General features: G+C 39.2%; 1 protein-coding gene across 2 annotated transcripts; it reads left to right on the plus strand.

Moving 5' to 3' along the window:
- Positions 1-2,012: 2,012 nt before the first annotated feature.
- LOC105995892 (probable E3 ubiquitin-protein ligase HERC6) lies at positions 2,013-55,535 on the plus strand. Of its 2 annotated transcripts, XM_013029804.1 has the most exons (24): positions 2,013-2,214; positions 8,230-8,389; positions 12,136-12,212; positions 12,983-13,210; positions 19,282-19,376; positions 21,320-21,447; positions 22,311-22,447; positions 23,354-23,421; positions 23,735-23,856; positions 24,378-24,437; positions 26,854-26,947; positions 29,365-29,554; positions 32,781-32,923; positions 36,250-36,363; positions 37,707-37,715; positions 40,841-40,972; positions 43,473-43,613; positions 46,544-46,710; positions 48,441-48,501; positions 49,485-49,555; positions 52,746-52,929; positions 53,019-53,121; positions 54,787-55,077; positions 55,304-55,535. In XM_013029804.1, the coding sequence occupies exons 1-23, from the start codon at positions 2,016-2,018 to the stop codon at positions 55,011-55,013; spliced, it is 2,910 nt and encodes a 969-aa protein (XP_012885258.1). In that variant the 5' UTR covers positions 2,013-2,015; the 3' UTR covers positions 55,014-55,077; positions 55,304-55,535. The 2 variants fall into 2 exon arrangements, with proteins under 2 accessions (XP_012885258.1, XP_012885257.1); XM_013029803.1 differs by lacking the exons at positions 26,854-26,947; positions 29,365-29,554; positions 32,781-32,923; positions 36,250-36,363; positions 37,707-37,715 and having other exon boundaries at positions 24,378-24,387; positions 40,829-40,972; positions 54,787-55,070; positions 55,297-55,535.
- The last annotated feature ends 16,554 nt before the right edge of the window (positions 55,536-72,089 follow it).

Genomic DNA, 72,089 nt, shown 5'->3' on the forward strand with positions numbered 1-72,089 from the left:
TTGGAAAGTGCTTTCTTTGTTTCTAAAGCAACTTGCTCATGTAGGAGCCATGTAGGAAGCTATTTCCCCAGGATTTGACACCATGCACAGGTGTCCAGACACTTACAGGTAGACATCATCATGGCTGAGAGAGGAGAGCTAGCCACTCAAGCTGGTATCAGAGCTTGTCATCATTCTTTAGGATGTTCACTTTTCAGGCTTCAGCATGGCAGGATTATGAGGTCTTGGATGCTTTTAGTCGAACTCCATAGGAAAGACTGGGAAGCTAGACAACACTAAGCAATGTCAGGTTTCCCTCAGCAACAGCTTTGTGGATGATGCCTGAAACTGAGAGTGAAGCTGAAGGTGCCGGAGCAGAAAGTATCTGCTTAAGGGCAGCTCCAGGCATACAGGCTACAACTGGCAAGACACTAGAGACAGAGTTGCTGCATGACTTTGGAGCTCACATCACACTACCACATGCTCTGGTTACTAGGCATGGAGCTACAGGATGTATTGTTTGTTCTGTGGGGTTTTAGTCTTGCTTTACCCCGATTTCTCATTTCTAATGTTCCCATTTTTAGGAGTGGGAATATTCTTGCTGTGCCACTGTATCTTGTAATTTGTTATCTATTGTTTGTTTTACTAATAATTTTTTTTATTTTATTGTCAAGGTGAATTACAGAGGAGTTACAGTTACATAAGTAAGGTAATAAGTATATTTCTTGTCAAGTTTGTTCCTCATTTTTCTCCTACTTTCCCTACCCCTAACACCTCCCCTCCCCAAGTTGTTTTTCAGGGTCTCGCAACTCAGAGATTGCTTTCAATCCTACAGATGACTTTGAACTTTGATATTCAGACTGTGAGGTCTCTAGGGAATGGACTAATTGTATTTTGTACTATGAGATAGACATGAGTCTTCTTGGAGCTAGGTTAAAAGTGTTGGTTTGAATGAGCTTTACAAAGTCGGAGGGGGGGGGAAGGAGAAGGATTGGGATTGGGAGGGAGGGGGGAGGCTGGGAAGTGATGTGAAGGGTAAATAAAGGAGGAGGCTGCAATGCTTGGTAAGAAATGTACCCATTATCCTGCCCATGCAATTGTAACCCCTCTGTACAATATGTTCACAAATAAAATAAAATTAAATTTAAAAAAAAGTGTTGGTTTGAAAATGATTTGTCCGGCCCAAGGACTTCTGCATTAGAGGTTTATTTCTTAACTGGTAGCACTATTTTGGGAGAGTCTGCCTGGAAACTTCAGGAGCTGGACTCCAACTAGAGGAAGAAAGTCACTGAGGGTATGCTTTCTGGGGCTGTGTCTTTCTCTCAGGTTGTGTTGATTTCACTCTATTTTCTATCTACCATTAGACAATAAACACATTCCGCCACTGTGATGTTCTGTACAGGCGCATTAAGACGTGCAACCACCAACTGAACTCTGAAACCTGAGCCAAAATAAACTCCTCATCCTTGAAAGTGTTTTATCTTTTTTTTTGGTCGGTCATGGTGCTTGAACTTGGGGCCTGGGTGCTGTGTTTTTTTGCTCAAGGATATCATTCTACCACTTTGTGCCACTTCCATGTTTCTGGTGGTTAATTGGAAATAAGAGTCTCAAGGCCTTGAACTGCACAGGCTGGTTTAGAACTGCTATTCTCAGATCTAAGCCTCCTGAGTAGCTAGGCTTACAGGCGTGAATCACCAGCGCCCGGCTAACTTCCTCTCTCTCTTTAACACTCTTCGATCATTGTTTTTGCTACTGTCCATATGTCCTAAATGTAGTAGCTAATGGCTAGACGATTTACCTGGCAATGCACAGCTGGAAAGAGGCCGTACCCTCTGCTGGTCATACTGGGAACATGGGTAGTCAGAGGCTAAGCTGACTTAGATGACCGGGCTGCGCTAGTCGGGTGAGGCAGGTTGTGAAGCAGGCTGACCCACTGGGAGGCTGGACCACACAGCCTTTGGCACACCCATCCCTGGCGCTCTAGAGTCCGTGGGGCGGAGCGCGCTCAGCCAGTGCAGGTGGCGGTGGCCGGCGGGATGTACTGGTCCTGGGTCTCAGGGTCTCCGGGTCCGCAGCGCCAAGGGACGGCGGGCGGTGCAGGCAGCGAGGTGCTGCAGGCGGCCAGCGGGGGACGGCACTCGCTGCTGCTGCTGATCGACCACACTGTCCTCTCGTTGGGGGACAACAGCTGCGGCCAGCTGGGCCGGAGGGGCGTGCCGAGCTCGAAGCAGGCAGGTGAGTGCGGGGCCCGGATGGGGGTCGCGGCGGGCCACGGGGGGCTGGGGGCTAGGGTCCGTGGTGCTCCTAGAGGCTCGGGCGCGGGGGACCCCGCTGCGCGCCGCCCCGGCTCACCCCATCAGTTTCGTTTCGGGACTCCTCGGACTGGTTTCGGTTTCCAGTTCATCCGGAGAACCGAAGAATTGCGCGAAGCTGGAGGCTCCGCCCCGTGTGCCCAGCCTGGAGGGGGGGGGGTCCCCTCCGCTGTCTACCCCGTCCTGGCCGCGCCATCTGGGGGCGCCGGCTACCTGCCAAACGTGGTGTGTGGGTCTGACACCGGTAACTAGCATTTTGTACCCACTCTTATAGACTTGTGGAAACACGAAAGGAAATCACCTATAATTTCAGCTCATAGACACTTTCCAATTTCCAAACTCAGAAATTTGGAAACTGTATCCGAATTTTCCCCCTTGTCTTTTTTCCAGGTATATATTTAATTTTGATGTCAAAGATCTGCCATATGTAGTGTGTTGACAACTCTGTTAATTGCGGATTTAAAATTTGTTTTTTCTTGTAAAGATGCTACAGAGGGGTTACAGTTACATGAGTAAGGTAATGAGTGCATGTCCTGTCGACATTGTTACCCCTCCTTTGTTGTTCTCCCTCTATTCCTTCCCTCCCCCACCTCCATCACTCCTCCCTCACCCCAAGTTGTGAAGTTTATTTCTAATATACTGCCTTGTTGCAATGGGTCATCTTATATCCTTGTTTCAGCGTTTTGCTCTTCCCCTTCCCCTCCCCAAATTAGCCAAATGTATATACAAGATGCAGTGCAGTGACAACAGGGGATATATCATAGGGGAAGAACATACAAAGGAAACAAAAAAAATCACATAGTACATTTTAAAAGGACAGCAACAAAGAAAGAGCTCTTGTGTTCATATCTTGGGGTTCATTTCACTTAGCATCATCTTATATGGTCATATGTACATAGCTTTTGAGCTTTTCTACTCATCTGATAAAACTATCCTAGATGTGTACTAATTATTGCAAATAAGGGAAAGCATGGGACCTACATTTCTTTGGGTTTGGCTTGCTTCATTTTATATGATTTTTTCCAAGTCTTTCCATTTCCTAACAAATGGTGTCATTCTTACTGATAGAAGCACAGAATTCCATTATATATATATATATATATATATATATATATATATACACACACACACACATACACACATATATATATATATCACATTTTCTTGATCCATTCATCTACTGAGGGGCATCTAGATTGGTTTCCTATCTTAGCTATGGTGAATAATGCTACAACAAACGTAGTTGTGCTGGTAGCTTTAATATGGCCTTGTTTGTGATCATTTGGAGGTTCCTCAAAAGACTACACATAGAGCTCCCCTGTGACCCAGCAATCCCACTTCTGGGCATTTACCCAAATGATCACAATTGCAGTTTTAATTTATTTTATTGTTTAATTTTTTAACCAAATGTAAGAATATCATGAACATATTACCATAGTACCCTGGGTCTTGCCTGCTTGCTTGCTTTTTTCTTCCTTCCTTCCTTTCTTTCTTTCTTTCTTTCTTTCTTTCTTTCTTTCTTTCTTTCTTTCTCCCTTCTTCCTTTCCTTTCTCTTCCTTCTTTCCTTCTTCCTTCCTTCCTTCTTTCTTCCTTCTTTCCTTCCTCCCTTCCTTCCTTTTTCTTCCTTCCTTCCTTCCCTTTTCTTCCTTCCTTTTCTTCTTTTTTCTTTTCCTTTCCTTCCTTTCTTCTTTCCTTTTATTCTTTTCTTCCTTCTTTTTTCCCTTTCTTCCCCTTCCTTCCTTCCTTCCTTCCTTCCTTCCTTCCTTCCTTCCTTCCTTCCTTCCTTCCTTCTTTCCTTCCTCTTTCTCTTGAACTCAGGGCTTGGGGCAGTATCTGAGGATTTTTGCTGAAGGCAAGCACTCTACTACTTGAGCTATAGCTCCACTTCTACCGTGTGTGTGTGTGTGTGTGTGTGTGTGCACGCGCGCGTGCGCGTGTGTGTCTGTCTGTCTGTCAGTCATATGACAGACAGGACTTTTCTACATGAACTGGCTTTGAACCTTGATTCCCAGATCTCAATCCCCTGAGTAGCTAGAATGTAGGTATGAGCCACTGGTGCTGGGCTTATTTTTCCAAAGGACATCTATCTCCGTGTATGTGTGTGTGTGTGTGTGTGTGTGTCTGTCTGTCTGTCTGTCTGTCAGTCATATGATGAGAAAACAAGCCACATTTTGAGAGGTCTAATCAGGAGTCTTTATTAGAAGGCCAGTGATCACAGACATACTCTTTACATAAAGATCTGCAGCCTTGTGAATACACTTAACACTGTCATAAAACTGAGTCATGAGAACAGAAGAGGAAAGAAAGAGCAGAAAAACAATACCAACAATCCAGATGAGCTCCAATGGAGAGCTGAAGTGCGCTGTCATGGTATGCCTGTGCCTGAGCTGGTCCGGGCCTAAATAGGGTCAGGTCAGAGGGCAGGGTTCCAGGGAACTTGAGATCATGACCCAAGGCAGACAGGTCCAGTAACCTATTGTCCAAGTCCCCACTTCTGCCTCTAAGAATTCAGGCACCCCATCACTGGGATGGTGGGACTTTTCTGCCTCCACCATGAAGATAAAATGGCTCCAGTTAAACCCAACACCCTATCATCCACTATATGGCCAAGATGGTGTCAGTTAGATTCAGTATCCCTACTTCAGATCTCTCTCTCTCTCTCTCTCTCTTTCTCTCTATCTACTTGCCTACCTATCTATTCTATGCCAATACTCAGGCTTGACCTTGAATCCATGGCCTTATCATCTTGCTTGGCTTTTGTGCTCAAGTTTGATGCTCTAGTCTTGCTTGAACTTTGATCCTCAGATCTCAGTTTCCTGAGTACCTAGAATTACAGAGTTAAGCCACCAGAGCTCAGCTTTCCTTAGAAAAACTTAGATGCAGGGGATCATATACATATTTAACAAGGAAAAGGAAATTTGGGATTCAAGCGATGATGTACTGTGGGGAAATGATTAGGAAATATATGAGAGAATAATGAGAGAGACAATATGGATGGAGGTGGCCATCCGATGTTAAATATCCAGGCAGCTAGGATCTGGTGGTTCATACCTGTAATCCTAGCTACTCCAGAGGCTGAGTTCTAAGGATCCTAGTGTGAAGACAGTCCAGTCATGCAAATCCAAGAAACTCTTTTCTCCAATTAATGAGCAAAAAACTAGTTGAGCTAAAAACCACACAAGAGAGTGAGGCTTTAAATTTAAGCCCCTGTACCTACACACACACACACACACACACACACACACACACACACAACACACAACACACACACACACACACACACACAGAGCCAGGCATAGAAAGACAAGTACCACAAGATCTGTGTCATACATAGAATCTACAAAAGCTGATCTCATAGAATTTGAAAGTAGAAAAGCTACAGTGGCACACACCTATAATATCTGCTCTATGTTGGTTATGTCAGGAAGATCAAGCTACCTATTAAGACCTTGTCTTGAGAAACAGAATAAAAAAAGAAATAAAAGAAGCTGATGATAGAATGGAAGTTGAGCCTAATGAAAGGGGGGGGGGGGAGAAAAGAACTGGGAAAGTTTGATTAGTAGTCCTGAGCCACTTAGGAGTGCAATTACTCAGTAGGATGACTTTGTGATTTTGGAGTGCGATTACTCAGTAGGATGATTTTGTGATTTTGGAGTGCGATTACTCAGTAGGATGGTTGTAGATGATGTACCATATATTTTTTAAAAAGGCTATGTAGCCCAGTGCTAGTAGCTCATATCTGAATCCTAGACACTCAGAAGAGGTGAGATCTGAGGATCAAGGTTTGAAGCAAGCAGGGGCACAGAACCATATGAGAGTCATATGCAATTATCTATCAGAAAACCTGAATTGAAACTGTGGCTTGCTGGTTGAGTCTTGTGTGAAAAGGCCCAGGCTTTGAGTTCAAGCCCCATTACTGGCACACATATATGTACATATACAAAGAGAGGGGGGAGAGGAAGAGAGATATTTGACCTGATTTAAAGATTACACAAATTATACTTGTATTAAGACATCATATTGTACACTATAATCATGTAGGATTGTTAGGTTATTATGTATTGATTTTTTTCATCTTTAAAACAACAAGACAATTTTTCCTTGAGTTGGCTGCCAGTGGCTCACATCTGTAATTCTAGCTTCTCAGAAGGCCGATTCTGAGGACTGAAGTTTGAAGCCAGCTTGGAGAATTCATTGGAGACATCTCCAATTAACTACTACAAAAGTCAGACATAGAGCTGTGACTGAAGTGGTAGAGTGAAAAAACTCAGGGATAACACCCAGGAGTGGCACCCAGTACCAGCACACATGCAAAAAATTCCTCAGAAAACTTAAAGAAACATCAGAAAAAAATCAGTCAAAATAGTAATGCTATATCTATATCTATATTGATATCTATATATGTATATATGTGTGTGTATATATAAGTGTTTATATGTATACATGTATACACACATACATATACAAATATATACACACATGTGTGTAGTCACAAATATAATATGTATACATTGGACTGTAAGAGAAGATAAGGGTGTGGAAAGGGCTGTTTTTACAGATTTATCCTACTACTGACTCTGGCCTTAAATGATAACAATTACTCCACTTTCTGATAAGATAGAGGAAAACAATTTGTAAAGAGAAATTGATCTCCTAACTAAAAGCCTAATGCCATGTGGGGGAGGGGAACAAAGAACAATTTCTAGGTCAATTGAGCCTCAATTGCCTTTGGCTCAAAATAACTCAGACTGGGAGTTAGTGGTTTATGCCTGTAATCTTGCTAACTCAAGAGGCTGAGAGCAGAGGACTGAAGTTCAAAGCCAGCCTGGACAGATGGATTCTATTTTGAATTAACAAAAAAAAAGTAGGGCTACAAATGTGGTTCAAGTGGTAGAATGTGGACCTTGAGCCAAAAAGCTCAGGGACAGCACCCAGGCACTAAGTTCAAGCCCTAGAACTGTCACAACACTATTTTTTTGAAAGGGGTTGGGAATAAAAACAGGGAGAGCTTTGTGTTTTCTCTTTCTCTCTCTCCTCTCTCTCTCTCCTCTCTCTCTCTCCTCTCTCTCTCTCTCTCTCTCTCTCTCTCTCTCTCTGTTGATCATGGGGCTTGAACTCTGGGTCTGAGCGCTGTCCCTCTTCAGCTCAAGGCTAGTGTGCTACCACTTGAGCCACAGCCCCACTCAGATCCTCAGATCTCAGCCTCTTGAGTAGCTAGGACTACAGGTGTGAGCCGCTGGTGTGGGGCTGAGCCTTGTATTCTCCAAGCCCTGTGCCTCTTAAACTATATCCACAGCCCTCAAAGGGTGAATTTAGGATGGTATGTCCTAGCCCCCAACACAGAAATGAGTGATAATGGGACCCTTGGTGCCAACAAAAATGATACAAATTTTTACCTATAATAATTTAGACAGACATTTTGGGAAAGTTTAGACTGGCTTGTAGAGGAATGAGATTGGGTTTTCACTATAGACTCATTTAGGAGATCACTCTCTAGGAATTCTTTCCTTCTTCATTTTACACACAGGAGGCAGGTTCCACCATGATTTGAAAATCCCTAATGGAAGTTAGCTGGCCGCTTTTAATGGGTAAAGTCTACCTAGAGTACAAGGTTGTTCATGATTTCTGATTGCTTAAACTGGAGCTTTGTTCCTCTGTGCTTTGACCATCACTCTGAGACAGGTTTGTATGCTTACACAGGGAAGTCATCTTAGTCAAATGGCATCCCAATTAATACTATAACATGGCTATATTATCATAGAGATAGTGTGACAACACACTGACCTTAGTTCTTTCCAATACTTAGCAAGGATTTTAGACTTCGATTTAGAAGACAAGGAGGAGACAAGGAGTTTGGGTGACCCTTCTGTTTTGAAGAAAAGTGTTGCCTTGAAATTATTAAAATAATAATCTTCTGGGTTTTTGTTGTTCCCAAAGAACACATTCAGGCACTGGAAACGCTTCATATCGATGTTGTGAGCTGTGGGAAGGAACACTCGCTAGCCGTCTGTCACGAAGGAAAGGTTTTTGCTTGGGGAGCTGGTTCTGAAGGGCAGCTGGGGACTGGAGAACTTAAAGAAATAAATTTTACACCTAAGTAAGTATCTCATGTCACTACTTTGCTTGTTTGACATTTTTGAGTATCACATACCAGGCATCCTTCAAGTCTTAGGACCAGAGTTGTGTACTTGGTGGTTTACTCATTCTCTCAGCTACCTAGGAGGCTGAGATCTGAGGATCAAGGTTCAAAACTATCTCAAGCAGAAGATTTCATGAGACTTTTATTTACTACTAACTACCAAAAAAGCCAGGAGTGAAAGTGTAGCTCAAGAGGTAGAATGCCAGCCTTGAGTGAAAAAGCTAAGGGACAGCACTCACAGCTGAATTCAAGCCTCAGTACTGACTCTCTCTCTCCCTCCCTCCCTCCCCCTCCCCCTCCCTCCCCCTCTCCCTCCCTCCTTCCCCATCTCCCTCTCCCTCTCCCTCTCTCTCTCTTCTCTCTCTCTCTCTCTCTCTCTCTCTCTCTCTCTCTCACACACACACACACATACACACATACCAATTAAGGACACAAACATGAATGTGACAAATTAGAGACTAGATGTCTAGTGTGTTGAGAGAACACAAGAGAAAGGGCACACATCAGGTAATTATTTAGAGTCCCAGGAAGGAGGAAAGGCAGGATGACAAGAGATGTGATCCTTTCATCTTAGTCTTATATATTGTAATGCAACTTTGTGGACCCATTGAATTCCCCCAGAGCGAGCATAAAGATTATTTTAATATTTATTTTAACAACATTAAAATAATATCAAACTATAAGGGTTCTAGGAGGCAAAAATATCTTTTGTCGAGAAATAATCAGAGTTTTCCAAAGTCATGGTTATTAATGTTCTCTTGGAAACTCAGATGCTGTGTAGGTAGGCTGTCCATCATCATTGCCATCAAAAATCCCAACCTTCCATACTCTCCCTTTGAGATCCTAAAACTATATATAAAGGTTTACTCTGGACTGTTTTGCATGACCTGAGAAAGAAACCTTTTTGTTTGTTTGTTTGTTTGTGTTTTTGTTTTTTCCTTCTCTGTTCTCTATTGTCAGTTTATATATATATATATATATATATGTATGTATGTATATATTTTTTTTTTGGGGTCCGGTCGTGGGGCCTGAACTCTGGGCCTGAGCACTGTCCTTCAGCTCTTCAGCTCAAGGCTAGTGTTCTACCACTTGAGCCACAGAGCCACTTCCAGCTTTTTTCTTTTTGCTTATGTGGTGCTAAGGAATTGAACCCAGGGCCTCATGCATGCAAGGCAAGCTCTCTACCACTGAGCCACCTTCCCAGCCCTTGTCAGTTAATTTGCAAGTACTAAACATCAGTTGAAAGAGGAAAAGTTTTCTTCTCTACTCAACCGTTTGGCTTTTCATAGGTCTCAGGATCATAGTAATTCACCAAGTACAATGAAAGAAATACCATGTTTCTTCACTATTTCCTAGGACAGGTGATACAAAAGGCAGTCAGCTTTGAATTATGTATTTGAAGGCATGTATTTTAATTCATGGAAATGGAATTAAATTACCCATGCTCATCTATCCAGTGAGAACTGTTAAAAAATTTTTAGCTGGGCACTTGTGACTTGTGTCTATAAATGTTAACTACTCTGCATGCTGAGATGTGAAGGATGAAGGTTCAAAGCTGGGTACAAAAGTATGTATCTCCAAATGTGGCTTAGGCAAGCAAGTTCCCATACACAAGGGAAAATGACAACAAATCTAGTTTTACAGATCTTGCTCAGCTTTTCTTGCATATAATTTAAGAATTCTATAGGAATCTACACCCAGACTGGTTCAGAATGCTGTATCTCTCCATATGGACAGGTTATATTTATGGCTAAAGAAAAAGAAGGTGACAGAACATTAGGTAGAGATGGCCTGATTGGTTATAGCATATGTCTCTCTTATTTGAACATGTTTGGGCAGTGAGCTACTTGTGGCTAAGAGTAGGCTAGTTGTTATACCATGAGGTTATTGTTTGTTTTGAACTGTCACAGTTCATACATTGAGAAACCTTCAAGCCAAATGCAAAGTGTGCATGCAGGCAATTTTAGATTAGATGAGAAGGCCAAGGTTTGAATCTAGTTCTATAGGTTGAAAGCTATTGGATCTCTTTGAGTTCCATCAGCTTGTCTGGTGTGAAATTTCTGATAGTCATCTCTTCTTGACCCATGGGAATGGCTATGTTGTATGGTTCAAATTGCTCCTTTAAAAGAATCTCATAAGTCTTAAATGATGATTATTGGCCATCTCTAAATTTCAAAGCCTATGCTATGTGATTGGAAAAATATATTTTCTCTCTTAAGCCAGTAAGTAAAGATAATTACATTAAGCCAATTAGATATTTACATTGTCTAATGCCTCAAAAACCAATAAAATCAGTTGTGAATTATATAGTTTTGGATAATAGCCTATAGTTTTGTACATATTTATACCATAGCAAAAACAATTTCAGTTGGCTGTTGGTGGTTCACTCTTGTAATTTCAGCACTCAGGATGCTGAGGGAGAAAGTGTCAAGTTTGAGGTCAGTTAGTGCCATGTAGCCAGAGCCTGTATCAGGAAAATCCCAAGATCCAAAACTAAAACCCAAACACATTTTGATACTAAGTGATTTCTGCCCAGTGCAAGGAATGTCAAAAGTGATGCAGTTCTGTGGAGCAGGACCTCATATTGACGGTGATAGTGACTTCACATAGCCAATGACTTGTCTGATTAGTGATGCCCATGAGGTTGGATGAGAGTCCATTGTCTTATTTATATATTTAATTGTTTTAGCTTTTTATTTTTATTTTTTTACCGTTTCTCTCATCTTCCTGAGTAGCTAGGATTACAGCCTTGAGCCACTGGCACCCAGCTCCATTTCTATAACTACTGTTAAACCACAGCTTAGGAAGCAGGCTTGGTTGTCAGCAGGGAAGATTGTGTGAACTCCTGACTGTTCTGGCATGGTGAAGAGACTTGAGGGGAGTGGAGTAGTGGGAGAACTCCAGCATGGTCTTGTATCTCTTGGGGGGATTGGGAGGGTTACAGCCTGCTAATGAACTATTTCTCATATCCTCCCACCAAAAACAACAAGAAGAAGAACAACAACAAAACAAGATCGATGTGATGTTGCAAACCTATAATCCCATTTGAGGCAGCTCAGGCAGCCACGATTTAAGCCTGGCTTGGATTACATAGTAAGACTTTGTATAGGAAACAAAGAAAAAGAAAATGAAAATGAAAAAGAAGGGGGAGGGAAGGTGGCTCAGTGGTGGAGTACATGACACTTTCCTGACATGCGCAAGGCCCAAGGCTCTATCATCAGAAACACAGAGAGAAAAAGAAACACAGAAAGCACAGAGAAAAAGAAAAGAATGACTGAAAAAAAGAAAGAAAGAAAAAAAATTGTTTGAAAGCGTTGGGATGTCACTACAGAAATATAAGAAATAAAAAATTGTTTACTTGACCTAGTTATTACCTGGGATATTTTGAATTATCTGTAGTTCACCTAGAACCTTTTCCTAAATACAGATAATAGGTAATAACATCAATAATAATATTAGTAATATTTTAGTGTTACTAATGGTATAAATACCAGTGTTAGTATTAACAACATCAATAAATATCAATAATTGATATTATTAGTAATCAGCATTAATGTTAATAATTAGAACACCAATGATTAGATGATCAAATTGATACTCATTGATGAATAGTCATTATTGGATTAATGAATCTCAATAAACATTAATGGTATTATATTGACATAATAATCTTAACGAATGAATTTGTATCATTTTTATTACAGGAGAATAAATGCTCTGGCTGGTATCAAAATAATACAAGTTTCATGTGGAAACTTTCATTCTCTAGCATTATCAGAAGGTAAAAAGTACTTTTTGGCTCTTTGAGTTTAAGAAATATTTTTTCTTCTTTTTATTAGGGCATACTATTATACAAAGCATTTTAATTGTGATATTTCCATCCATGCATACAGCCTACTTTGTTCAATTGTACCTTTTCTATTACTCTTTTTATCCCTCCTTTCCTCTGTTTAAAGTAATTTTTTTGGACAGACTTGTGGCTTGAATTCAGGGCCAGGGCACTATCCCTGAGCCTTTTTGTGCTCAAGGCTAGTGATCTCCCACTTGAGCCACAGTGCCACTTCTGGCTTTTTCTGAGTGGTTTACTGGAGATAAGAGTCTCATGGATTTTCCTGCCTGGGCTGTGTTTAAATTATGATCCTCAGATCCCAGGCTTTTGAGTAGCTAAGATTATAGGAATAAGCTTATAAGGCATCCAGCTTGTTTAAAGTAATATTTAATCTCAGGATCTTTATATCTACAACTGAACAGTGACATTTAACATTGCTCGAGTACTTAGAAATGAAGAGTTCACTTTACAGTTGGGATAACTAAGGAAAAGAGATCTATTGTGTAAAAGACATTAGTTAGAAGGAGGCCTGGTGTAGTGGTTTATGCCTATAAGGACAGCTTCTTTGGAAGTAGAGGTAGGAAGATTTAGAGTTAGAGGCCAGCTAAGGCAAAAAATAATGTGAGATCTTATCTGAAAAGTAACAGTAAAAGGCATTGATTTCTTCTCCCCTTTGGTATTCCAGTATGTGTGCAATTCACAATTTCTCTTTGCTTTGCTAGACAGCCAAGTCTTTTCATGGGGAAAGAACAGCGAAGGCCAATTGGGCCTGGGGAAGAATGCCCTTATGCAAAGCACCCCTGAGAGGGTGAGGTCCCTGGAAGGAATACCTGTGGCTCAGGTGGCAGCTGGAGGAGCTCATAGCTTTGCCCTGTGTCTCTCTGGGACTTGCTTTGGCTGGGGCAGCAACAAGGCTGGTCAGTTGGCTGTCACAAGCAAGAATGTCCAAGGTAAGCATATTGTCTTTTTTTTTCATTTTTTTATTGTGAAAATACTGTATAGAGGGGTTACAATTACATGGGCAAGATAGTGAGTACATTTCTTTTTTTTTTTAGTTTTTAGAAAAGTAATTTTATATAGAAAAAATTAAATGCAACGTTTACAAACATTTCATAATTGAAATTATTTTGGTTAATATATAACAATCAGTATAGTACAGTATATAGCCTATATAGTATATAGTCTAACAACCTATAGTAAACATTTCAACATTAAATACTTTTTTCCAAAAAATTCTGCTAAAAATACTTTCAACCCAAACCTATGAATCACAAATAATGAGGAAGGAGGAAAGATGAAAGTCTTCACCATCTTGCATTTGAGACAGAGAAATTATACAGTAAACATCAAAGAGACTGAAACACACTTACTGAACGGGAATTGTCCAGTTCATATTGCTGATTAAGTTATGGAGTCAGCCACAAAGTGTTTCTTGTAATTTAAATCACAGTCACAACTTATAAGCTATCTTTTGGAAGATTTTGTTTAAAATTAACTGCAGGGAGGAATATAAAAAAGAGAGAACAACTAGGGAATTTTCATAATGTCATGAAGATTTTGTATAATAGCCATCCACAAGAGAGAAAATTTTTAACTTTATTTTTAAGCCAAGTCTAAAAATTTTCTGATGTTTCTGTCATGAATCTGGGCTGTTCCAAATTCAATATCCTGTATGCAATGTTCTAAATCCAATATCCGTTGTTCATTTGGTGTGAGTACATTTCTTATCAAGCATGGTAGCCTCCTCCTTTGCTTCCCCTTCCCATCCCTTCCCATCCTCCCTCCCCTCCCCCATCCAAACCTCCCCCGCCCCAAGTTGTAAAGTTCGTTTCCGACATGACAACTTGTACTTCTCATTGTTGCAACAGGTCCACCTGTATCCTTATTTAAATGACTTGTTTTTCCCCTTCCCCTCCACAAATTATACCGACATCAAATACAGTGAAAGCAGGGGTTATACTGTGGGGGAGAGACATACACAGCAACAAAGAAATAATCTTATAAATGTGTTAGAAACAAATGCATGAAAAATCATTTAAAATACATATCTTAGGGTTCATTTTCCTAACATCACATTATCTGACCTTTTCTGCTTGACTCATACATATACTAGATATTGCAAATAAGGGAAACCATGGGACCTATGTTTCTTTGGGCCTGGCTTATTTCACTTAATGTAATTTTTTCCAAGTCTTTCCATTTCCTAACAAATGGGGCAATGTCATTCTTTCTGATGGAGGCATAGAATTCCATTGTGTATATATACCACATTTTCTTGATCCATTCATCTACTGAGGGGCATCTGGGTTGGTTCCAGATCTTATCTATGGTAAATAATGCTGCAATAAACATAGTTGTGCTGGTAGCTTTAGTGTGGTCTTGTTTGTAAACATTTGGGTAAATGCCCAAAAGTGAGACAGCTGGGTCATAGGGGAGCTCTATGTGGAGTCTTTTGAGGAACCTCCATACTACTTTCCAAAGTGGTTTAACAAGATTACACTCCCACCAACAATGAAGTAAGGTTCCCTTCTGTCCACATCCCCTCCAGCATCTGTTGTTATTAGAGTTTTTGATTTTTGCCATTCTAACTGGGGTGAGGTGGTATCTCAATTTTGTGTTGATTTGCATTTCTTTTATGGCTAGGGAGGTTGAGCATTTCTTCATGTGTCTATTGGCCATCCTTCTTTCTTCTTCAGAGAAGTTTCTCTTTAAGTCATTAGCCCACTTATTTATTGGGCAGTTGTTTCTTTGAGGATTTGTTGTTGGGGGATTTAATTTTTTGAGTTCCAAGTATATTTTAGATATGAGACCCTTGTCCATGGCTAGTGAAGATCTCACCCTGCACCAGAATCAACTCAAAATGGATCAAAGACCTTGGAGTCAAAGCAGACACTCTGAAAACATTACAGGATGGAATAGGAGAAACCCTAGGTCTCCTTGGCGCAGGCCGAAATTTTCTTAATAGAGACCCGGAAACACAACAATTCAAAGAAAGGTTGGACAAATGGGATTGCATGAAATTGCAGAGCTTCTGCATGGCAAAGGACATAGCTAGCAAGATCAATAGAAAGCCCATGGATTGGGAGCATATTGTCTTTTATTAGCAAGAAATTTAGTTTTTATTTTTAACTAGAAACCAACCTGGCAAAGGATGTTCTCATGGGTCAAAGTCATTCCTACACTTTCTTTTAATTTACCATCATGTGGGAAGTGGTATTAGTGATATTAGTGACAGTGGCTTAGGACAATACAGATTTATTAGCTTTTAGTTCTAGCAGTTAGAGGTCTGACATGGGTCTCAGTGGGCTAAAGTCATGGTGCTTGGCAGGGCTACATTCCTCTTCAGAGTTTCCAGGGGAGAATTATTGTTGTCTTTTCTATGCTCTAGACACTACTTGTATAAGTTGACTCTTCTCCCTTTTCCAAAACTAGCATTTGCTGATTTAGTCTTCTTTGGTCTTATTTTTCTGACATTAACACTTGGGCCTCCTTCTTCAGTGAAGAGAACCTTATAATTATATTAAACCCCCACTGAATAATCTAGGATAATTTCTCTCTTGTAAAGTCAACAGATTAGCAATTGCAATTCTGTTTGCTTCCTCCTCTCACCTTTGCTACATAATCGAACAGATTCACAGGCTCTGGTGTTGGTAAATAGATGATGATTTTTTTTGGTGTGTACCTGTCCAGGGGCTTGAACTCATGGCCTTGGCACTGCCCCTGAGCCTTTTTGCTCAAAAGTAGTGCTCTACTACTTAAGCCACAGTTTCACTTCCTGTTTTGTTTGTTGGTTAGCTGGAGATAAGTCTCATGGACTTTCTTTCAAAGGCTGGCCTTGAACCACAATCCTCAGATCTCAGCCTCCTGAGTAGCTAGGATACATGAGTGAGCCATCAGCTCCCAGCTAAGACTATTATTCTTTAGGATGCTATTATTCTGCCTATATTAGAATACCTTTAACAGTCTTGGTGGCAACCAGTTACGGTGGTGCATATCTGTAATTCCAGCACCCAGGAGGCTGAGGCAGGAGGATTTCCACTTTGAGGCCAGCCTCAGCAGCATAGTGACTCTATCTCAAAAAATAAAAATAAAGTAAAAACAAGTCTCCCATATCAATGAAATCAGAATTTCTGGGAGTGAAAGGCAAGCATCCAGTCATAGTTGAGGATCCCCTATGAAGGATAGGAAACTATTTTCTTACTAAGATCCAACTGGATGTTTATTTATTCATTTATGCACTTAATGTTGGTGCTGGGGCTTGAACTCAAGGCCTGGGCACTGTCTCTGAGCTTTTATTGCTCAAGGTCAGCTCTCTAGCACTTGAGCCACACTTCCATTTTCAGCTTTTTTGGTAGTTAATTGGAGATAAGAGTTTTACAGCCTTTCCTTCCTTGGGATGGCTTTGAACTTTGACTTCAGCTCAGCCTTCTGAATAGCTATGATCACAGGCAAGAGCCACAGGTGCCTGGTCCTTTAGAATATTTATAATATCATTATGGGCCATATGAAATTTCAATAGAGACAGATGGCCTTTGGCAGTCAAGAAGAAAGTATGTCTGTCCTGTCATATAGCAAGGGCTAGACATTCCCTACCCCTGCTAAGTGATTCCAATGTGCTGACAAGCTTGAGAAGCACTGGATTCTAAGATTGAAAATATTAGGGAAAATGACAGGTTCCTCCAGACAAAGAAAATTTCTCTCAACAATAATTCCTTTAAAAATTAAATTTACCAAGGAGTCTTCTTCAAGACCGCATCCTTCCCTGTTCACCTCTTCAGTTCTTTCCATTCAGCTAACATAATAACAGGTATCACTTGACAGTACCACGGGAAGCCTGACATCTCATTTTATTTAACTCTTGTAACATGAATAGGTGCTCTTTTTTTGGTCAGTCCTGGGTCTTGAACTCTGGGCCCGGGCGCTGTCCCTGAGCCCTTCAGCTCAAGGCTAGTGCTCTACCACTTGAGCCACAGTGCCACTTCCAGTTTTCTGAGTGGTTTACTGGAGATAAGAATTTCTCAGACATTTCCTGCCCAGGCTGGCTTTGAACTGCGATCCTCAGTTCTCAGCCTCCTGAGTAGCTAGGATTACAGGCATGAGCTACCAGTGCCCGTCTGAGTAGGTGCTCTTTACTCTATATCTACAGAACACTGAAATGAATATAAAATAATGACTATATTATTGGGAATGAGATCTTGATGTTTAGTTTTCTTGGTCAATGGCCTTAGGCATCATAAGGACAAATAGCTTCCAGATATAAATGAAAAGGACAGCTTTTCTTTTGCCAAAGAAGAGCTTTTCTTGTTCTATACTTCTGATTCTTCATGAAAAATATTAATGAGATAGGGACTGTTGGTGCATAAGCCTAATTACTCAGGAGACTGAAATCTGAGGATTACATTTCCAACCCAGCCCTGGCAGAAAAATCTATGATTCTTTCTTCTTTCTGTCTTTCCTTCTTTCTTTCTATCGGTCATGGGGCTTGAACTCTGGGCTTGGGCACTATCCCTCCCCTCTTCAGCTCAAGGCAAGTGCTCTACCACTTGGGCCACAGCACCACTTCCGGTTTTCTAGTGGTTAATTGGAGATAAGAGTCTCAGGGACTTTTCTGCCTGGGATGGCTTTGAACTGTGATCCTCAGATCTCAGCCTCCTTAGTGGCTAGGATTATAGGCATGAGCCACCAGCCCCTGGCTAATCTGTGATTCTTTTTCTTTTTCTAGTCCTAGGGCTTGAACTCAGGGCACTGTCCCTGAGCTTCTTTTTATTTTATATGTATTTTTTATTAATACTTTTTTATTGTGAAAATACTGCATAGAGGAGTTATAATTACATGAGTAAGGAAATGAGTTCATTTCTTATCAAGCATTGTTGCCTCCTTCTTTGTTTCCCCTTAAAATCCCTGCCCACCCATATCCTCCCCCATCCCTTGCCAAAGTTGTAAAGTTTGTTTTTTGACATAAAGTCTTGTACATCTCATTGTTGCAATGGGTCTACCTGTACCCCTATTTAAACAATTTGTTTTTTCCCTTCCCCTCCACAAATTATACCAACATCAAATACAGTAAAAGAAGGGGTTATACTGTGGGGGAGGGACATACAAAGCAACAAACAAATCATCTTATAAATATGCTAGAAAAAATAGCAAGAAAGAAAAACCATTTGAATCTTTATCTTGGGGTTTATTTCGCCTAACATCAACTTGTCTAACTATTTCTGCTTGTCTCAGACATATACTAGCTTCTTTTGTTCAAAGCTAGATAGCACTCTACCACTTGAGCCATAGTGCCAGTTTTGGCCTTTTCTGTTTATGTGGTACTGAGGAATTGAACCCAGGGTTTCATGCATGGTAAGCAAGCACTCTACCACTAAGCCACCTTCCCAGCCCCAAAATCTGTGAGACTCTTTTTTTTTTTTTTTTGTCAGTTGTGGTGCTTGAACTCTGGGCCTGGGTGCTGTCCCTGAGCTCTTCAGCTCAAGACTAGCACTCTACCACTTGAACCTCAGCACCACTTCTGGTTTTCTGGTGGTTAATTGGAGGTAAGAGTCTCACAGACTTCCCTGCCTGGGCTGGCTTTAAACCCAGATTCTCAGATCTCAGCCTCCTGAGTAGCTAGGATTACAGGTGTGAGCCACCAGCACCTGGCTGTGAGACTCTTATTTCCAGTTATCAAGCCAAAAGCCTAACGTGGAGCTGTGGCCAAAGTGGTAGAGAAACCAGCCTTGGTAAGAAAGTTAACAGTTCCTGAATTCAAATCCCAGTTTATCAACAGACACACACACACACACACACACACACACACACACACACACACACACACACACTGTGTAAACTATGTTGAAAAATATATAAAAACATAAACACTCATGAAATTTGGGTCTGTTAATCCCCCTCTCTTTTCCTTTTCTTTCTTCTCTCTTTCTTTCTTTTTGACATAGGGTCTCACCCATGGCGTCCAGGCTAGCTTGGACCTTGTGACCCCTCCGCCTGTTTATACTTTGAGATTTCTTTCTTTCAACAGTACAAAGCTACAAGCCCCTTTCAGTTGGCGCCCTGAAGACTCTGGGTGTGACCTACATCAGCTGTGGACATGAGCATACTGCAGTACTAACCCAGGTAATCTGAAATGTGATGCTATTTGGGATGGATTTTTTTTTCAATCATCATGAGAAATAGACTTGAAGACTATGTGTATGGTTGAAATGTTTTAAAGATTTCTTCTACTCCAGGGTTGGGGCTATGACTCAGTGGTAGAGTGATTACCTATTTTTATTTTCTTCAGCATTGGAGTTTACCTGGATCTTGCGCTTGTTGGGCTTACTTGCTCACTGCTGACACTACCAATACAACCATGTTTCCAACCCTGCTTTTTGCTGTCTAGTTTGGAGAATGAAGTACAGTGAATTTTTTGTTTCAAGCTATTCCCAAACCTCAATCCTACAAATTTCAGCTTCCCAAGTAGCTAAGATTATGGACATGAACCAAGGATGAACAGCATAGATGGTAGATTTGATTCCCCAACCTCCAAAAAACATTGTATAACCTAAATGATTTTTAAATGTGTTTACTTATTGATTGTTTTTTTGTTGGGAATCAAACCCACGACCTCATGCATGCCAGGCAAGTGCTCAACTACCAGACCACCAAATGATTTTTCCTGTCTTACAGTCATGTCTTAAATTAGGAAACCATAAATTCTTTGAACTATGGTTTAGTTGACAAAAAAATAGAGTTGTTTTAAATTATAGAACCATCTTTTGAAGAGAGTATTTTCAGAAAATATACTCTAATAAATAAAGCAATTTAAATACCAAGGTTAAATAGTATACTTAAATTGTAGGGCTACTCTTGAACCAATAAATATGTCCATCAATTCATTCAACATACACTTGTTTAGTATCAAATTCTTTTTCTCCTTGTCTTTATTGGGATATAATTAGCAAAATTCATATGCATGTGGGGGCACAGCATGGTTTTTGATACATGTGTACTCTGTGAAAGCATTACTAACTTGTCTTACCTCACATAATTAGCCTTATGTGTGTGTAGTGAAGGCCCAGATCAACTTCTTTAGCAGTTTTCAAGAGTGTAGCATAGCAAGACACTCGTGGCTCATGCCTTTAATTCTAGCTATTCAGGAGACTGAGAGCTGAGGTTCTTCATTCAAATCTAGCCTCAGAAGAAATGTCCATAGATGCTTATCTCCAATTAACCACCAAAATGCCCAAAGTAAAGACTTGGCTCAAGTGGTAGAGTACCAACATTGAGTGAAAAAAAAGTGAGAGATTGAGGCACTGAGTTCAAGTCCCAATACGAGCACACAAAAAAGAAAAAGAAAGAAAGAAAAGAAAAAAAAGAATGTTGCATATTTTTTTTTGGGGGGGGTCCAGTCGTGGGGCCTGAACTCTGGGCCAGGGCACTGTCCCTCAGCTCTTCAGATCAAGGCTAACGCTCTACTACTTGAGCCACAGCACCACTTCTGGCTTTTTTTCTTTTTGCTTATGTGGTGCTGAGGAATCGAACCCAGGGCCTCATGCATGCAAGGCAAGCGCTCTACCACTGAGCCACTTTCCCAGCCCCAAGAATGTAGCATAAATATTACATTAACAGCCCTGATGCTGCTGTGACATTACAAAGGGCCTGGTTTTTAATGGAAATGTCAAAGCTTCAGGATATTTAATATGTTAACACTACATTTACTGTAAGAAGTAATAAAGACTTCAAATTTATTTCTATGGCACTGATGTTTCACATGTTGCTTTCCTATTAACTCTCTTATGATATATTTAATTTGTTAGCTATCAGATACTTTTTTTCCAGTGCCAGTGATCATACCATTATCATCTCTCTCTCTATCTCTCTCTCTATATATATATATCTATGATATATATGATATATAGATAGATTCATCTATCTGTATATCTATCTATATCTATTGATAGATATATCTGTATAGATATATCTATATATTATATTTAGATATAAATATAAATAGATATCTCCTAGTCTGAGTTACTGTTTTTAGCATAAATTTAACCCGACTCCCTCATTGTGAACAGGATGAGAAAGTGTTCACCTTTGGAGACAATAGCTTTGGACAGCTGGGATATGAGTCCTCTGCCCAGGTGAGAGGACCAAAGCTTGTAGAAAGACTGGATGGCCGTGTTTCTCAGATAGATTGTGGAAGGTAACAGCTTTTCTTTTTTTTACTTTCTTTAAATCCTTATTGATAAAGTACTCACCTGGAATTTAATCAAACCACCAAACCCTAAAATACATGGCTACTCTTTATATAGAGCACCCCCAACCCTGGAAATTTACTTCCCTTGAATATACTTTAAATTTGGTTTCAATTTTTTATTTTATGATCTTGATCTTTGCAATTCAATTTACTTAATGAGAAATTCTTAGATATATACTGTGTATAATCAGGACTGGGGGTGTGGTTAGATTGGTCACCAAAATAAAATTTGCTTGCTTGAGTTGATAAGATAAAATGAATTTTGTGTATATAGAACATGATGAATATTTGAATACATATCAACACTTTTGTGTAACTTAATTATGAGGGTTTTTGGAGTATTTAAGTATCCAACTCAATCTATTTTCCTTTTTTATGCCAGTACTGGGTCAGTGCCTAGGTACTGTCCCTTAGCTTTTTTGCCCAAGCCTGGCACTACTACTTCTGGCTTTTGGTGGTTAATTGGAGATAAGAATCCTATGGATTTTCCTGCCCAGGCTGGCTTCACATTGTGATCTTTAAATCTTAGCCTTCTGAATACTAGATTACAGATGGGAGCCACTGGTGTCTGGCTTGCATTTGCATTTAAAACTCATGATAGAATTCATGGTAAAAACTCATCATTGATAGTCTCTTTTTCATAATGCTAATGTGTTACTATTCAGCACTTGCTTAGCCACATCACTGGTACCCTGTGTCCATGGAACCTGATAAGCACTCTGGGCTGTTAGTAAAGATAAGCCTGTCACTTTGTCTTTCCTGGAGCAGTGAGTACCTGGATCTTCAATAAAGTGTGTTCTCTCCCACAGTTACCACACCCTTGCCTATGTCTACACTACTGGTCAGGTAGTATCTTTTGGTCGTGGACCAAATCACTCAAGCAACCCAACCCAATCAGAGGACCCAAGAGATACTTGTGACATGACCTGCCTGATTTCTGCTAATGGTATGCCTGGGCTCCCTTCTTCATGATTTTGTTTTTGTAGATATTACCAAAGCAGAACTATTCCTCAGCTTCTCTTTAAAGGAACCCATGTCCCTATGATTCTTCTTGCACTTTTATTGTAAAGTTGTACATTTTTAATGCAGCATGGATTGATCGCTAATCATTTCTAAAGATTAAAGTAATATAAAAGAAAGGCCCAAGTTGATTACTTAAGTGTGTGTGTGTGTGTGTGTGTGTGTGAATATTGGGGTTTTAACTTTTAGGGTCTTGTGTTCTTGTCTGACTTTTCATTCAAGGCTAGCACTTTATGATTGGAGCAATAACTTTACTTTCAGCTTTTTCCTAGTAAACTGGAGATAAAAGTCTCAGATTTGTCTGCCCAGACTGGCTCTGAATCAGAATTTATGAAGACTGTATCTTAGTAAGCATCACTTGCATATATTTAAGCAAAACTCTTCTAAGGCATATCTGCTTAGATTAATTAGGCAAGAAAACTTACTTATTTATTCATTTATTTACTTATTTTTTCCTTTCCTGGACCTTGAACTCAGGCCTGGACAGTGTCCCTGAACTTTTGTGCTTAAGGCTAGCACTCTGCCACCTGAGCCACAGGTATACTTCCAGCTTTTTTGATAGTTAATTGGAGATAAGAGTCCCATGGGCTTTCCTTGTCAGTCTGGTTTTGAACCATAATTTTCAGATCTCAGCCTTCTGAGCAGTTAGGATTATAGGTGTGAGCCATCTAAAATTTTAATGGAATGCCTGCATAACATTTAATCTTTTGTGCTGTTTCTATTCAAACTTGAGAGGAGTATAAATAGCCAATAAATGAATACTTTTGGGTTTGTTGCACATCAGAGTAACTCTTTCCTCATAATTCTTGGTATAATTTCTGACTTTTTTCAGACCTTGAGAATACTCAGATTAAACACATTTTTGCTGGGATGTATGCTGACTTTGTGACAATCCAGAAGGTATGTGGGGCAGCTTATATTCCTCAGAAAAATTGTTTCCTCTAGATTTCAGAGCATAGAAGTTGGAGGCCAGAAAGAAAGGAGGGAGGGGAAAAGGAGAGAAAGGGAGGGAGGGTGAGTGACAGGGAGGGAGGGAGAGAAGGAAGGAAAAACAGGAAGTGGAAGAGCTAGGCTAGTTTGATGTCAGCGGTCAACCAGCCAAAAGCCTGCCTGAAAGAGCAAGACAAGTGTATTACCCATGCCAGATGCTTTATTTATGATCAGTTAGCATATATGTGCCTTTCATATCATCTTGTTTTATTTTTCCTTGCAGAATGCTAGATCCAGAGGTGTATCTAAGAAAACACTGCCAGAAATAAGCCAGATTAAACCATCTCTGGAGAAAAAATGGATAGCAGTGACAAGAGGAAGTGTTGAACATAACTTGGCTAAAAGGTGACTCTCTGATAAGTTATCAGTGCTTCATTTCTGAGGTGCTGGTCATTTCATCCTAACCATAAGGGAAAGGGATTGGCTTGTGAAAACATTTCCACTTTGATCATGATTTTTTTCTACTGTAGTTTTAGTTTGAATTGATAATGGTTTCCTGAGGCATTCAACTTTTATTTAATATAAACAAGAGATATTCAAGAGTATACACTATTGTAGGTATCTCATAGGTGAGAGAGATGCAGGAATAAATGGAGGAAAATATGAAGCTCACAAAACCTCTTGTAAATCATATGTCCACAGTTTATACTGTGGAGATCTGCAGATTTGGTCTTGAGAATGGTGAGTTTTATTCAAATCTAGATGATTTGATCCAATCTAGTGTTAAGGGTTGTGGTGCGATTTGGCAATAATTAGAATTGAGTCTCAATAATGATCCCATGACATGAATTGTTCACTGAGACACAAGTTAAATGAAGTATGCTTTACAGTACATTGTTATATAACACTTGCTATTCCTTTCACAGAGAAATTACAGTGATATTTTCATCTCCTGCTTGTCTTACTGGAAGTTTTTTGAAGAAAAGGTAATACTTGTATGAGATATACCTTCATTTAAAACATTGGGACATATGATTTGTGGAGGGGAAGGGGAAAAAAAACTTAAATAGGGATACAGGTGTACCCATTGCAACAATTACATATACAAGTTGTTATGTTGAAAAACGAGCTTTACAACTTTGGCTGGGGGGGTGGGGAGGGTGAGGGGGAGATGGGAAGGGATGGGAAGGGGAAACAAAGGAGGAGGCAACAATGCTTGATAAGGAGTATACTTATTACCTTGCCCATATAATTGTAACACTTCTGTACGGTATTTTCACAATAACAAAACAAAACAAAACCTTGGGACATCAAGCATAGTAGCAATCATCTGTAATTCTAGTACTTGGGAGGATGAGGCAGGAAGAATGTAAACTTGAGGCCAGCTGGGGCTACATAGTGAGCCCTTATCTAAAATATTCAAATATATAAATAAATCTAAAACCCTCAGTAGTATCTTTCATTCTCTATAAGTAGTCGTAAATAGAGGTTTCAGTTGAACATGTCATTTTATGAGTACAATTCTGGGAAACACGTAAAGTAAAACAATTAGAGTCAATTTGTCTAACATGAATTTGTGTGTGTATATCCATGTGTGCATGTGCATGAGCTAGTACTAGAATTTGAACTCAGGGCCTGGGTGCTTTTGCTTGTTTCATTTTAACTCAATGCTGATGCTCTACCACTTGAGTCACAGCTCCACTTAGGGCATTTTGCTGGTTAATTGGAGTTAAAGAGTCTCTGATTTGTCTGCCCAGGCTTACACTGAATGTTGACTTTTAGATCTCAGCCTCCTGAGTGGCTAGGATTGTGAGAGTCATCGGTGCCTAGCTAGTACATGAATTTTGTTGTCAGTGTCTAAAGAGTTCAACATAGAAAACTCTGTAGAGTGCTTTAGAATTCTTCAATTTTATAAAGTGATCTCTGAATAGCCCACCACAGGTTGTAATTCTAATTAACCTCATCTACTGTTTTCCTGTATTGTCTGATTGGAGAGAATGATGCTTCTTTGTAGCTACAACTGAACAATTCAACATGGCTTTAGTACTTAGAAACCAAGAGTTTTCTTTACATTTCCTACTATATAGGATCAATAAGGAAAAGAGATCTTGTGTTTAACTTGTTATAGAGGAAAATTAAATTTTATTTTATTTGGTTTAATAATCTGATTTTCCTAGATTAATCAATTCCTTTCTTGCTTTTATTTTCCCTCTTCCTTTGAGTTCTCCAGTATGGCCCCTGGGTGTCTGAGTGAGGAATATGATGACTAGCTGCTGAACTGTTTGTAGCCCCTGCAACCCATTCTGCTTTCCCTTCCTCTGGCCAGGTCTGACCCTCCCTTGATAGCTTGGCTTCAGGTTGGCTCATTCTTTCAGAAGATGGTGGTACACATGTTATATTCTCTCCTGGCAGCTTGGAAACTGAAAATTTAAGCTACTACTTATACATATCACCATTTCTATTTATATCAAATGACACTGTTTTCATTAGCAGGGAGCTAATGACCTAATAGTGATTTTCTTATTTGGGAGACTCTTGTCTAGGCAAGTGGCTTGAAGTGTTCATTATAGAAACTTGAATGATTCATTAATTTCAACAGAAAATGCCAGCAGGCAGTTTGAGCACTAAGAGTCTTTGAATCTCTCACCTCAAACTCTTTTTCCTTGTTGAGCCCCAGTGGCTCATGCCTGTAATCCTAGCTTCTCAGGTGGCTGAAATTTGAGGATATCAATTCAAAGCCAGCCTAGGCAGGAAAGTCCATGTGACTCTTACCTCAAATTAAACTACCAAAAAGCATGAAGTGGAGGTGTAGCTCAAGTGGTAAAGTGCTAGCCTTATGTAAGCCAGCTCAGGGACAGTGCCCAGGCCCTGAGATCAGGCTTCAACTCTAGTACCACCACCACAACCAACAACAACAACAACCAAAATAACCCCCTTTTCCTTACTGTTTTGAACTACTGGGAGTATTTATTAATTGGCCCTGTGGTCATCAAGTCTGTAGCCCTCTCCCATAAAGACTGCCCAAGCTAGTGCTTTATAAATCAGTGTGATCTGTAGTATATCGCGACCTAGCACTCAACAAGCTTTAACAATTGGTTTTTTTCAAATAATGCATTATCAAGAAATATTTGTGTGATGGTGTGTTCCTGTGAACCACCAATGTTTGGTTTTATCTACAATATTTTTCTTAACAATCAAAATATAAAGTTTATATATATTTTTTTATGCCAGGTTAACTTATTTTGAAAAAAAAGAGGCATGTTTTATGACAAAAAATTCTTTCTTACGTGTGTTATGATAACAAAAAATAATGGTGTGGGAATTAGAAATATCTTTTTCATCTACTGAAATTCACATTTATTTACTTATTTATTTATTTATTTACATTTCTTGTATTCATAGAGTAGTCGGAGGAACCACTTCCATTGATGTGGCCTTAGAAAGGGCAAGAAATACCTTCAAGAAGTTAACACAAATTGAATGGATTTCTTCCATGGTAATAGCCAATATTAATCTTGCTTATAAATAACAATAGAATTTCTTTACAGGAACATCTGCAATTGTAGGTTAGTTTAGCTGGAAGCTGGGAGATGGGTCTATGATTGAGGTTAAAGCATAGTGCTATTGTTTATTATGAGGTTATTCTATATCGTGACACTATATTAGCTGTTGACATTTGTTTTCTTCTTAACTCATTAGATGTTCAATGGATAGAGTGTTTTAATTTCTAGTATGTGAAAAACAGAGTGTGGAAGGTAAATATTCTCTAGTAAAATGAACAGTAAATGTATTGGAAAGCAGGATGCTTGTCCTGGGCAGGGATATTGAAAGACCCACTATCTATTTTGAGATCAGTCACAAATCTGTTTGAGATGAATCTCTGCTACTGATTCATCTTTCTCCCTGTCTCTGTCTCTGTCTCTCCACCATCTCTCTCTCCCTGTCTCTCTTGTCTGAGACCAGGGCTTGAACTCAGTTATCAGACACTTTCACTCATTGAATGGCCCTCTACCACCTGAACCATGTCTCCAACCCCATTCCCTCTCTTCAGTCACATTTTTAGTTAATCTTTTCAAGTTCCATAGTTTGAATAGATTTTAGGTTGGTCACAATTTAGGTTTGAGTACATGGGAACTAAAGAGATGTGAGTTAACAGTAGCTAGATAATCAGGATATCAGATAAGACTGCTGTAACAATATCATAGTCTGGATGGTTTATAAAAAATGAAAATTGTCTTCCCACTTTTCTGGAAGGTGAGAAAGTCCAAGATATAGGCAGATTTGATCTGATATGGGCCTACTTTCTGATTAATAGATGACTACATCTACTGTAGTCATCTATTTGTTGGATACTTTCATAGCAAAAGAGAATAGAGGTCTGTCTTGGATGTTGTTGTTGTTGTTATTATTATTGGCAGTACAGGGTTTCTTGCTTGGAAGGCAGTTAGTCTACCATTTCAGCCATACCTATAGCCCTTTTTGCTTTAATTTTCAGATATAGTGTCACTACTTTTTCCTCCAACTTGAATCCAAATCACTATCCTCCTATCTATACCTCCTAAGTAGCTGGGATTATAGGTGTGCACCACTGGACCTGACCCCTTGGATCTCATTTATAAGGGCACTAATCCTTCTCACAAAGTTTCTGTCCTTATTACCTAATCATTCATAAAAGACCCTACCTATTAATATTATGATATTGGTGATGTGAGCAGTCTGAGTGACTGGCTTCCTTCCTGGCAGTAAAGCTCTCTGAGTACTGGGAAAATTGTTGCTTCCTTCCCTTTCCCTTTCTCTTACTTTTTTTTTGGTAGTATTGGGGTTTGAACTCAGGGTTTGTGCTTACTATTCAGGTCCTCTACCACTTGAGCCATACTCCCAACCCTTTTAGCTATAGTTATTTTTTGGAAGTTATTTTTCTGAGACTTTATTGGAGATAAGAGTCTCACAGCCATTTCTGCTTGGGCTGTCTTTGAACCATGATCCTCAGATCTGAGCCTCCTGAGTAGGCAGGATTACAGGTGTGAGTCATAGGTGCCCTATTTGCTTTTCCTTTTCTCCTTTTATTTATCTCAGGGCCTGGTTGCCATCCCTGAGATGTTTGGCTCAAGGTTAGCACTTTACCACTTTGAGCCACAGCCCCGCTTCCAGTTTTCTGCTGGTTAATTGGAGATAATTGGAGATAAGAGTTTCACAGCCTTTCCTGCCTGGCTTCAAACGGTGAGCCTTACATCTCAACTTCCTGAGAAGCTAGGATTAGAGGTGGAGCCTTTGTTTTTCTTTTCTTTTGTTTTTTTGGGTCCGGTTGTGGGGCCTGAACTCTGGGCCTGGGCGCTGTCCCTCAGTTCTTCAGCTCAAGGCTAGCGCTCTTCCACTTGAGCCACAGCGCCACTTCCAGCTTTTTTCTTTTTGCTTATGTGGTGCTGGGGAATCGAACCCAGGGCCTCAGGCTTGCAAGGCAAGCGCTCTACCACTGAGCCACCTTTCCAGCCCAAGCCTTTGTTTTTCTATTTGAGACAGGATCTCATTATGTTGAACTAATGGTTCAAGATATCCTCCTTCTTAGCCTCCTGAGCATGTGTGACTATAGGTACATTGCACTGTCCTTAGCTCACAATGTTGGTTTTGCAACATTTTATATTAGTCTTGAGTATTTCAATTCACTCTGTATGTCCGTGAACATTTGGTTTCACTCTATTTCTTTCATGGACCTCAATATAAGATGGAGTAGCATCTCACAAATACTGCTGTTCTCAGGAATGATGGGGTTTCAGTAGTGGCTTTAGAAGACTCAATGGTTATTCTATTGGATCCACCCCCAGAATGAAACTTCTGATCTCATAATTACCTTGTTAAAGTATGTAATATTTCACATAACCTGGGCCCTTGTCCTTGATCCTGTTTTGATCACAGATAAGAACCTGTCTGGCAGAAAGATTGCTCAAAGCTCTCCCAAGTCATTCTCCACACCAAGAAGCTTTGTTGGTTTTCCTCCTACTTTCTGAATGTCCTTTGATGAGTGATACCATGAACTCGCAGAGCCTGGTGATTCCATTTGCAGAAGCCATTTGTAAAATGAGTCAAAAATCTCTGCAAGTCCTGAGTAAGTTTTATGTCACTTAGTCTATAAACTCAATTGAGAAAAATTGAAGTAAAAATTGTACCAAATTTTGGACATGTATTTGAGTACAGGGATTGTGAATGTTTGCAAAAGTTAATCTAAAGCAATTAGAATCGTTATGTTTATCATACAAACAAGTGCAGTTCTTAGATTTAGATGTAATTTGACATCACAAGTTGTTAACTGTCAAGTATCCAATGAGAAGAAATCTGTACTTTACAACTTTAAGTTGTTTTTAAACTTTAAATATTTGACCAGAAGTGATGCCAATGTTACTTTTTATTACTGTTTAGTTTATTCAATTTTATGTGATAATTTTTTTCTAGTTTAACCTAATGTCGAAGACCTAATACTTAAAAGGTACAAAGTATTATGTAGAATGAAATGTAAGTCACCCAGTTTTCTCCTAGCTACAGTTTTTTCTTGGTTACAGATGCTAATATCTTATATGAACTGGATATTTTATGTATATGAATATATACACAATATTCTTTTGTTATCCTTTTCATAGTAGGAAACCATTCCTATTTTTCTCTGGAAACTTATTTATTACAACTTGATGTATGCCACAAGGTTTATTCCATTCCAGGACCCAATCTGTCTCAATCTTTATTGGCTAGATTTGTTGTCTTTTCATCTCCATTACAAAGTACCTGAGGTGGAATACCTATAAAGAAAGAGGCTTATTTAAATCATTATTTTGAAGGTTCAAGGGCATGAAACTGACATTGCTGTTTCACATGACAGCAGGTGACAATGGCAGGGACATGTGTGCGAACAAATGATCAGATCTTGATACAAAAAACCAGAGAACACAACAAACTTTGTTTTGTTTTGTTTTGTTTTAATTGTTGGTCATGGAGATTGAACTCTGGGCTTGGATGCTGTCCCTGTGCTCTTCAGCTTAAGGTGACTGCTCTGCCGCTTGAGCCACAGTGCCACTTCCAGTTTTCTAGTGGTTTATTGGAGATAGGAGTCTCATGGACTTTCATGCCTGGTTTGGCTTTGAACTGTGATCCTCAGATCTCAGCCTCCTGAGCAGCTAGGATTACAGGCGTGAGCCACCGGCGCCTGGCTACGGCAAACTTTTTTTTTTTTGGGGTCCAGTTGTGGGGCCAGAACTCTGGGTCTGGGCGCTGTCCCTCAGCTCTTCAGCTCAAGGCTAGCGCTCTACCACTTGAGCCACAGGGCCACTTCCGGCTTTTTTCTTTTTGCTTATGTGGTGCTGAGGAATTGAACCCAGGGCCTCATGCATGCAAGGCAAGTGCTCTACCACTGAGCCACCTTCCCAGCCCTACAGCAAACTTTCATAACAACCCTCTTATAAGAACTAGCAAGGGCTGCAGGGTAACTACTTTCATATCTTCCAAGGGTAGAGTCCCCAATGACCTCCCACTAGGCCCTACTGCTTAAAAGTCCTATCACCTTAACATTGCCATAAGAGGGAAGAAGTGTCCAACACATGAGCTCTTGTGGGACAAAGCATATACAAAACTCTAACAATGACTGAAGAGTTCTTTGTTACAAGGAAGTGCCATCTATAGATCGTTGTATCTACTCTTGTAATCATAACAATGTTAATAAGCATTTTTGTACATGTATAAAATGCAGGAAAAATTTTAGGAAGCAAAATTACAAGATCCAAGTGAAGGTGTATTTATTTTGGGAGACTGACCTTTCACAGAGGACAGGGCCCACGAATTTAGTGATCCCCATTCACATGATCACCTATGTGCCTTGTAGCTCTTGACTTGGGCAACAGGGCAGCCCTGAAAGAGGAAATATCAATTTAAACTTCATCAGTAAAACTTCCAATTCTAGACCATTGCCATTCTAGATCAAAATGATCACCTCAGATATTTGTCATTTCTTTATGATAGAAATATTCAAAACTCTTCTGTTCTAGCTATTTTGAAATAGCTGTGTAACTACACAGCTTAAAGAAACATGAGAAGTTATTCTTCTCAACTGTATGGCTCTCTTGGTTAGCCATCTTGTCTCACTCCCATCTCTGCACTGCTTCAACACACACTTCCCAGACTCTGCTAACCACAATTGTCTTCTCTGCTTCTAGAAGATCAGCATTTTAACTCCATGTATCAATGAGAACATGCTATGTGTCTTTTTTTGTGCCCCATTCGTTTCACTTTCCAATATCTTCTGGCTGTATCCAGATTGTTTTTGTTCTTTCCTCCTATTATTTTTACTATTTAATGTTTATGTTAAACATGAAATTTTACCTTTTATTTTATTAAATAAAATTTATTAAAATTATCTTTAATTTTATTTTTCCTAAAGGGCTGCTCAGTTGTCCCTACCTATTTATGACCTGATCTGTTTGATTCTCATGAGTTCAGAATCTCAACTTTGTCATGTACTAATGACCCAGATGTGCTGGAGTCCATTTAGGAAATTCCTACTTTGCTAAATTTGTTGGCTTTATATAATCTCATTAGTACTGTTTTAATTTGGTAGCTTGGAAATTTACTCTGTCATTTTAGGACTGTTTTCTGAGAAGTCACCTTTTGTATCAAAATTGTGATCATAATCTCAGAAATATGAAAATACAGTAATCATTTTCAGTGTATGTGTCCATGTGTGACAGTTGTTCATAAAGTCTGAGAACATAATGTATAATTTTTCACAGACTGAAAAGAACCTTGATGACATTCTTTTTTTTGGGGGGGAGGGTCCGGTCGTGGGGCCTGAACTCTGGGCCTGGGCGCTATCCCTCAGCTCTTCAGCTAAAGGCTAGCACTCTACCACTTGAGCCACAGTGCCACTTCCGGCTTTTTTTTTTTCTGCTTATGTGGTGCTAAGGAATCGGACCCAGGGCCTCATGCATGCAAGGCAAGTGCTCTACCACTGAGCCACCTTTCCAGTCCTTGATGACATTCTTTATGCATTCACATGTATGTTTTCAGCTTTTGTAGATCCTCTGTAAAAATCATCAGGTTGAAAATCATAGTCTATTGATTAACCATAAATATGATCCATTAACAAATTTCTTCAAATCCTGAATTTGAGTTTTTCATTCTTATGTTATTCAGTCAGGGAAAACCTTACCCCCTTCTGTGAATAATATCTACTTAGAAAATATAGTTTTGGGTTATGCCACTGGAAATGGAAAATATACCTATATCTGACATAGAAGACTCAGACAGTGAAGAGGGGGCTCTACTTAACATGGTTGCCTTTATACCCTCAGAAAAATGTTGGTCATCCTTGCAAGCATCTTCTCTGAACACACTGGTCCAGATGCTTAAAACAGCAGTCTTTCAGCAGTTCTTTTTGCCTGAAAGTTACCATAATATTAAAACTCTTCTAGAAACTATGAGAGAAGTATATAAGGTAAGTTTTTATGCTTCATGTAAAGGAATACATGAACCAATCATCCCTTCCTCCCTCTTTCCCTTCCTCCTTTCCTTCCTTTCCTACCCCCTCCCCTCATACACCTCTCTCCAGTACTAGGGCTTGAACTTAGGCCCTTGAGCTTTGGCCTGTTTTTTGCTCAAGGTTGCACTCTATCACTTGAGTCACAGCTTCAGTTCCATCTTTCTGGTAGTTAATTGGAGATAAGAGTCTTTCAGTTTGTAAGCCGCGTTCTGGTGGCTCACACTGTGTAATCCTACTTACTCAGGAGGCTGAGATATGAGGATTGCGGTTTAAAGCCAGCTATGCAGGAGAGTCTGTGCAACTCTTACCTCCAATTAACCACCAGAAAACCAGAAGTGGCACTGTGGCTTACGTGGTAATAGACCATTCACCTTGAGCAGAAGAGGTAAGGGACAGTGCCCAGGTCCAGAGTTTAATACCCCCATCCCCACCCCCAACCCCCCCAAAAACAAAAACAGTCTCTCAATTTGTTTGCCTAGGTTTGCTTTGAATCTTGATCCCCAGATCGCAGACATCTGAGTAGTTAGAATTTTAAGTATGAGTTACTGGTACTTGGGTTTTCTTTCGCTTACTATAAGGTTGCCAGGGTTCATCTATGTTGCAGTAGCAATTACTATTTCATTATAATACATTATTATATGGATGTGCCATACTTTTAAAAAATTTGTATTCTTTTCTTGTTTTCAATTGTCAAAGTAATGTACAGAGGGGTTACAATTACATAAGTAAGATCATAAGTACATTTCTTGTCAAACTGTGACCCCTTCCCTCATTTTTCTCCCACTTTCCCTACCCTACCACCCTCCATACTCCGAAGTTGTACAGATCATTTCCAACATATTGTCTCGTGTATATTGCTGTTGCATTGGTTCTTTGTCTCACTGTTCTGTTGTTCGCGTTCCCTAATTCAAATAAATGTCCCATTTGCAAGGAAATGGAAAGACTTGGATATGTCACACCTTAATCCTTTTAGCAGCTAGTAGATATTTGGGGTATGTTTACTTCTTAACTATTATGAACCATGCTGCTATTTATACATGTTTTTGTGCAGACACATATTTTTATTTCTCAGGGCCATATAGCTAACAGTGGAATTGCTGGCCCTTATTGTTATATGGCAAGAAAGCAGAGAAGCCACATTTTGAGAGGTTGAATTGGGAGGCTTTATTAGGCCAGTGAATGCAAGAGGACTTTTGTCACAAAGACCTGCAGCCCCACAAATACACTTAACACTGTCAGAAAACTGAGCCATGAGAGCAGGAAAGGAAAGAAAGAACAGAAAATACCAACCACCCAGATCAGTTCCAATGGAGAGCTGAGGTAGGATGCCATGTTGGCTTGAGGAGAGCCAGGAGACAGGATAAGAGCAGACAGGAGACATGTGGCATGTTGTACCTTGCCTGAGCTGGTCCAGACCTGAGTTGAGTCAGGTCAGGGGACAGGGGCATAGGAAGCTTGAGAGTTGATGACCTAGGACTGGCAGGTCCAGTAACCTATTGTCCAAGTCCCCGCCTCTGCCTCTAGGAATTCAGGAACTCCCATCACCTTGGAGGTGGGACTTCCCTGCCTCCACTATTAAGACAAGATGGCAGTTAAACCCAATACTCTATCAGCTACAACTTGGCCAAGATGGCACAGGTCAGATCCAGCATCCCTGACTTCAATATGACAGTCCTATGTTTAATCTTACAAGGCACAACTGATGGTTTTTCAATCACCGGCACTATTTTGCATTTTGATCACAGAGATGAGTAAGTTATATATTTTGTTCTGTACTTTCATTTTGCCAGTTGTGGGGTATGAACTCTGGGCCTGGGCACTGTCCTTCAGCTCTTCAGCTCAAGGCTAGCGCTCTACCATTTGAGCTACAGCACCACTTCTAGCTTTTTCTGCTTATGGGGTGCTGATGTATCAAACCCAGGGCCTCATGCATGCAAGGCAAGTGCTCTACCACTGAGCCACCTTCCCAGCTTTTGTTCTCTAATTTTGCCAACACTTGTTTGTTATCTGTTGTTTGAATTATTGTCACCCAAGTGAGTAAGAAACTGGTATTTTATTGTGGCTTTGCTCTGTATTTCTCTGATGGTCATCAGGGCATCATTTTATAGATGGACTGGCTATTTACGTATTTTATTTATCTTAAAATTTTTTGTACTTAAGACAATGCATAAAATGGGAAAAATATGATTAAATCACACATGACAAAGCTTCTATTTTTCTCATAGGTGTTCTTTGAAGCACAAAGGGTGTGTTTTTGGTGTGTGTGTGTGTGTGTGTGTGTGTGTGTGTGTGTATTTATGTATGTGTGTGCCTGGGACTTGAACTCAGAGCCTGGTGCTGTCCCTGAGCTATTTTTCTCAGTGCTACTACTCTTCTTTCCTTCCTAGAGTCTTGCACAGGTTAGGAAATTGCTCTACTATTGAGCCTCCACCTTTCACTATAGAGATTTCAATGTAGTAAATAATCCGTATCTTTACATTTCTTTATTCACTTACCAGCAAATTTATTTTTGCACACTATGAGGAAATTCTTCAAATTAAAGAAAATTAATTGTTTGAAATGAAGTGATTTATGTACAGGTTAGTGAATGTAAGTCAAACATTTGGAAAATAGTGTTTGAGTTCTTGAAAAACAAAGGAAGAATTTAAAGAATAAATACACAGTTATAATTGAAGTGGAGGCCTAGGTAATACATGAATTCCTTATGGACAAATTAAACTCATCTTTCTTTTCCCTACAAATCTGGATCTGTGTTTGAGTGTGAGCAGCCCTCATTCTTCTTAAGCCTCTGTGTAACCTGCACTTCTGTCTGCTGGTCATCTTAAACCTGTCATTCTTTCCAACCCTTTAATCTAGACATCACTTTAAGCCCAGCTCAGAATCTCTCTTCTATGGCTTACCCCCAAAGGTGATATTTAAATCTAGGTTTATCCCATGTTTGACATAGTAGTGGATGTCAAATAATTTTTCTTTAATATGTGAAGAAAATGCAAAGTTTGCTAAAAGAAAATTCTGTTTCTATTGGATTTTTATCCTCAAAGTTTATAAGCATTTTTTCATAATAGCTGAGCCCAGGGATTAATTTATTCTCTCACTGATAGTACCTTATGTCTTTGGCATTAATTCTTTATGAAACTTGGGGAAATTTAGGGTAGGCAATTGAAATTTTATAAAATGCTACTTCATCCTTTGTGAATGTTTGTTATATGTGCATACCTATATATTTTCAATTATACCACTTACCAATAGAAACTAAAATTCTAAGTCATATTTTCTTTAAGGTAAACAAAAACACTCGTCAACTTCCAGAAGGCACTTTCAACATAGATGGACTCTACTACTCATTTGACTTTCATAGGGAGAGTCAGAGACTGTTCTGGAGTGATGAAAATCTGGTAAGAATAACAAGTTCATTTCCATGTTTAGACTTTAAAGTAGGACACCGTAGCTGTGTAGAAATCTCTGTAAGTAAAGATTTGAAAATTTTCTCATTACAATGACGAACTTGCTGAATCAATTGATCACTTAAAACTTAAACATCTTTCACTCTAATGTAGATGAATGAAAAGAGGAAGAGAGGAAATGCAGTCATAATATTTAATGTATATTCTACAAATTTAAGAAAATTGAGGGAGGGTTTGGGCTAGGTAGGGATGAAGACAATGATGAAAGTGATGACATTGATCAAAATGCACTGTATTTGGCCTGGGAAAGTGGCTCAGTGGTAGAGTGCTTTGCCTAGAAGCATGAGGCCCTGGGTTCAATTCCTCAGAGCCACATACCCAGAAAAAGCCAGAAGTGGGAGCTGTGGCTCAAGAGGTACAGCACTTGCCTTGAGCTGAAGAGCTTGGGGACAGTGCCCAGGCCCAGAGTTCAAGCTCCATGACCGACAAAAAAAATAAATAAAGCACTGTATTCATATACTGATTTGTTGAATGGCAACTCCTTTGTACAACTACTTAAAGATAGCAAGCAAATTAAAAGAAAAAAAGAAAGTTGAGCAGGGTGCTGGTGGCTCACACCTGCAATCCTAGCTCCTCAGGAGTCTGAGATCTGAGGGTCTGGGTTTGAAGCCAACCAGGACCGAAAAGTTTTTGAGACTCATTTCTAATAATCTACTCAGAAAAAGCTGAAAGTGGCGCTCTAGCTCAAGTGGTAGAACTTTAGCCTTTAGCACAAAGAGGCTCAGACAGAGCTCAGACCCTAAATTCAAGCCCCAGGACAAACCCCCTTCCCAAACATATTTGTTTATACGTAACTTAATTTGTTTATAGGTTATTTAACTTGTTAAGCACAAATACCAAAAGCAATGAAAAAATTTACATGATAAGAGTTTGATTTTTTTGAGTTGTTAGGCCCTTGCAGAAATTTATTATTAAAATTTTCATTATTTTAAATTATTTTTCAGGCACTTGCAGAAATTTCCAGTCCTATTTTCTACGACTTTCCATTTATTTTTGATTTGTATTCCAGGATGAAATTATTGCAAATATATTCACGTATGAAACTATGGGTATGTATGCTACATTTTTTCCTTGCTATGAGAAAATGTGTAAGGCTGGATACTTGATAAAGTAAAGAGGTTTACTTGACTCATAACTCTGGAGGCTCAAGAGCATGATTTGGGCTTTCTAGTGAGGCTGTAGCCTACCTACCTGCTACATTACAATATAGTATACAAGCAGAATATGGGTAATTGTGTGTGTGCTAAAGGGACCAATTGTATTGGGTGACATAGCTATCACAAGTACTCTTACAGGAACTAGTTTACTCTATGATCGTAGCAGTAATCCCTTCTGAGGGTAGTGACCCCACAACCTAATTAACTTCCACTGGCACAACTTCATAAGGCTTCCACCACGCCCTGATGTCCCCACTCTGGAGACTAAGCTTCACAGGAACTTTTGAGAGACATACTCAAACTATGTCAAAATCATAGCATATGGCTTCCTCTTTGTTCTGTAGAAGTGCAAACATACACAAAATAGAAACACTGGTATAATGAGCCCTATTACCAAGATTCACAGGTATCAACGTTGGACCATACTTTTTTCTTCACCTATCATTTTTGTTGTTGTTGTTGTTTTCAGATCTGTTTTTGGCTGCTGTCTCTTTTTTTTTAAAAAAAATTGGAGGATATTAATTGAATTTTTTATGCTTTACAATGTAAACTTTTTTCATTGTGAAAATACCATACAGAGGGGTTATAATTACATGGGAAAGTTAATGAGTACATTGCCCCATTTGTTAGGAAATGGAAAGACTTGGAAAAAATTATATTAAGTGAAGTAAGCCAGGCCCAAAGAAACATAGGTTCCATGGTTTCCCTTATTTGCAATATCTAGTATATGTCTGAAACAAGAAGAAATGGTCAGATAAGTGGATGTTAGGTGAAATGAACCCCAAGATAAGGACTCAAATGTTTTTTCTTTCTTGCTATTGTTTCTAACATATTTGTAAGATATTTCTTTGTTGCTTAGTAACCCCTGTTTTCACTGTATTTGATGTTGGTATAATTTGTGGAGGGGAAGGGAAAAAAATTGTTAATAAGGATACAGGTGGACCCATTGCAACAATGAGATGTACAAGATGTTATGTCGAAAAACGAACTTTAATTGAATTTTTGACTGCACATCTTCCCTTTCTTTTCTTCATATGACCTTATACTATTTTCTGTATCATTATAGATAGGTTTCACCAGATCATTTCCAGTTTAATTCCTAACATCCCTGGTAATACAATCTTTCTTCCCCAAGTCTAATTTCCCATATATTTTCCTTCACCAAGTCTTCCATGTGCTTTGTTCTACAATCATGTCTCATCAGTCTACTCTGTTAGTGAGTAGCTATATGGACACCAGACACAGACAGGTTGGAGTGGGAAAGAAAGCTCCTCGTTGTAATTCTCCTTAGAAGCAGACCTCACAATCTGGTTCTCCCAAGGACAGATGAAGACCAAAGTCAAACGGTCAGGTCTAAACTAGGTTACAGATTTAAATACACAGGGAAAGGGAAACATATAGAGACCAGCAATGGAGAAGCTAGAATGTAAGCTGATATGCAGGGTGTCCACAGCTCCTCTCCCTGCTTTTGTCAATAGAGAATGATGCTGGCTATTCTCTGTCACTCAGTCATGGACCATGTTTCTCAGTGGTCAGTAACTGAAGCCTCCTTTACTCCAGGTGGCCTACCACCAAAAAGGAGAGACTTGCTCCATCTCATACAAACCTAGAGCTTCTTAAAGAGAAATTCAAGGGAAAACAGAACAATCTAGGAGAATCATACTGCTTCTTAGCATGTAGGTGGAAGATATCTGCTCTGGGGATCTCCCAGGGCCAGAATCATGTGCTCCTTCCCTGGGTGCTCTGAGAAAGCTAATGTGGTGCACCTCAGTAAGCCTAGTGCTCTGGAGTGGGAGAACTTTGCTATCTTCTGGTGTTGCTCACTGTTGTAGGAAAGCTGTATAGGTTATGAATTCCTAAATACTCCTTTATCATTCTCATCAAATATCTTAGAGGAATATTGAAGATCAAAGCAAGAATAGCAAGTCTATGATTGCATTTCTATGCAAAGGAATTGAACAAGATCTGGCTGAGAATCCAGAAAAGCTTAATATTGATATTAGTGGGGTATATGAGTGTGGCATGGTTTTAGAAGTTCCAAACAGATTACAAGAGTAAGTGGGTGGATCTCACAGTTACTTGATGGCAAAGTGTGCACTTCTCTGTGCAAGTCTTTCTTCTCATCTTCTACAGCTAATATTATCCTCAAGCCCCCAACAAAGTGAAACTGCCCTTCTGTTCCTGAGGGTTATGGAGCTAACACTATGTTCTCTTCCCCCACATCTCCCAGTACTGAGATGTATATATGTATGTATGTAGTTATTTTTGTGCTGATACTGATGCTTCAACTCAAGGCCTGATTGCCATCCCTCAGCTTTTTTGCTCAAGGCTGGTACTCTACCACTTAGGCCACAGCTCTACTTTCAGCTCTTTGGTATTACTTGAAAATAAAAGTCTCATGGACTTTTCTGCTTGCGCTGGCTTCAAACTGTGGTCTTCAGTTCTCAACCTTCTGAGTAGCTAGAATTACAGATATGCGTCATGGTGCCAGTTTTGTGTTATTTAGTTAGCTTTAAATCATTTTTAGACCATGATTCTTCTACTTCTACTTCCTGAGATACATGTATCACCACCCAAGGCCAACACTGTACGTGTGTGTGTGTGTGTGTGTGTGTGTGTGTGTGTCTACTTGCCTGTCTGTCTGTCATGGGGCTTGACCTTAGGATCTGGGTTCTGTCTCTAAGCTCTTTTGTTCAAAGTTACTGCTCTACCACTTTGAACCACAGCACCACTTCCAGTTTTCTTAGGGTTAATTGGAGATAACAGTCTCACAGACTTTTCTTGCCCAGGCTGACTTTGAAATATGATCCTCAGATGTCAGCCTTCTGAGTAGCTAGGATTACAGGTCTGAGCCACAGGTGCCCAACTAACACTGTACTCCTTAAGATTGGTCATGAATGATTTGTCTTAGCATGTTTGTTACTAATATTGCCTTTTAAAGTTCTGTTACCACAAGTGATCTGAAATATATCTAATTGCATAGCTGCTTATCTTTTGTAACTAATTTTGGTACATGATTCCTTGGTGCTATAGTTTCTCTGATCCTATAATTAATAGCTTTATCTTCCATAGTAAAGATCCAGTGTAATTTTCTCAAGTAGTTACAGTATAAGTACATACAGCAGTTGCAGAAAGATTACGTATATACTGTGCAGAATGTTTCATTAAAAATATTAAACCTTGGAATTTCTAGAGGACAACAGACAAAGCTAGCTATTTTTCTTTTCTTTTTCTTTCAGGGTCCAAATCAGGGGCCAGCAAGTATGTTAATGAACAATGAACTATGCATGTTTAAACTGAAGGTCAGACGGTCTCACATAATTGAAGATGCCCTGCGTCAGTTAAGCCAAGCTGAAATTTCCGATCTTCGGAAACCTTTATTGGTACTATAAAAACCCTCATTGGTACTATAAAAAATAATTTGGTGGCAATAGGCAGGAATAAGTTCATTTAATATAGCAAGGAGTGTTTTACAAAAGCCTGCATTTGTTGTTATGATTATCCTTCTACCAGAATTTCCCTTGTTAACTTCAGAGACTAACAATGGGACTTAAAAAGTAGAGTTAACTAAGGTATTAATGGCTAGAAAATGTCATCTATTGAACTATCCTAATGTTTAATGGCTTAAAATAACAATTTAACTCATAGATATCCTGATATAGACTCCATTTATCATTAGGGAGTCGGAAGATCTGTGGTTGTTTTGTTGTTGCTACTGTTGTTACAGTGTTGGGATCAAACCCAGATCTTGTATCCTATGTAAATGCTTGACCAGAGAACTTCATCCTAAGCTCCACAAATGTGGTCTGGATGTATTTATATGGCTGAGAGCTAGATAGGCTAGCCTGGGACAGTTGAGCTCTGTTTTGCATTCCCTTCATATTGTTTCTGGGATCAGCAAGTAAGGTCTTTTCACAGCAGCATGGGAGGTACAAGACAGCAATCACTCAACAAACACAACATGAGTCAAGTCTCCTAGATGAGACCAAGTGAAGGGCTGAAGAAATATATACAACTTCAGTGGGAGGAACTACAAAATCATATGCAAAGGCCTTTGATCAGGAGAGATAGGAAATTATAGCTATTCATATAATCAAGAGCAGCCTGGGGAACACATGCTTCTACATTTGAGCTATGGTTTTAGTTAGGGACTTTTTACTGTACAGGTTTAACTACAGTCACCCTTCATCTAATCTTTTGTGGATGCTCTCAGGGTGTTTAACTGTATGGCACATCAGATATTTCATCATATTAATACAGAATAGAATACTGGTTAACTGTGAGAAAAGCTGGAGTCTTCATAGAAAGTAGTGGATTTCCCTAATACTAGCATGAGGACATAGGCTTTTAGAGAAGAAATCAGAGCTTGGAGTGTAGGAGTTAGAGAGATAAGGACATTTCCCAGTAGTTGGGAAATGTACGGGATGCCAATAATTATCAAAGAAACTATTTTATAAACCAGATTTTCTAATCATGTGACTTCTTCTCTACCTATTTTTCTTTGTATTTTGACTGTTGAGAAAATCAGTAGAAAATCATTTGCCCTGTACATGACCAAAAAGTAACACAGTTAACTTTAAGATAGATCAAATTAAAATATAGACTTGGAGCATAGTAAGATTCCCAAGACTAATTATGAGTGAATCTTGACAATGACTTAAGCAGACTTGTTTTTAAGTTAGCAGAAGAAAGAAAATCAGAAGTAAGCCAAAATTGTTAGCAGGCTATACAGAGGGGAAGATGAGGTAGCATTTAACTGTGATGGCTGTCACCATGAAGTTTGATCAAAGATTAGCAGATAAGCTCTCCAAGGTAATGAGAATAGAAACAGAACACAGATTAAAAAAAGTAAGAGTACTTCCATTAAAAATTACACACCAGGCTCAGAAAGAAACATGCATCATTTTTTTCTTTTTCTTTCTTTCTTTATTTTTTATTGTGAAAATACTGTACAGAGGGGTTACAATTACATGGGCAAGATAATGAGTACATTTCTTATCAAGCATTGCAGCCTCCTCCTTTGTTTCCTCTTCCCCTATCTTCCCCCACCCTCCCACTCAACCCTCCTCCCCCCACTCCACCAAAGTTGTAAAGTTCGTTTTCGACATAATACTTGTACATCTCATTGTTGCAATGGGTCCTCCTGTATCCCTAGTTAAACGATTTGTTTTTTCCCTTCCCCTCCACAAATTATAACAACATCAAATACAGTGAGAGCAGGGGTTATACAGTGGGGGAGGGACATACAAAGCAACAAAGAAATAATCTTATATAAATGTGTTAGAAACAATCGCATGAAAGAAAAAAATTTGAATACATATCTTAGGGTTCATTTCCCTAACATCAACTTAACTGACCTTTTCTGCTTGACGCAGACATATACTAGTTATTGCAAATAAGGGAAACCATGGGACCTATGTTTCTTTGGGCCTGGCTTACATCACTTACTATAATTTTTTTCCAGGTCTTTTCATTTCCTAACAAATGGGGCAATGTCATTCTTAGTAAAACTCTCCCTCTTTGCAGATGACATTTTTTTTTTCTTACATGCAGTATCTAGGCCTAAAGAAACAAGTGACATAAATGTAAAGGGAGACTATTTGGGGCAAGTAGACTCTAATCATCTCACTCATTTTCCTCTCTCTATTTTCTGTGTTTACCCTCCCCCTCCCATTGTATGTGTCCCCAAGAGAGTCTGTTTTATTTTTTCTCTTGCATGTGTGTTAATTGTACCAAGGGGTTTCAGCATGATATTTCAGAGGTATATGTGTTACATTTTACTCAGAATATACCTCTCTATTTCTTTCTCTTTCCCACTCCTTCATCTTCCTGTTGTGAGCAGCATATTAAAATCAAAGCCTGGGAATGTGTTTTATTCTATAGGTTGGGTTTATTGATGAAATTCGTCCTGAGACTGGAGTCATCTTTGAGTTCTTCCATTGTATATTTGAAGAGATGACCAACCCTAAATATGGAATGTTCACATATCCTGATAATGGTTCCTACATGTGGTTTCCTACCAATGTAAGTTTTTAATTTCTTTTGCAGTTTTTCAGAACAGAAAAGTGTGCTCTTTATTGCAATATAAAACTATAGAAAATAATTTAAAATTGGGCTGTACAGAATCTCAAATATTCATATGGTTCATAAAGCAGCAGCTATGTCCTCTCCTGGAACATTTAGAAAAAGCAGAAGCCTAGCCAGTCATGGTGACACATGCCTGTAATCTCAGCACTTGTGAGGCTGAGTCAGGAAGATTGCAAGTTCAAGGTCAGCTTGGGCTATACATAGTTAGATCCTAACTCTAAAAAACCCTTCCCACAAATTTCTGGTTTGGCTCCAGACTTAGAGTTGAAACTTGTATTTATAAGATCCCCAGGTGATTCATGCACATGTTAATGTCTTTTTGGTACTTGGGAGTGAATCTAATTCATGCTTTCAGGTTTCTCTCTCTCTCTCTCTTTCTCTCTCTCTTTCTCTCTTTCCTTCCTTCCCTCCCTTCCTCTTTTCTTTTCTTTGGCTTGAATTCAAGGCCTGGGTGCTATCCCTTAATGAAGGCTGGTGCTGTACCACTTGAGCCACAGCTCCACTTCCAGAATTGTGATGGTTAATTGGAGATGAGAGTTTCATGGATTTTTCTGTCCAGGTTGGCTTCAAATCCTGATCTTCACATGTCAACCTGCTGAGTAGCCAGGGTTACAAGTATGAGCCATTACTTCCTGGCTCTTATGTTAAATCTTGAATAGCACAGATGATACCTGAGATACAATAAACTGCACTTAAAGTGTCTAATTTGATGTTTTGATATATGTATATACTCAAAAAACTACACAATCTAAATAATGAACATGTCTGTCCAATATTATTTGATTATCTGAAATTTCCTTTTCTCATTTCCTTCCTCCTTATTTCCTTCCATCCCTCTCTTCCTCCCTGGAATATACGAATTTAAGAGATTATTTCTTAAGACAGAAAGAAATAAAAAAGAAGTGATTGAAAAGAATATCATGGCCAAGTGAAGACTTGGGGTTGGTGGTTAAGGACAGGGCCTCATAGACTGAAGAAATGCAAAGGTGGGTGTAGAAAAGAGAATACTGAGCTTTTCAGCAATCTTGAGAAATGGATGGCTTATCTCATTTTACAGATGCAGAAACTGAGGTACACACTGATTTAATCAATTGTCCACACAACTAGCAAGTAACCAAGTCACACTATGAGGTTAGGGCTTTCCAATACCAAAGCTCTTACTTGTTTTGTGAGTTTTTTGAGACCAGAAGGGTTTTTCTACATAGCCTAGGCTGGACTTGAACTCTCAATTCTTCTACCTCAGCCCCCTAGTGCATGTGTGACCACAACTGCCAAAGTCCTTACTCTTCAGCATTATACTGTCCTGCTGGGCTAGGAAATAGAGATTATTATTTTTCAAATTAGTATGGATCAGTTAAGTGACAAAATCAAATTATGGAATTATGGGGGGGGAAGACACTGATTAGGTTAGGCGAGGTTACTTTTGGAGATTACTTGTATTTTTAAACTCATTTTGAAAATTCAGATGCACACTTATCCTCCCACTGAGAAGTAAATAGGGCAAGTGCATCATGAAGGCTAATATTGTATGAGACCCCAAGGTTGGGGACTTGCTGGTAGCAACCCTGGCACTGGGATACTTGGAAATCATAGAATTTTCTGGGTAGTGTCTCTATAGGGTTGATTATGGCTGAGACAGAAGGACCTAGGATTTTTCTCATATCCAGGGTTATAAGGAATGGAGAACTAAAGCCAACAGATTTAGTCGGTTTTCATTATTTTGATTGTAACAAATCACCTGGGCTTGGTTGCTTTATAAAGAAAAGAAGTACACTTAACTCACACTTGTAGAGATTCGACAACTTGGCACTGACACCAGCTCAGTGATCTGGTGAGGAGTGAAGAGGAGATGGCATTAAAAGCAGGAGATTTTGAAGGTGAAATAATTACCTGGTGAGTCAGGAAGCCAGAGAAAAACTGGAGTCCTTTGAGAACTATGTATATCCCTCCCCAAAGCACAATCCAATGACCTAATGACCTAATGACTTTCCACTAAGCCCTGCCTCTGAACACCCAACCATCTATGAACACTGCCACAGGAAGGACCAGACTTCCAACACAGGAATACTTTGGTGACACACTGAAATTATACCCAATTGATTGTACCAACTTAACCAGGACTCTCCTCTTCTTCCTCTTCCTTCCATTCTCCTCCAGGATGGGCAATGTTAGGGGCTTCTTTCTCTGCCTTGGCCCTGCTGGCACACCAGGTTGTGGGCTGTTTCCAAAGGGACAACATTTAAAGAACTCTTATATGAATATCTGGCGCTGTCCAGAAGTGAAGAGAAAGTATATACTTCCTTTCTCAGTGTTGTTCAGTCCATGAATAGGAACGTATTAATTATAAAATTAAATCATGAAAAACTTAGTTTATGACTTGGAGTATATGTTGTATATTTCAGATATTCCATAAGTAACAGAAAATAAATTCACTTATGTAATATTAATGTGCATTGAAAAGTGCAGAGGAAATATTGTATTCTACCTATGAAAGAATTTCAAATTCTATTCTCCTCATGTTCAATTTGTTTCTTTTGGGGTTTTAGAAAAGGAAACTAATATATTTTCTTTCTTTTTTGTTGGTTCTGGGGTTTGAACACTGGGCCTGGGCAATGTCCCTTAGCAATTCAGCTCAAGGCTAGCATTCTACCACTTGAGCCACTACACCACTTCTGGTTTTCTGAGGGTTTATTGGAGATAAGAATGTCATGGGCTTTCCTGCCTGAGCAGGCTTTGAGCTGCAATCCTCAGATCTCAGCCTCCTGAGTAGCTAGGATTACAGGCATGAGCCACCGGCAACTGGCTTAGTATTTCTCTTTTCTAGTATATTCCTTTGTCTAATTGATATGATTTTTCTTCTTTTTCAGCCTAAGCTTGAGAAGAAGAAATATTATCTCTTTGGAATATTATGTGGGCTCTCCCTATTAAATTCCAATCCTGCCAATCTTCGTTTCCCACTGTCGTTGTATAAAAAACTTCTAGACCGAAAACCATCATTGGAAGACTTGAAAGATCTCAGTCCTCTTGTGGGGAAGTAAGTAAATATATTTTCTTTCTTGGGAGTATACCTAGGAAGTCTGAACTGTTTAGGCCCAAAAAGTTACACAAGGAGAGACACATCAGACAGATTAGGTCAATATAATGAATTCGAATTTTAGCATAACTTAGAGTAAACCTTCAAATATTAATACAATCCAAATATACCTCTAGTTCTGAATTATTCTAATCTAAATTAACATTTTCTTATAAAATATTGTAAAGGTGATATATAGAGGGGTTACAGCTATGTAAGTAAGGCAATGAGTACATTTCTTTTTGAACAGTGTTTCCCCTTCTCTCACTTTCACCCACTTCCCCCTCCCTGCCTTGACTCTCCTTTATTTCCAACATAGTATCTAGTGAGTATCACTGTTGCATTGGTTTACCCTTTGTCCTATTGTTTCTATACTTCCTCTTCCCTTCTCCAAATCCAATAAACTTACATATAAGACAAAGTGTTCAGAAATAAAAAATGGTGACAATAGGGCATAAACCAAAGGGAAAAAAAAGAAATAACTGCAAACAATGCATTATAAAAAAAACCCTCTTGTTTCCGTTTCTTGGAGTTCATTTTGATAAGCTTCATTTTATGTACCTAGCTATTGAGTTATTGTGATCTTCCTGTAAGAATATCATAGACATAGTCTAGATATTACAAATGAGGAAAATCACACAGCCTGTATTTCTTTGGGTGTGGCTTATTTTGCTTAATATATTTCCTTATGACTGTAATATCTTTCTTTCTGATGAAAGCATAGAATTCCATTGTGTATATACACCACATTTTCTTGATCCATTCATCTACTGTGGGGTATCTAGGTTAGTGCCATATCTCAGCTATGGTAAATAATGCTGCAACAAACATGGTTGTGCTGGTAGCTTTAGTGTTAGCTCTGTCTTTTGACTTGATTAAGGTAGGAAATAGTTACTCTGAACAGTTCATGATATATGTCCTAAGTGTGTCTTCACACAACATTGTCAGACTACAGACCGGTGATGTAAGTATGTACATAGATGGCAAATCAAAAACTGAAAGCATGCTCTACTTCATTAGTTACTGAAAAAGCAAAAGTGAGATATCATTTTTCTACAAATACACTTACAACAATAAGTTGGGGGAAAGAATTATCTTCTTAACTAGACAAGGGAGAATATAGTGGCCAGATTTACCTTAGAACAGAGTTTTTCAATCTTGGCAACATTGACATTTGGGGCTACATTTTTGCTTACTGCTTCATTTTTTAGGTTCCAGGGACTCAAATGCAAGGCTTTATATATGCTAGGCAAGCTAATTATCACTAAGTTAATCTAGCCCCCTCGGGCTGCTAATACTGTGTTGTGAAGAGCTTTCCTGGAGATTGTGGAATACTTATCAACTTTAGGGTTCAGCCTCCATGAGATGCAACTAGCTACCCTCCCTTTCATGGTGAAGATCAAAGATGTTTCCAGTCTTCTCCATACCCCCACTAAGAGGCAGAATGAGGCCTAGTTCAGAATCCCTGGTCTAGAGGATGAAGCTCTGTGCCATCAGATTCTGTAGTCTGTGTGGCAGGAATAAGTAGTCCAGCTGATGAAACTAAAGATGGCTGACACCAGCAAGAACTGTGGGTAGAAAGAGAGAATATTACATTGCATTTGATACATTTCTGGACTGTTCATATTCTTTCCCATTGAACATTTACTATAAGATCAACAAATGTAATTTTTTAATCAAATTTTTCACAGGAGTCTACAGGAAATTCTTAATTGTAAAGCTGATGTCATTGAAGCTGACATTTATTTTTCTGTGAGTAATAAGTTTGATTATAGTTTTACTTTAATCTGTTTGGGGGGGAAGCCTTATGCATACCAGGTAAATGCTATGTTACTGAGATACATACCCAGCCCTAACCTTTCTTATTAAAATTATTTTTAATACAGAATCTTACATATATGGTGTGCCCATACTTTTGAAAGACTATTTACTTTTGTGCTGCAAAAATTTCCCTGCCCATTCACTAATTATTTGATAATTTATATCTATAGATTCCCCTAAAAGGTATAGTAATTGTTCAATTAATGTAAACAATCTAAACAGCTAAACAGAATAACTTATGCCTTAAATAATTATAAATTATATATATGAATAATTTTTAAATTTTTAATTAATTTATTTTTGTGCTAATACTTGAACTTGAACTCAGGTGTGTGCTCTCGGTTGGCTTGTTAGGTTAAGGCTGGTTTTCTACCACTTGACCCACAGCTCCACATCTGTCTTTCTTGATGATTAATTAATCTACCTGGACTGGCTTTGAACTGTGATTCTCAGACCTCAGAGCCCTCTGTTTAGCTAGAATTACAGGCATGGGCCGTGAGTGCCTGGCTTTTAATACGTATTTTAAAAAATGAACAGGATAAACAATTGACCCTAATTATTTAAATTTCTATAGGGAAAAGTGGTGTTAAGCCATTATAGGAATAATATATTATTCCCATAATATGATTATTTTTTAAAATTTATTTATTTATTTTTTGGGTCCAGTCATGGGGCCTGAACTCTGGGCCTGGGCGCTGTCCCTCAGCTCTTCAGCTCAAGGCTAGTGCTCTACCACTTGAGCCACAGCGCCACTTCTGGCTTTTTTCTTTTTGCTTATGTGGTGCTGAGGAATCGAACCCAGGGCCTCAGGCATGCAAGGCAAGCGCTTTACCACTGAGCCACCTTCCCAGCCCCCATAATATGATTATTGAGACTTACTTTTATGCTTGATACCTGAAACATTTTGGTTACAGATATACTGGGATGAAAATACTGTTGATTTAGTACCAAATGGAAGCTCTATACCTGTGAACCAAACCAACAAGTAAGTTATAAGATGTATATACCTTAAAGATGTATATATTTTTAATATACATAAAATACTTGTGTCATTGTACTTTACAGAATATCTATTGACTTATCAGATGAGTAGATTAACTCATTGTCTTTTAGAAAGATAAATAAATTATAGGGTAAGAGAATGGGACAAAGGAATCAGAATTAAATATTTCTAAACTGAGTGCTGGTGGCTCCTGCCTGTACTCCTAGCTACTCTAGAGGCTGAAATTTGAGGATTGAAGTTTGAAGCCAGCCCAGACAGGAAAGCCTGTGAGACTTTTATTTCCAATTAATTATCAAAAAAGCCAGAAGTGGAGCTATGACTCATCTTGTAAAACACTAGCCTTGAGGAAAAAAGCTCAGAGACAGCACCCAGACCCTGGGTTCAAGCCCCAGGACTGGCACTGTGTGTGTGTGTGTGTGTGTGTGTGTGTGTGTGTGAGTAATTTCTATCATTTCAGAGATTACTCAGCTTCTGTCCTATATAAGACCCTATTTCCCTATTGTGGAATCTAGAGATAAAACAATGAAAAATAGAAATGTCAAACTTAAATTCTAGTGGAGCAGAAAGCATATACCTAAATCATCATGTAATGTAGGTATGTAATGTAGGGGTGCGTACCCTGAGGAAACTTAAAGCCATTCAAGGGACTAAGAGATTACTAATGGTAAACTGGAGCTAGCTGATAACCAGTTTTTAAGAACTGAATTTTCTGAAAGAATTGTAGTTCATTATTAAAGCTCCTGTAGCTTGAAGTCGGCCTTAGAGAGAATATATGCACCACAGAAACTGACAACTGCTTCAGATAAGGTTCTTCCTCTTGGGGCTGGGAAGATGGCTCAGTGGTAGAGTGCTTGCCTTGCATGCCTGAGGCCCTGGGTTCGATTCCTCAGCACCACATAAGCAAAATGAAAAAAGCCAGAAGTGGCACTATGGCTCAAGTGGTAGAGTGCTAACCTTGAGCTGAAGAGCTGAGGGACAGTGCCCAGGCCCAGAGTTCAGGCCCCACGACCAGACCCAAGGAAACAAAAAGATTCTTCCTCTTCTTCCTTTTCCTCCTTCCTCTACATTCCTCCTCCTCCTTCACTTCCTCCTAATTCTTCATTTTCCTCTTCTTCCTCCTTTCCTCCTTCTCCTTCTCTCTTTTCACTTCTTCCTTTTCTCTCTCTTCTTTCTCCCTCCTTTCCTCCTTCTTTTTCTCTCTTCTTTTCCCCAATCCCTGTCTTCCCCTCCTTTCAGAAAACTGGTTGTTAAACACTTACCAGCCCATCACTTGTTATAAGGGAGGATATCTAGAGATGATTTTTTTCTTTGTCACTTAAAAAAATATCTTTATTATAAAGGTGATGAGCAAGGAGGGGCTACAGTTTCATAAGTAAGGTAGTGAGTATATTTCTTTTTAAACACTGTTACCCTCCTCCCTCATTTTCTCTGGCTTATCCTTCCTTACTCCCCTCCCCTCCCACACAAGTTGTATAGTTCATTTCCAACATAGTGTCAAGTCCACAGACTGGGAGAGATCATTACTAGCCCCACTAGTAAAGGCCTCATATCTAAAATATACTGAGAGGTAAAAATTTAAATCTCCCCAAAATAGATCCCCAAAGAAACAACTACCTCATTAACAAGTGGGCTAAAGACTTAAGAGAGACTTCTCTGAAGAGGAAATAAGAATGGTCAATAAATCCATGAAGAAATGCTCAATATCTCTGGCCATAAAAGAAATACAAATCAAAACAACATTAAGATTCCACCTTACCCCAGTTAGAATGGCCATTATCAAGAAATAATTGAAGTAGGAAGGTTTACTAGGCTGACTGAAAGGTAGAGACCAAACATGCTTCTGGTGAAAATGCCTGCAGTAATGATTGGGTTCTATTGGTATATTTTTCATTACTAGAGGGAAATACCTGACACTAGGTAACTTAATAAAAAGAAAAGGGGTTTATTTAGTTAATAGTTCTCTTCTGGTCTTCTTCCTCCAGTGTTTAATATTGAGGGTCCTTGTGGTAAGCTATATGATTCTAACTACCTTCCAAAGACCTCATCTCTAAGCACCATAATCAGGTAGAATTTTACCCTTTTAATATTGCACAGTGGGGAATAGATTTCAATATGTGAAGTCTATTCATGTACCCATATCCAAACTGTAACACTTGGCATTCAGGAAATTTATCATACAAAGAGATCTGTATTTTGTAGGGCAAATCATGCAGGAAAAAAACCCACAAAGTGCCCTCTCTGGGAGAGGGCAGAGCAAAAGGGACAGAATGACCAGCCCTGAAAACATCATAATCATATCAAAATCTGATGACTAACAGAGAGGGAAAAACAGGTGAACAGGAAAAACAATGTCTACTTAAAAACAATAACAATAATTTTAAAAGGTTAACATGAATAAATGGATGGGGGTATCACTTGAAATTCCTTACTTTGTACAATTAATATACACCAATCAAGTAAAATAATGTATTGCATTATAATATATACAAACTGCTTGAAGTTTTAGGCAAGGTCAATGTGATAGAGCTAACATCCAGGAGCTGCTGGATTTGATGGTAGAAGGAGGTCTGGATTCACAATAAGGGTGAAGTATTTGGAAGATTTTAGGCAGAAGAATGACTTAGAGTAATTCAGATTAACAATGGTGTGGAAGTATCATGCACTTAGTAGAAACCGTACTCCACAGTTTCTTATTTCAACCTTTCCCTGGGCTAGCAAGTAAGCCTCTTACTCTGGTAGCTAGGCAGCTGTTGACTGATCAGGAAGTTGATTAGGAAGCTGTGATCAGGAAAGACAACATCCAACACTCTACAATGGACTGCATTGCTAAACTATCACACTTAGTATGGTGATAACACATATTGAATACATATTTGATATACGGAGTTTTCAATTTACGATGGATTTGTTCAGATCAATGCTTTAAAAAAATTTCTGGATGGGAGGAAGCAAATGTAACAATAAAATGCCAGTCCTTTTGTTTATAGTCTGTAACATTGCCTCTGCTAGCTGATCAGGCTTTTATATCACTCTGTTATGCAGGACTCTGTGCTATGCAGAAGATATAGACTTTTCTTTCCCAATAGAAATGATTAAACAACAAAAGAGAAAAGTGGAGACTATGTTAGAGACTAGTAATATATTTCATTTGCTTTTTTCTTCTTCCCACAAGGAAAGATTATGTTTCTAAGTATGTTGATTATATTTTCAACATCTCTATAAAGCCAATTTATGAGGAATTTCAGAGAGGATTTTATAAGCTCTGTGACTGGATAATGGTTCAGTTCTTCAAGCCTGAAGAACTAATGACAGCAATAATTGGAAATACTGATTATGACTGGAAACAGTTTGAAATGGTAGGTGTGTTATCTATAGCATCCCTGTCTTTTCTAAATAATTTTTACATATTTCCCCTAAAGACTACTTTTGTCCTCTTTCTCTCAAGAATTCAGTGTATGAGCAAGGATATAACAAATCACATCACACAATAAAGTTATTCTGGAAGGCTTTCCACGAACTATCATTGGCTGAAAAGAAAAAATTTCTCTGTAAGTATTGAAGTAGTTGAAGTCATTTTTAATGGTGTGTCATGTCTATTAACAATAGTTACATGTCCTAACAGTAGGTCATGTGTATGAATGGTAGGTTATACATATTAGTAGTAGGTCACATATACCAATGGCAGACTCCTTGCTTTTAGGTCATCATTATATTTTTAGCCTGTCTTCCATTGATAAAAGTATTAGACACAGTGCTATTTTAGTATCTTTGCTACACTGAGCAGTCTCATCTCCAGTTTGTTTATTTATTGATTTACTTATTTACTGATTGGTTTAGTATCAGGTACTTGGGCTTGAACTCAGAGCCTGGGTGCTGTCCTTTAGTTTTTTTGCTCCAAGCTAGCACTCTACCATTTTAGACACATCTTAATGTCTGGACTTTGACTGTTTAATTGGAAAGGAGAGTCATATAAACTTCCTTACCTGGCTGGCTTTGAATTAGTAGCCTCAGATAACAACCTCCTGAGTAGCTAGGATTACAGGCACCCAGCCAGTCTCTCATCTCTTAGTCCTTAGGTTGTATCTAGGCAGGTGCTCTACTACTTCAGCCATACCTCTAGCCCTTTTTGCTCTGGTTATATTTTGCCAAGGCTAGCCTGTATCTTAAGCCTTCTCTATTTTACACTTCTCTCTGTAGTGGGTTGACAGATATGTGTCACCTATCCCCAAATTTTGGTTGAGATGAGGTCTTGTTAACGCCTTGCCAGCTTCTAGCTCCCATTCTTCCACTTAGCCTCCCAAGTACAGGTGGAGCTGCTGCACCCAACTTGATTCAAATTTTATCATTGGTCTCAGTGTAGACTGTTTGCCTTGCATGCATAAAGTCCTTGGTTTGATTCTTCAGTACCATATAAGTAGAAAATGCCAGAAGTGGCACTGTGGCTCAAGTGGTAGAGTGCTTGCCTTGAGCTGAAGAGCTGAGGGACAGTGCCCAGGCTGAGAGTTCAAGCCCAAGACTGGAAAAAAAAAAAAAAGATTTTACCAACAGTCTCTATTCCTAGCTGCAAATGGCTTGGAAATTGCATGCATTGGTAGGAGTTATGATAGTGTTGGCAAAGAATCATCAGTCTTGCAAGAAAAGGATTGATCTTGATCTCTTCATAGTTTGGAAGAAGGAGTCCATTGTATCTCTGTAAAATGGTCAACAACAAGTCACGGAAGGTTAACTACATATTCAAGGTCAATTTCCAGAGGGCAGTCATGTAGAAGGTCAGTTCAAAGGTTCAGCTGTGCCTGTCTGTGATCTCATTAACAATGGCCTTCCACTCCATTTCACGTGTTGTGAGCTAGTGTTGTGAGGTACTCCATTTTGTTTTTTCCTGAACATTTGAAGACTCACCTCATTCCTCTTTTAGAAAACTAGTCAGTCTGACCTCAGTGAACTTCCTGCTCTCTCAGTCCTTCATGTTTCTAATGCAGCTCAATTAAACTTCCTTATATTTGCTTTTGTATTTTCTTGTTAATAATTTCTCTACCATCATGACTCATGGAGAACCAGAACCAGATATCCTGATTTTGTGTATTTTACCTGGCCTCATGTAGCTCTTGCCATAGAAGCATATACAAATAAACCTTTATGGAAAACCATTGTCTTCCTTCCCATTTGAAGTTTTCCTCTATGAACTATCTTAACCAAATTTTATTCCTTTCAAGTGTTTCTTACAGGAACTGACAGACTGTCTGTGGGAGGTCTGAATGATAGCAGAATACGATTTTGCTGTCCTGAAACTTACAGTGAAAATGATATACCAAGATCACTGACTTGTCATAATATTCTACTCCTGCCTAAGTATTCTACAATGAAGAGGATGAAGAAAGCTCTTCAAGTGGCCATCAATAACTACAGAGGCTTTGTCTCACCGGAAGCTGGCCAGCAATAATCACCTCTTGATTCTTTTTCACGTCTCATTGATAAAAGAGATTGTAAGATTTTAGTTAAGATTATTTAGAAAGGGGCTGGGAAGTTGGCTCAGTGGTAGAGTGCTTGCCTTGCATGCCTGAGGCCCTGGGTTCAATTCCTCAGCACCACATAAGCAAAAAAAAAAAAAAGCCGGAAGTGGCACTGTGGCTCAAATGGTAGAGCACTAGCATTGAGCTGAAGAGCTGAAGGACAGCACTCAGGCCCAGTTCAGGCCCCACGACCAGACCCCCCACCCCCAAAAAAAGATTACTTAGAAAAATGTGAGGATGACCAATAAGCTAATGAAATCCAGAATAAATGAAATTCTAGTGAAATAAAATGATACGAAACACTTCCTGCATTCCTAACTTTGCTGTGAGGATGTTTCTTTTAAACAAATCATTTCCAGAATAACGACAGGATACTTTAAAATATTTTAACAATGTAAAAAGTATAAATATTCAGCATACTTAACGTTATTGTTAATAACATGTTAATTAAATGTAAATATCAAAGACATAATCTTGTTTCAAAACAATAAGCAAAAATTACAACCTGTGTCTGTGTGTGTGCATGCACATGCACGCATGTGTACAAGTGTTTGTGTGTGTGTGTGTGTGGTGTGTGTGTGCATGCGCGTGTGTGTATGTGTGTGGTTGTACTGGGGTTTGAACTCAAAGCCTTGCATTCGTTCATCAATCATGGTATCACTGGAACCACATGCCTCCAGGTAAATGTACATGCATATTTTCTACTGAGGAATGTTTTTGAATTTAATTTAGCAAATTTTTGAATGTCAAATGTTAAAGGATTCATTAATTCTTCGAATAATCATTTAAACCTAATATTGTGTTCCAAGAACTTTTCTGAAGCAGAATAGAACAGGAATGGATGTCATGAAAGCAAAAACAAACTAAAATCCAATCTAAATGGAGCTAAGAGCCAGGAGCTAGGAATACGTACCACTCTAACAGATAATGGGAAGTCTCACTATACTTTTAGCTTTGCACTTTCTCTGACTGTGTATTTTTGGGGGAAGGGAATTTCGTCTCAAGTAAAGCATTTGACAGAACTCATCCTTGGACTAAACTAATCCTTATCAAAGGAGATAAATAAAGGTAATCAAAATATGGGCTTTCTGCCCAACTAAACATCTTAAAAAGAAAGAAACTGATAGGTTGTCAAACCTAAGATGCTGTGAAAGAAGGAATGTGAAGACTGCAAACTTTGCATTGTAAACATTGCCAGCTCACACTTCTTTTCTGAACATTCCCCACTTAGCCAGAATACATAATAAGAATATATAATAACAATTAGTAGAATATACAATTCAAAGGAACAATATTCCCCCAACTGAAAGATGCTGATATTTAATGAAAATAGTGGCCACAAAAGCCACAGGAACAGGCACCCTTTCATAAAGACCCTTTACTCACCATAGCCGCATCTCCGCATTACTGGGTTACTATAAAATTTCACAGCAACAAATTTAGGATGTGTATTTGGAGAAAAGTAACATAGAAACTATTTCACTGTAGCTAACATAAAGAGGCCTACGGAAAGAGCCACAAGTTATGTCTCTAATAGTCACTCACTAAGTTCTTGGTCAGCATTTATTTCCCCACCATCTCTTACTGCTCTTTCTGAACTAACAAAACCTTTGTCCCTTCGTACTTTATAAACCACTTCAAAATTATTTTTTTTGGCCAGGGGAGGGTGCCTGTCCTGGAGCTTGAACTCAGGGCCTGGCCTCTGTCCCTGAGCTTTATTTGCCTCAAGGCTAGCACTCTACCACTTGACTTCCACCTTTTTCTGTTTATGTGGTATGGAATCCAGGGCTTCATCCATGCTAGACAAGCACTCTGCCACCAAGCCACAGTCCCAGCCCTTGACGTTCAATGGTGAGTCCTGGGGGGGGAAATTGTATAAGGTGACAGGTCAAGGACTTGAAATACAGGTTTAGAACAGCCATTTCTAACCCTCTTCTAACCCTAAAACATCCTGTTGGCACAGTAGACCACAAGAGGGCGCAGTGGTTCTATGGTGAAGAGCTTTAGGTAGGAAGTTTGGCATTAACTCTGCTAAAATAATTTTACTTTTTCTTTTACTCTCGTTTTTCTAACTTCTCTTTTTATCCTCCATGTTTCGCTTCAGAGCCAGCCTATGAGAATATGAGACACAAGAGCCTCTAGGTAATACACACCCAGGGTTGATCAGTTTAGGGAGCCACCATTCTCCCCAGAACTAAAGAGACTCAGAAAAACCATTGATTTTTAAGAGAGTAAACAGACAAAAGGAGTGGGTGTTTTCCTAAGCACTTCACTTTTGAAGCCATATATCCCCACTTTCTGGGCTGTAAGTTCCTCTGGTGTGTGTGTGTGTGTGTGTGTGTGTGTGTGTGTGTGTGTGTGTGTCCTGTGTGTGTGTGTGTGTGTGTGTGTGTCCTGTGGGGGTGAGGGTGTGATCTCAGAGTTTGGTTTTCCCAGCTGAGGAACTCTGAGCTGCTGTGAGAGGTGACAGCCCAAAAGGAACACCAGGTGACAAGCTTTCAAGACACAGTACATTTGCAGCCTCCAGGGGGCGCTCCTCCTCTTCTTTGAGTTCTTCCAGCCCTCAACCTCTCTGCCTGCCACAGTACAGCGACCTTGCCTGTAGTCCCTGTCTCTCCACCTGTTCAGATCTCCTTGGTGGCTTTAGAGCCATTGCTGAGCAAGGACCATGTTGTCAGTCCTTCTTATAACATGCCTTGGGGCCCCTCCCTTCCTAGAAGAGCCCTCTAGGATTCTGGGTAAGAGGATGGAGACAATGGGAGGTCACATTCTAGCTTCCCAGGAGGGTGGGTGGGGTGGGCACTGGCTGATTTTCCTGGTCCTGGTCCTGGATGCATAACCACTACCCACTAGGACATAGAGCTCTATGGAGAACATGAGTTGCAGATGGATGACATCTTAGCAGCTTCTCTTATCTCTTTTTCACTTCCTTATTTATTTATTTATTTGCTGATCTATTTATTTTCTTGTATGGTACTGGGGTTTGAAGACATTGAAGTCAGAGCCTACAGCTTGTAAGCTGTAACAGGTGGCCTACATCAGAACATCTGCTGTCCCTTTTTGTAACCTTTTATCATTCTATAGTTTGCCAGTGCTTAATGTGTGTGTGGGTGTGCATGCGTGCCTGCACGCACACCAGTCCTAGGGCTTTAAGTCAGGGCCTGGGCACTGTCCCTGAGCTTTCTTCCTCAGGACTAGCATTTGAGCCACTGCTCTACTTACAAGTATATCTATTTATTTTTGGTGATTAATTGAAGATAAAAGTCTCACAGGGATGTTCCTGCCCTGGCTGGCTTTGAATCATAGCCTTCAAAGCTCAGCCTTCTTAGTAGCTAGGATTATAGGCATGAGCCACTGGTGCATAGCTATTTTGCCATTTCTGGAGCTTGACTTGTGTTATGTCTTGGTTTGCTGGCTGCACTCTGCTACCTGAGCCATGCCTCCAAGCCTGGCTTTTTGCTGGTTAAGTAAAGACAGAATGACTAGGGCTTTTGTACTGAGGCTGCCTATGAACCATACATGATCCTCTGTCTGTAACCTCTGACTGAGCCACAGATACCCGTCTGGCCTCAGGGTTGCATTTTTTGTCTTGGCCAGCCTGCACCTGCATCTCTAGTAGCTGGGATTAAAGACTCCCACCACTGTATCCAGTTGTTCGTTGAATAGGATTGTGATAACCCTTTTCCCCTGACTGGCCTTGGATCTCCACTCCTTCTTACCAACATGAGCCTAGAAAGTTCAGGGTGAGAATCTCACCAGTGCTCCATCCCCAAATCTGCTAACCATTGCCATGCACGCCATCATTCTTCCCCATGCACGCAGCTGCTCTCTCTGGTTTATTTTCATTTCTGGTTTAAATCCTGGTTGGGACAGGGATCATTGTATATCTGTCTAAATTTTGCTGTATCTCTTATAAATAGAATCTGAACATGATATACCCCCTCTTCGTGAACTTGGGCCATGGTGTTTTGCTTTATGGTGCTGTCCACAGTTCTCTCTTGGATATGATATTTGATTTTTGTGAGTACCTGAGAAAACCAAACCCTAAACATACTTCTTGGTTGAATCCACATCTCTACAAATTGGAAAAGTGGATAGGAACTACTTATGATAGGAAACTTCCAGGACTTTGGTACTATGGAGAAGAAGTCAAGTTCCATTCCTTGTCTCCAGGAGCCTCGAATTAATTCTGTCTTTTCCACAGCCCTAGAGAGTTATCAACAGCATCAGTGGAGACTAAATGCTTTCTATTACCCACAATGGGGAGTTAGTTTTTTATAATGTGAGGTAGCAAGAAGACTCTTATCCAGAAATCAGGTTCCTTGAATTAAGTCTTTAAAAGCAAGAGGGTGGGATGGAGAGTGAACTATAAACACATTGCACAACAAAAATAGAGATTGTTATTTTGGAGAAAAAATTCAGGTACGGAGATAATATTCAGGTACCAGGTATGAATCTGTGTCGTGTTGAACATTAGAAAGTGTTATTTCTTTATCTAATTTTTGAATTTTGAAGTCCCTTCCTTTCAAGGACATTTCATTTTCAACATAATATTGTACAAACAGGATTAATACATTTATTTGAAAGAGCAAGCTTCAACTTTAAGTGACAAATGTTTACTTTTAAAATGCATATATGTGGTTGTGTGTACTATACTTGATACATATGGATTACATACTTGTGAGTATGTGTTCTCAAACATATACATTTTGTAACACACATACCACTGGAATAAAATGCAAAAACATATATTAGGTGCTGGTTGCTCATGCCTGTAATCCTAATTACTCAGGAGGTTGAGATATGAGGATTGCAGTTCAAAGCCAGCCTGGGCAGGAAAGTCTGTAAGACTCTTATCTCCAATAATCTACTAAAAGGCTGGAAGTGTAACCATGCTCAAGTGGTTGAGTCTGATCCTTGAGCAGAAGGAACTGAGGGTCAGCACCTAGGTCTTTAGTTCAAGCCTCAGGACTAATACCAGAAAAAAAGCAAAAACATAAAAGACATTAACTCTTAAGCACTAAACTACAGGGAAAAATAAAAAGGGAAGTTACTTAAACAAATTCAAAGACAGAGGATGCAGGTCCTTAGTAAAAGACTTGAAGAGATTTTAAAAATATCTTGTAATGGGATTTTGTGGTTAAATTAATTTCATTTTGTTATAAATATAATCTAGATTCAACTATATTTAGGTCTATTAGCAAGTGTGTTCTGTAAATTAGAGAGAAAAAAATTAAATTGTTTTTCCGCCCTAGGTCTTCCTCAAGAGTATACTACTAAAAATTGTTGAGTGAAGAAATAATTTTATCTAAATTAATTTTTTGGAAGGGGGTGTAAAGGTTGGTTGGTTCAGAATATGAACAGAAAAGAGAATGGTGCAGTATATAGAGAAATTCTAGACTAAAAGATTATTTTTCCAGGGAAATTTTTGTGTGAGTGTGCCATGACTGGGGATTGAACTCAGGTACTCAGCCACTTAAGCCATGTCTCCAGCTTGAGAAAAGATTTGGGGACTGGGAAGGTGGCTCAGTGGTAGAGCGCTTGCCTTGCATGCATGAGGCCCTGGGTTCGATTCCTCAGCACCACATAAACAGGAAAAAAAAGCTGGAAGTGGCACTGTGGCTCAAGTGGTAGAGCACTAGCCTTGAGCTGAAGAACTGAGGGACAGCGCCCAGACCTAGAGTTCATGCCCCATGACTGGAACCCCCTTCCCCCCCCAAAAAAAGATTTTGTGTAACCCAAAGTAGACTGATTTTTTTAATGGAAACCTACCTTCAAAAGCTAATTCTTGAGATGTGTATAAAAATATGTATATACATATACACATACACACATACATACATTCATATATATGTACACTCTGTCTATATAGACGGAGAAGGGAGAGAGGGAGTCCATATACTAGAAGTTAAGATTCTTTTCTCCTTGATTCCAGCCTTTCACCTCAGTGCTGATTTAGAGTATTCCTATGTGGTGAAGGAGTACCAGGAAATCCCAGTAAGGGGACTGGCAATTACCCATCTGAGTTGGGAGAATGATCTTCCTGATTGTTATTGGTTAAGTGAGGTTATTGATTCAACTCACTTGGTTGGAAAAGTCACCTGTTCCTTCCAGGTTGTGACAAGGTTACTGACTGGTCTTTAGGGGAATAGAGACACCTTTCAAAAAAGAGAAAGCAATTGGGGAGGTGCTACACTAAGAGGAGTGCTAGAGAGGACCCCCAGAGTAAAGAGAAAAGCTATGGAGAATCTTAAAAGAGGAGCTCAGAGGGACACTGTGTAGAAAGTTCCTTTCATATGGCATGTATGTCAACAGAGACAGGCTTGGAGGGTCTCTGAAGACCTAGAAAAGTCTTAGATACTCAGGAGGCTGAGATACTGGTTTGAAACCAGCCTGGGTAAGAAAGTCAATGAGACTCTTAACTCCAGTCAATCACCAAAGACTGGAGTGAAGCTGTTTCTAAAATGATAGAGCATCAGCCTTGAGTGAGAAAGCAAAGCACTGTGCAGGCCCCGAGTTCAAGCCCCAGGAGTGACACAAAAACAAAACAAACACCACCACCACCCAAAACAAATATTGCTACTTTTGAGCTAACTGGACACACATGCCTGTTCTGTTTTAAATTTGTTGTTCTCTGAGGAGAAGCTTAAGATTGGCACAGCAATCTATGCTTCTGCTGATGAGATTTTTGTCAGGGACACACATAAAGCAGTGGAACTGCTGCAGTCTTCATTGACGACCTATAATGGGATTATCAGATTGGGAGTGGCTGAAGAAATCATATAAGAAGATTGATTGAAGAAACAAAACATTCAATGCATAAGGCTGTTTGTTATAAAAAAATTATCAAGTCACATAGGAAAAAGGAGATAACCCTCTATTGTTTCTGGCCAGATTAGCAGAGACCTTAGGAAATATACTAAAGTCAGTCCTGGCTCATCAGAAGGACAGACACTTAAAGGAATGCTACCCCACCCTTTTTTTTAATTAACAATCTGATAGCACCAGATATCATGGAAGATTATAGAAATAGCAGATGGGTTTACAGATGCCACTTAGCAAACAAATAAATTTAGCCTTTGGAGTTTTGACCAGCTATGGTACACTGGAAGAACAGCGAAAGGGCAGGAGAGGTCAGTTACAGATAGAAAGCAGGTACTTTTTTTTTTTTTTTGTAAGGAAGCAACACTTTCATGGTTTGGCCATGAACACAAAAGTGGGTTTCCCTCAAAAGGCAGCCCATCTGAGAAAGCACGGGGGAGGGGGTGAGATGGGGAGGAGACTATAGAAACTCAGAGCCAAGTGTTCTTGATGTGGAGATGAAGGTACTGAGAACATAAATTGTCCCAAGACAGGGTCAGGCAAATATGGAATATCAGCTTTCCATCTTGAGGAAAAACATTGGAGGAAGGACTCTATCTTTCCTTAAGAGATTCCATTTGCCTCTGAAATGGCAGCACCCCCCCCCCCCAAGGACTGAGGACCTTCCTCCTGGCCAGCCTTAACTTTGGGTATCTCGGGAGCACACTCCAGCAATGCCAGAAGTGACAGAAAACCATGCCAAACATTCCCTTGGATACTGGGGCCAAGCACTTGCCCTGTTACTAGGAGCTACAATACACACACACACACACACACACACACATACATATATATCAATCACTTAACCTCTCATTTCAAGATTTGGGCCTTTTTGTGAAGACACTTGACATTCTTCAACCTCTAAAACTTTAAATATTTAAATCGCATTTTCATCTGAGTACAGTTGTGTAGGGCTGAAAATCAATAACTTATATGCAACTTATGTATATATTGTATCATAGCTCCTAGTCAAGTGCTAAAGTGTATAGACTCTTGGTTAGAGCATTTCAAAATAGGCATCCAAATCCTTGGGATAATGCCATCCAGATGTAAGGAACTATTTCCAAAATGTCTGAGTATGTCCATTCAAAAGTAAATAGTAGAGAGTTTTGTATATATGTGAATCCAAATGAAGCCATCTTTTAGCTCAAGAACGTTAAACCCAGTGTGATCTGCCAAAACATCATCAGGAGTAGAGACTGTGAAGCGGACGAACACCATGGCTTCATTATCTCCCTTAAGTCTTACATGAGTCTAGATTCTCCATTTGGCTTAAAACCAGGAACATGGGTGAGTTCCAGGAATATTGGCCTAGCACCAACAACCCAAACTTAACAAATTCAGTGGTGTATTTTTTCCAGGTGTATCTGTGTTCCAGATGCAAAGATTTCCTTTGAATACAATTTTTGTAGGAAATTTTTTCCTCCCTTTTGTCGTGGGCTTAGCAAGTTTTCCATAGAGCTGTAGCATAGAGCTGTAGATAGTCAGGTGTATTGTAGCTCCTAGTAACAGGGCAAGTGCTTGGCCCCAGTATCCAAGGGAATGTTTGGCATGGTTTTCTGTCACTTCTGGCGTTGCTGGAGTATGCTCCTGAGATACCCAAAGTTAAGGCTGGCCAGGAGGAAGGTCCTCAGTCATTGGGGGGGGGGGGTGCTGCCATTTCAGAGGCAAATGGAATCTCTTAAGGAAAGATAGAGTCCTTCCTCCAATGTTTTTCCTCGAGATGGAAAGCTGATATTCCAAATTTGCCTGACCCTCTCTTGGGACAATTTATGTTCTCAGTACCTTCATCTCCACATCAACAACACTTGGCTCTGAGTTTCTATAGTCTCCTCCCCATCTCACCCCCTCCCCCGTGCTTTCTCAGATGGGCTGCCTTTTGAGGGAAACCCACTTTTGTGTTCATGGCCAAACCATGAAAGTGTTGCTTCCTTACAAAAAAAAAAAAAAAGTACCTGCTTTCTATCTGTAACTGACCTCTCCTGCCCTTTCGCTGTTCTTTCAGTGTACCATAGCTGGTCAAAACTCCAAAGGCTAAATTTGTTTGTTTGCTAAGTGGCATCTGTAGACCCATCTGCTATTTCTATAGTCTTCCATGATATCTGGAGAATGAAATGTAACTGCAGAAAGGGATTGGCCCACCTCATGTATATATTTATATATGAATATACAAATTTTATATATTCATATATGAATACATCATATAATATATGTATATATATATATATATATATATATATACATACATACACACACACATTCATGAGGGCCCAGGGCTAGACTCTGAGTCCTAATGTCAGAAAGCTCTTCAAAAATTAAAGGATCTCTAAACTTCTGCTTCTGCTTTGGCCATAACAGTTTTATATGAGCCTTTTACCCTGTATATGGCAATGGTAATGACTAGAAATAGCTTGGAGGTTCTAACTTCAAGATTGATACAATTTATTTTGTTGTTTATATCTTGCAAACAACTGGAGAGTGGTTCACAGAGGGGGCGCAGAGCCTGCAAGTAATCACGGCCACTGTGCTTTTGGGGAAGAAGCAACTACGTTGGTCCTAGAGAGTCCTTTAGACATGTACATCAAGTACAGAATGTACTAGAATTTAAGAAATAACCAATGGTTTACAGGAGGGAGATGTGCTAACTCTAGGCCCTCCTATTAGAAACTTCTAAGGTTTACCTTACCCTGGAGACTTGTAATATTTTAAGTCCTAGCATTCTTCTACTTGTCTCAGATGAAGAGATAATACATTCCTGCATAGAAACTATTGATCAGGACTATGCTACCAGACCAGTTCTAAAAGACCAGGCTTTGAATGACCCTTATGGGAATTGTTTACAGATAGAAGCAGTTTTATTGAGGAAGGAAAAAGTCTGGCTGGTTATGCAATGATCAATAAGTTGGTGATATCAAAAGCTAAGCCCTTTCTTTCTAACACTTCAGCACCAAAATCAGAGTTATATGGCATTTACTCCAGCACTGCAATTAGGGAAAGATTAATATTTATATTGATCCCAAATGTGAAATTTTAGGCTTTGCATTTTCTTTTCTTTTTCTTTTTTTGGGGGGGAGGGAGTGTCCGGTCATGGGGCCTGAACTCTGGGCCTGGGCGCTGTCCCTCAGCTCTTCAGCTCAAGGCTAGCGCTCTACCTCTTGAGCCACAGCGCCACTTCCTGCTTTTTTCTTTTTGCTTATGTGGTGCTGAGGAATCGAACCCAGAGCCTCATGCATGCAAGGCAAATGCTCTACCACTGAGCCACCTTCCCAGCTGGAGGCTTTGCATTTTCATGCAGACATTTGGAAAGAAAAAGACCTATTGAGTACTGAAGTCTCCTTTATAAAACATGCATCTGAACTCTGATCCTTGTGAAAGGCCCTCTTGGATTCTTCATATAGCTGGCATGCTTTGTAAAGGCCATCAAACCGTGAGTATATATGTAAATATATACAAAGTCATATGCATATGTACATTCATGCACTAACTAAAGTATGAGATAGGCAGGGGAGGATTGCTATGCTGTAACTTCTTTGAACAACCAATTGACAGTTTAAGAAAATAAGTATCAGGAAGCTGGGATATGTGTTATGAGGGTTGAGGTCAAGGAGAAAGAGGCAGACAAATAGAGAGAGGAAGGGTGGGCAAACACAGTCATAACATGGAATGCAGTCATACATGGAATTAGGTAAATTGAGGGGATGAGTGGTCTGAGAGAGATGAGAGGATAGGATGAAAGTAATGACATTGGTCAGGATGCATTGTACTCACAAACTGATACATTAAACACCTTTTCTACAACTATTTAGGAAAAATAATAAATTCAATTCCCTAGCAGCCATGGCAAAGCTTTTACCAACCATTGTGTTAAATAAGGTACACTATCAAAATATCTGGAAATGGTTCCAATCTCTATTGGGTGACTGCTTAATGACCAATTGCCCACCATGTTTAGGATCATGGAAGGGATGCAACAGAGTTATACAGTAGAGGGATATGAATGGTGAATCAGGTGGATGATAATAAGATACTAATACCGTGGCAATTCAATGGGAAGTCATGAAAAAGTCTTCAGGATTCCTGTAACCTTGAACAAGTTCTGCTCATCCCTGGATGGCTCCACTGCTGAGGGAGAAAGGACTTTCTATAGAAAATATCGACTGCTTGTTGCCTGTCTTCAGAGTAATCTTGGAGGAAATTTTAAATCTGCTATTCAAGTCTGTTCAGTGGAGAACTCTTCCAGGGAAAAACTGGAAAATAGATTTTACTCAAATCGTTAAATGTCAGGAATATAAGTATCTGCTAGTGAATTTACTTTTTCAACTCATACCAAAATACCCAAGAAATGATCAGCATTATTAAAAGAGATAATTCCCAGATTTGGATATCCAGGGTTTTTACAGTAGCAATAGTGTTTCTGTTGTTTCCACATAACTAAAGGAATGTGCTGGCCTATCAACATATCAACTTATCACACTGCTTGGTATCACCAATCCTGTGGCAAAATTGAAAGAGAAAATTTATAACTCAAAACTGTATTAGCAGCTGGGCATTGGTGGCTCATTCCTATAATCCTAGTCTCTCAGGAGTCTGAGATTTGAGGATCACAGTTTGAATCCAGTTTGACCAAGAAAGTCTGCTCATATTTCTAATTAACCCCTGGAATTTAGAGATGGAGTTGTGGCTCAAGTGGCCCAGCCTTAAGCACAAAAGTTCAAGGGCAGCACCTAAGACCTAACTTTAAGCCCCAGAACCAGTGCAAAAAAAAAAAAAAGAAAGAAAGAAAAAGAAAAGGAAGAAAGAAAATATCCCCTCATCAAAACAAAACATCTACACTAGCTACACACTGGAAAGAGACATTTGAATTTTGGATGGCTATTATTTATTTATTGAAAGTTAGACTACAGCCCCTTTCAGTTAAGTCCTCTTGAGATAATATATGGATGTGCTTTTATTTTTTTAAATTATATACAAATAGTGGGACAAAGAGAATCTAATTTCACTTGTCCATTTATATGCTCAAGGTATCTTGATCAGTGCTGCTCTTCCATCATTCTTTCTCATTACCATTTGTTTTCATAAGTTTCCTAGTTACTGCCCACATCCTGAGTTCAAACCCCATGACTGAAAAATATTCTGACGTTTTCGAGTTCCATTTTCAAATATATACATTGAATATTAAGACTGTATGTATCCAGCATTCCCTTTTCTATTCATTTGTCCCACTTCTCCTAGCCCCTAATGCCTCAGACAGACTTATTTCAGCTTCCTGGTATTCATTTTGTTCAATTGTCTTAATTGTTCAAAGGCGTTACACCATGAAAACTCATTCCTGAATATATTATACTTTAGTTAGCTTTTGTTTGTGTTTTCATATATGTTGTTTTTTACACATAAATTGTTAAATTTATTACACTAATTTTATTTTCTTTTATCCTCTTCATCTGGAACACAAGTAACTGAAAGGCAAATTAACTTTATCTCTGGAAAATCAGGAGAAGACAAATGACAACAAATGGTATTCAAATCACATAGAGCTTTGGGAATTAATATGCTTATAAATATGCAAAGCCAAGTCCTACCTAGGGTCACATTCTTTATAAGAAACAATATAAAGCTTGCTGGCTTTTAGAAAACAAGGTTGTCTCTGATATATTGTACTTTAGGCCTCTTACTTCACTCATTATAATTTTTTCCAGATCCTAATGCCCTTTTTTAAACTTCTGATCTCCTTCTAGATGCAAGATTCAAAATCTTTCTAATATATAACAATTAAGATAAGTACAAAATACGTAACAGAAATATGAAAATATATCTCCCTTGCTCCAGAGGCTTCAAACGCCTTCATCACCTAGCAAACAGGTAATGCTAAATCCCTGAAAAAAGGCCTTTTCTTCAGCCCAGATCCTTTCTAGATGGAGGTGACTTTACTCAGCATTTCTCAGTCCTTCTACAGCTGTTAAAGTATCAATAATTCTTCTCGGATGTATACCCCTAGCATTAACCATTCGTTCCTTTAATCTCAATCTTAGTTTTCATTTAGGACTAACAATCATCAGACTCCCACACATGGTGGCCACTGGAAGATTTAGAATTCTTCTTCAAGAAACTTAAGATAACTTAATAAAGATGCCTTAAATGGTTTGATGAAAGACTCTAATTTATTGAATATCTTTTCCATTCGTCACTTTTCTCCAGGTTCTCATAAAATATGCTGCTGAATTATGGTTTAGTCATTTCTCTAAAATGTATTTGGCCTTTTGAGTTTACTCAGTTATAGGTAGCATCCTTGGTTTTATTCTGATCATGTTATATAATTTAAGTACTCATCTATAGTTTATGATGTATAGACTACTGTCTTTATTCTTATTAAAATATATTCATTTTGTTAAATAAAAATGAATTCCTTTCCAGACTGGCACAACATTATTTACAGGAGTTAATAAGAGGAACTGCAGGTTTGTGGACTAATACCTATTTCCAGTTTATTAGGGCTCTTGCAGTGGGTATTCCCATAAGAAGGAAGTGAATGGCAGACTCTCTAAAATTTCATAGATTGTATCAAATCTGAATGAAAAATACAAAGGACAGGACTACATAACAAATTTCAAGGTGACCTATACTAGCCCATCTACCAACCACAACATAACCAACAATTCCCTGTTGAGAATGGTAGTATATCTATCCATCTGAAGGTCAGAAATGCATGCCTGGATTCCACTGCTAGAGCCAATAGCCATAGGTATCAGGATAGACAACATCAAATCCCTAACTAATTCCTGTGATTGGACAGTGAATCAAAAGATACCTTTATGCTGGATCAATGTGATTCTGCCTATGACAAATGTGAAAATTATGCTAAGCAGTTACATTGCAGTACTTCCAGTTGGTGAGACATAATAACACTTCAAACAATGGACTGGTTTGGTTTGTAAGACAAAAAATATATGCTAGATAGCTGCAAAAAACCACAAAATGGCTCTCACCTGGTTACCTCCAGGATGGACAAGAGGATGTACCAGAAGGAGATGGATACCTACCCTGAAATACCAGCCAATCTTTCTGCTTCCTGACAGAGATGGTTGTTATTTATATGTTTTAATTATTTCTTTAGCTGCTATCTTTAGTTCATCTATTGGCTTAAAAGACTTCATATGTGCCTAGAGTATCTCACCAATCACACCCAAATGGCCCTCAGTAATGCTGTATCGGGAAGTGGAAATGGTGACAAGCATCGGGTTAAAATAGAATGACTTACAAAAAAGAGTGGCTCCTGCGATGCTCACGGCAGCACAAGCCACCATAAAAATTGGACATGGTCTTGTGTATACGTTTATCTGAGTGGGAATGGGAAGGAGAATCACAGAATTGGTGAGACAAAGCACAGAGGGTGAACTAATGGGCCAGTGATACTCACAAGACCCTGATTGAAATGAACTTTACAACTTGTGGCGTGGGGGGAGGGGAGAAGGAAAGTGGGAGAAAAGGAGGGAGTAACAATGTTAGACACGAATTGTACTCACTTCCTTACTTATGTAACTATACCCCCACTGTACATCACCCTTTACAATAATAAATAAATCAATGATAATTTTAAAAATTCAACATCGAGTTTGTTCCTGATTGCTCGGCAAACGTTGCCTTGGTCCTCAAAGACCTCCACAACTAGATCAGTGTCATGTCTAATCCTGCACTTTTAATGATCCCATAGTCCTGTTGATGTCCTACTTCTCGGCAAATTCTTGGTGGAAAAATTTGCACACAATTCCAGTAATCTTCCTAGGTAGATGAATTCCATCATGCTGTCTTATATTTTGCTTGTGTGGTTTATTTTATTCTCTAATTTCTTACATAATCATTTTTTCCCAGAAAATATACTATGCTCCTGGCAGGACTGATTCCTTCATGTTGCCTCTCAACTATGTAAGGTAGTATCAACATCCCTTCCTGGCCTGAAGGAGTCACAAAGCCACAGAGTCACTGCAATCTCTATTAAAACTAAAAGGGATGAACATTTTTAGGGCAAAATGAAGCAGAATAGCACAGGGTTAAGACGTGAGAACAAAAGCAAGGAAAATACATCCAAATGTAGCTAAGAGTTAGGAGCTATAAACTAGTACCACACTAATAGACAATGTGAATGTGAAGTCTGGCCAAACATTTAGTCTTTCACTAGTGATTTACTGTAGCTAAATATATCCTGGGAAAATGCCTCAAGAAAAATATTTGATAAAACTCATTGTTGGTCAAAAAGGAGACTGTACTTAAAAGAGAATAAATATCCCTTCAGGAAGGACTTTCATGCCCAAATATATTTACATTGTAAAAGAAGAAAGTTGGTAGATTGTCTGACCTAAGATACAATTGGAAGAAGGCAGCTAAAATAGTAACATATAGCACTATAAATATAGAAATCATGTAAGTATTTCTTTTCTCTGCTTAGCCAATTCAATAGAGTACATGCTTGAGGTAGTTACTCTGGCCTTACCCAGATGAACATTAACCCAAAACAATGCCAGTGGGGTCAGGTGCTAGTGGCTCAAGGCCTGTAATCCTAGCTACTTAAGAGGCTGAGATCTGAAATCACAGTTTGAAGTCAGCTCAGGGAAGAAATTAGAGATTCTTACCTCCAATTAACCAGCAAAAATGCTGGAAGTGGAGCATTGACTCAGGTGGTAGTGACTAGCATTGAGCAAAATAACTAAGGGACAGCAGCTAGGTTCTAAATTCAAGCCCTAAACTGACATACACACATAAAAGCAAATCAAGACAACAATAACAAAAACAACAGTGCCAATGAAAGCCACAAGAAGTAGGCACCCATATTGAAAGACAAGTTGTCAATAACTTTACCTCACACGTCTCCACTCTTCAGCAATTTCTGCACAAATTTATTTATTTGTTTATTTATTTACTTATTGTGCTGGTCCTGGGGCTTTAACTCAAGGCCTGGGTGTTGGGTGCTGTCCCTAAGCTCTTTTGCTCAAGGCTAGTGCTTTACCATTTAAGCCAGAGTTCCAGTTACAGCTTTTTGATGGCTAATTGGAATAAGTCTCATAGACTTGACTGCCTCTGCTGGCTTTGAGTTGCAGTCCTCAGATCTCAGACCCCTGAGTAGCTAGGATTATATATATGAACCCTTGGCTGCCAGCTATAAAAAAATTCTTAAAATAACAAAAATGATTTGGGGAGTATCAGGTGCTGGGTGCAAAGAATATTCCCACCAGGAGGAAAATGAAAGTTAAATACCCTATTGCATTTTAGCTGGTATAAAAAGCTATATGCGGGGCTGGGAATGTGGCTTTAGTGGTAGAGTGCTTGCCTAGCATGCATGAAGCCCTGGGTTTGATTCCTTAGTACCACATAGACACAAAAAGCTGAAAATGGCACTGTGGCTCAAGTGGTAAAGGCTCACCTTGAGCTGTAAGCTCAGGGACAGCGTCCAGGCCCAGAGTTCAAGCCCCACAACCGACCAAAAAAAAAATTTAAAGATTCATCTGAAGGGCTGCGGATGTGGCTTAGTGGTAGAGTGCTTGCTTAGCATGCACTCAGTACCACATAAACAGAAAAAGTGGTACTGTGGCTCAAGTGAGAAAGTGCTAGCCTTAAGCAAAAGAAACTCAGGAACATTGCCCAGGCCCCGAGTTCAAGCCTTAGAACTGGTGAAGAAAAAAAAAAAGCTCTAAGGGAAGAGCCACAGCTATGTGTGTTCTTGGTGTGTACTTATTCTCTACTTTTTCTTTCTTTCTCTGAATTTTCTAGCTAATAAAATCTTTTTCCCTTCCGAATTTCTTGACCACCTCAAAATTCTTCTTTCTGAGAGAATTTTAAGGAGCTCCTCAGTAAAAGTGGACAAGATGTCAAGTTGAGAATCTGAAATATACTTTCAGCTCTAAAATATACTTTGCTATCTTCCTCTATCTAATTTCCCAGAGACCACATGTCATGGCAACTTTCAGAAAACAAAAATGTTAGCAGAAAATTATATTTAGCACAGAATGATCTAACATTAACCTTTTCATGATTATATTTATCTGTTTGGTGAGAAATGAACAAAACAAGAGAAATGATAACAAATGATAGTAAAATTTAATTTAGACCAAGACATTCTGGCAAAAGAACAGCATCATGGTCAATTCAATAGTTCT

Source organism: Dipodomys ordii, unplaced genomic scaffold (genome assembly GCF_000151885.1).
Source record: "Dipodomys ordii isolate 6190 unplaced genomic scaffold, Dord_2.0 Scaffold123, whole genome shotgun sequence".
NCBI lineage: Eukaryota > Metazoa > Chordata > Mammalia > Rodentia > Heteromyidae > Dipodomys > Dipodomys ordii.

Bases quoted from the DNA above. Each gene is read 5' to 3' on its own strand.
- LOC105995892 (XM_013029804.1), top strand. From the start codon at position 2,016: ATGTACTGGTCCTGGGTCTCAGGGTCTCCGGGTCCGCAGCGCCAAGGG. The intron at 12,213-12,982 runs GTAAAAAGTACT...TTGCTTTGCTAG, and splicing joins TTCTCTAGCATTATCAGAAG to ACAGCCAAGTCTTTTCATGG. The intron at 53,122-54,786 runs GTAAGTATTGAA...ATTCCTTTCAAG, and splicing joins TGAAAAGAAAAAATTTCTCT to TGTTTCTTACAGGAACTGAC.